The following is a 72,089-nucleotide window of genomic DNA, read 5'->3' as shown; positions in this document are numbered from 1 at the left end:
GATGGTCTTCCCTTTGACACTATTGATTTTACTGGGTGGACACTTTGAAAAAATAAAGGCAAAAACACACTTAAAAGGCCATTCAATAAAGTTACATGTGGGCTACTATGTGGGAATTGGAATGTCCCTGTTATACTTTGTTTTTTTCAGCATAAACGTTTTCTATATAATGCAACAATTGTAAGTAATTACACACCAACAAAATACATTAAAAAAAACCCCAGACAATTAAAAAAAACTGACACATTAAAAATGACTGCAATTGATTGATCTTTATGATGACAATGCAGAAGCACTCAGCACATGACACTAACAGTTTTGTTGCATGCCAAATCCTCTTTATCTGTCCCATTATCGCTAAAACCTCCCCCGTGAAACAACGTATGGCAGAAATGCAAAAAAAAAATCATGTAAAAAAAAGAAAAGTGATGATAAAGGTTTCATCTGCCCCATCTGGAAACATGCAACAGAGCTAACAAGAGTTTTTTTTAAAAAGGCTATTTCTATGTTTACAAAAACAACTTAAGGTTTTACAACTTAAACTGTAGCTAAAAAAAAAAACACACAAAAAAATCACAAAAAAGTTATGTGATGGTTTGACTTAAATATGAAATAGTGACTTTGTGGTAATTGGAACAATGTCTATCCCTAGCAGTTTTTTTCTTTTGTTCCCCCAAAAGATGTTTTTCTATACTATTTTAATATTGTGAGTAACAACAAGACAATTGCTAGATTCATGTGTTTTTAAAATACCATCAGAAATAAAAACGAAAAGTGAAAGAGGACAATAGTTGCAACTGATCAGTCTTTTTTATTGACAATGCAAAAGTACACACATGAAAGTAAATTATTGTTTTTACTGAAACACGTGCTGCATGATTCATTTTACATTTTGCGTCTTCAGTTATCAGTTGCACAGATCAGTCGTGCAGCATCTGCCAGATGCTATCTGTGAATTAACCAGCTGCTTGCAGTCATTTGCTTTGTAGCAGCTCTGGAAGTGGCTGTTATCTGTGAAAACATAGAAAAAGACAACATCGATTATTAGACAACTTAGACAACAAAACTTCAAAGACAGTATTGACTTTAAACTGATTCACATAATAATAATGTTCTTAGTTGTTGTTTTTAAACTGAACAATATATTGAAGGAACGGCCTATGCTTACCAAAATTATAGATAATGTAGGCACAGACTTGATTTGAACCAGAGCAGGTCTGTGTAGGGCTTGAACATCGTGTACGACCTCCACATCTACACCTCAACGCTTCGCCTGGAAGAAGAAAAAAAAGAGATCATGTTAGATACAAACTGCTAATCTGATCACAACAGACACACTGGAAACATAATATTAAATTCTTGCTGCTGGTTTTTAGGTTTGTTTGTGTTTGCTGGACATTAACTCACCCTGGCTGACAGCCAGCAGAACCACAAGAGCAAGAATCAAAGTCTTCATGTTTTCACTTGTCTGTTCACTGATGTCTGAAAGAATAAAGAAAAGATGAAAAAGTCTTAGAAATCAAATGCAGTACGAAGCTGTGAGCACTTTCATTATGCACATATGGAAACATTTTAAAGATCTCACCTGATGAATTGTCCCTCTGGTGTGTTGACTTCTCAGATGTGTCCTGCAATCTGCATGTTTTCATATATATTGGGACTTGTTGTGCAATCAGGGGAAGTTTCCTTTTTATTAAGACTTGCATAATAGATGCAAATTCAGTGTATCATGAACTTGGAAATTTTTACTGACAAACAGTGTAACCTAACAAGGCTAGATGTGGATGCTGAAAAACCAACTATTACCCAACCAATGTACTTGTAAATAGTTGCAATGTATATAGTTTCTCAGTAGGTGAACTTTGGCACACTAACATTTGGAGGGCAGTGTACAATGTTCAAATAGTGCCATCGATCTATTATAACAACAGATCGAACAGAAATGAGAAAACATCTTCAAATATAAGAAAAGTTTTGCCTGAAGGTTGACTGTTGAAGATTAAAAATTGCAGTTTGACAACAGATTTTTAGCACCTGGTTTATTCCCTGGGATTTTTCCAAGGGAATAAACCTGGGAAGGTGTGACTGAGAGTTCCTGTACATTTCCAGTAAGTGCACATTGTGATCAGACTGTTTTTGCCAAATCAGAGAAGGTGTTTTGCAAGAAAAAAACAAACTCTAATGAAAAATGTTCAGACGGGCTGAGAGACACCAGAAAGGGAAGCAAAACAACAATGAGCAAAGGGATTAAATTATGATCTCGGGAATCACCCTTTTTAATAAACAAAACTCTCCTCTACTTGGTGAATATGGTGAATATGGATATCATGAAAATACATAATGATGAAATATAAGTTGAAAAAGCTTATTTTTATCTTCTTCCCTCCCCTTCACTTGCATGCTACACAGATTCCCGGGATAAGGACAGAGAAGAGTGTGAAAAGTGATATTGTATTTATACGTACACCTTTAAACACACACACACACACACACACACACACACACACACACACACATTGCATTAATTCTTTTGTAACACTTAAGGAGAATGCATTTTTTTTCCTTATGTCCTTTGTTTTTTGGGGGAAATCTCTGGATGTATTAAGAAATATTGGCCATTGTAAAGTCATTGAAACACTGAATGTGATGTTCAGCTCAACAAATAAACAATACTTATTTCTTTTTTACATTCAAAAACAAGACAAATGCAGACAGTTTACATCAGGTTATGATGCCAGATTTGGCCAGTTTGAACTTTATAATGATGCCATGGATTTCTTTTTCTGACACTCATGTCAGCATCTCATCTACCACTAGGTGGTGCAACATGATACGGAAAGCAAAGCCACATTCAGCAGACTGCTGTGTGATCAGCAGTCCTGGGATTCTTTATCAGTGATAAACTGAAAAAAGCCAAACAATACGCTTCACAATCTTTCAAGGGCATGTGGAGTTATTTCTGTCTGAGTCTCCCCTGTGACACCGTCTAATGGCTTCAAATTCACCAAAATATAACAAAGTTAGAATTACACATCCATGTCTGTGAAAACATCTAACATATGTTTATAAAGCCCCTGGGGATAATTGTGATATCGGGCTTTATAAATTATTATTTATAAAATTAAATATCGTGTTCATTACCAGATGGACAGACATCGCAAAAACATAATGCCTCCATTCATAGCTACAGCCAGCTCTGAGGGATAAAAATCAGTACTTTGTGTTGGACACTTTTTAAAATATAGGCTATTTGTATGCAAAAATAACAAGAATAAAACTGACAGAAAATATAATTCATTAAGAAACATGAATATAACTATGCCCTTAATAATAAGCTGTGACTCTGCAGGAATGGAACTGTGTCAGTGTTGTGGAAACATAACTTTTACAAGCCAAAGCATCTCAAGTCATTCAAAAAAAAAAGTTTTCTATTGAACACTGTAATTGAAACAACAATCACATTCACATTATTTAAAAAAAAAAAACATTTCAAAACACTTGGAAAAACTGACATATAAAAAAATTAAAAGGGACAAAAGCTGCAACTGATTGATCTTTATCACGACAATAAAATAGTAAACAACACACCAGAGTTTATTCAGATTAGTGAATAATTAAAAGATGTGTTGCAGGACATTCAATCATCCACTTCATTAACATACGGACCCCAACGCCTGACAGCGGTCAGTGTTGCAGCATCCGCAATATGTAACACCAGGACGATTCAGACTCCTGCACGTACTTCTTTTATAACAGCCATGGAAGTTGTTGCTACCAGCTGTGAAAACATGGAAATAAAGCATATGTTTTCAATGCAGGGATGTGATCCTGAACTAGTCCACTATTTTTTTAGCCGAAAAGTACACTGAAGGAACAGCTTCCACTTACAGGGTGCATTGTGAAAGTAGACAGTAGCACAGACGTCGTTTGAGCCGGAGCAGGTCTCTACACGGCCTGAACACTGTCTGATACCTCCACACCAACACTCCAAGGCTTCACCTGGAAAAGCAAATGAAAAATTCATTCAGCACTTGTATACAAACTGCTGCATTTCCACAGCCACAGCTGATCGTACCTTTAAGCTCTGAAATCAGATGACTACTCCTTAAAACATTTTTTTATATTTAAAAGCTATTATTAATTAGCTGCAGATTCTTGTGGTTGGTTTCAAGGTTTCTTGTGTTTCCTGTGACATTAACTCACCCTGGCTTACAACCAGCAACACCACAAGAGCAAGAATCACAGTCTTCATGTTTTCACGTGTCTGTTGAATCGGTATCTCTGTATGAATAAAAAAAAAGTGTGAAAAATCAAATGCCACAATTAGCTGTTAGTACTTTAATCATGCACAGATGAAACATTTAAAAGACAGCCCACCTGGTAAATTGTCCCGCTGGAATGTGGACTCCTATGATGTGTTCTGCAGATCGACACTTTGTTTTTATTGAGACTTGTTGTGCAATTGATACAAAACCAGTGTATCATTAACCCACACTTTTAATCAAACTCAGGGTGACATATCAAGGACAGACACAGCAAAACTCACAACGACCACATCGATTCACCGGAAAAAATACAGCTATTTTTAAGCTGTCATACTTGTGTGAAAAAAAACTGACTCAATATTCGTGTTATCCAAAGTCAAATTATAAAAGTGTTTTTTGCACGAAGACTTTTGTGATGCACAATCTGCAAATAATATACCAACAACTTAAATTTGTCAGACTTTCATTTGGAGGACAAAGTGCAATGTTGAAATAGTGCCATCATTTTCTTATAATAAAAGATCAAACATAAATTAGAATAAAGCTTTAAATGTCATAAAAGCTGAGCTTTAAGGTGCAAGACCATGGAAAGTGTAGAGTGACAGCTTTCTTTTTTTAAGCACAAGTTTACTTACTGGAAATTTCCCATGAAATACGGCCAAGAGCTACTGGACATTTCCAGTAAGTTGACCTTGTGATAAGATTATCATGTTTTGGTCAAGCTGAAGCTGATTTGCAAAAACCTAAATTTAAGATACCCTAGCTGGTGTTAACAATTAATAATAATGATACATTGGATTTTTATAGCGACTTTGTTGAACTCAAGGTTGATTTAAAAAGAAAAAAAAGGTGTTAAAAAAATATATATAATTACATATAATTTGGGGAAACTGAAGATCAGCTCACTTCATCTTACCCTGTTTTGGGAGCAGGACATAGAACAATGTGATATTGAATTTATTTATGCACTTTTTAAATTGAACTCATTACACTTTACCTATTCTTACTTCATTGAACATTTTGGATTTACTCATCATAGTCCTAATGTTGGATTTTTTTCTTAGATCTGTATATGAAACCTGCAGTCAGCTTATGAAAAAGGAAAGTTTCCTTCTGTTAGAATTAACTTTTGTTATTGTCATAACTCTGTCATGTATTAGCTCAACTTGACTAATGCGCAAATTCACAGTTAAAAACTGGTCCAGTTGTAAATACAGAATTAGTTCAAATATAATATTGTTTGGACAATTTTGAGCAAAACCAATATGGCAAAAGTCTACATTTTAAATTGTAAATTAGTTGAAAAATACACACAAAAAAGTAAAATTTGCGCACACACACACACACCACACACACGCACACACACACACACACACACACACACACACATATATATATATTTATTATTATTATTATTATTTTTTTTTTTTTTTCAAAATGAAAGTTTTTGATTTCACACAAAGTTCACAAAAGTTTAGGCAAAAACACACCAAAAATTGAATTCATATTTTTATGGCAAACATTTTAAAAACTGATGCATAAAAAGAAAAGTTGCAACTTGATCGATATAATGACAATGCAGCAGTAATTCAACATATGAGTTTATTCAGATTATTAAGTCACTGAAGGATGAGTTGCATGACATTCACTCATTCTCTTCAACATGTATACAGCGCTGCCTGGCACCGGTCAGTATTGCAGCATCCGCAGGATATACTCGGACTATTCAGCTGACTGCAAAAACTTTGCTTTAAGCAGCCAGAGAAGCTGTTCCAAGCTGTGAAAACATGGAAAAAGACGGGATGCATTATTAGACAACTTCTACAAGTTTATTATTATGAAAGTTATGACTTTGAACTGGTTCAGGTAATTGTGAACAATTCACTGAAGGAACAACATGAAAGGCAGCTGCATAACATCAGTGTGATTTAACCTGACTCTGGGAGCACATGTTTAGGAGGACTGAGTCTTTGAAAGAATGTAAACTGATTTTATGAAGCTGAAGAGACTCTTTAAAAAATGTGAAATCACATATTGCATAATTGCACAGGTGCCATCACAGTCCTGGAAACGGGTTTCAGTGGGTAAAATAAGGGTGGAAAAATATTGTAAGATCAGCTATACAGCTGGACTTATCATGGGAAGTGCACTCATCATTTAAAGGAATTATTTGTTCATGGTACTGATAATGATGGTTCAGCTACACAGACTTTAATATTTATATACAAAGGATTATACACTGAATGAGGGCCAATATTGTTTTCATGGGCATATTCAAGCAAAAAAATGCACAGACACACAGAGCCAGGGGCTAAAGCGGGCCAGGGGCTAAAGTGGGCCAGGGCAGCGCTGGGGTAAACCTGTGTGATAGGCAGCGACAGAATGTTTGCTGGTCTGGTGGAAAATCTGGGCGGTTTGCAACCAGGACCTCTCTGTGTTTACACAGGCTGAATTCAAGATGCTACAGCTGCAGGCTGTTAGCTGCTGGTTGTTCTCCCTCTGGTTAAATAAAGCCAAAATACACCATTGCTGAATGCCACACATCAAAACTGTCACCCATACTACTCAACTGAAGGGATCAGAACCACAGACAGCAGCTGAAGCACCAAATGTATCATCACTAATCCAACAGCCTGCGCTGGACTCAAACCGCCACGACCTGACTTCCAAAAGCAGAAAAAAAAAAAGTCTTCCTACATGGGCCCTTGACAGCTTCTGGGCCCTGATGCATTTCAGAGGCTGCACGATCGATACTTACGGTTGCTATGATAGGTGACAGCGCCACAGACTTCGCCTGGATGGCAGATCTCTGTAGGACCTGAACAATGCATTGCCCCTCCACACCAACACTCCAAGGCTTCACCTAGAAAACAAACAAAAAAAAAACAACATAATTCAGCAGTTGTATATAAACTAGTTCTGCATTTTTACAGCCAAAAATAATGTCCTTTAGCTCTAAAATGTGATCACAACAGACACACTGGAAACATAATATTAATTTAAAGGTATTACTAATCAGCTGCAGATTGTTGTGGCTGGTTTTCAGGTTTGTTTTGTTTCCTGGACATTAACTCACCCTGACTGACAACCAGCAACACCACAAGAGCAAGAATCACAGTCTTCATGTTTTCACGTGTCTTCACGATCTCTGTATAGACAAAGATGGAGAAGTGTGAGAAATGAAATGCCGCATTTAGCTGTGAGCACTTTCATCATGCACATATTAACATCTTAAAGACATCTCACCTGATGAATTGTCCCACTCGAGCGTTGATTTCTCAGATGTGTTCTGCAGGTCGCCGACTTCCTTTATATTTTGACTTGTTGTGTAATGGATTCAGATCTGATTAATCATTAACTCTGAAATTGTCATCTGGTTTTACTCACACTCTTGATGCTGCAAAACCTGCTGACTCCACCGATTCGCCAGAGAAAATACAGATGTTTTATATGATCATATTGTAAACGATATCTGACTCAATGTTAGCTATCTTTAACCAGTTTGAGTAAGAAAGGTGAAATATCCAGAACTAACACAGTGGAATACACACATATGGGTTTCTGTGGCTTTGCTTTTCCAACAATCTTTTCAGCATCTCATCTGACACAAGATGGTGCAATGTGACAGAGAAAGACAAAACTCAGCAGTTTGATCAGCAGACTTGGGATAAAGCAGCTGAAATGTGTCTCATAATCTTTCATGAGCAGGTGGAGGTTTTTCTGTCTGCACCCTCCCTGTGACAGTCTAACAAAAGCAAATATTCTATAAAATACGATAAAATTTGATGTTAAAGGTTCAAGCGTCTTTGAGTTCTTAGAAAAGCGCTATATAGTCCTATCTATTATCATTATTATTATTATTATTATTATTATTATTACTATTATTATTATTATTGTTATTTGTCTCAACTTGACAAGTGTAATAGAGCTAACAGAGTCAGGGGGAGTCTGCTCTACACACACTTACCTAAAAAAAAAAAGTTTTTAAAAATTATTTCGCTGAAAAATACACAAATGTGACAGCATTTAATTTGAAGTTGTGCAGGAATTGGAATAATATAGCTGTCTATCACTAAAACGTGACTTTCACAGGCCAGGACAAGAGTCTGTTATTTCCCAGAATTAAACACAGTGTTTTTTTTTTAATATAATGCAATAATTGTAAGTAACGACACACCTACAATTACATTTCTGTTGTTTTGGTATACCATTAGATGAAAAAAAAAAAAAAAAAACAGAAAAAAAGTTGCGACATGATTAATCTTTATTATTACACACAAGTACACAACACATGACTGTAAATTATCATTATTACTGGAAGATATGTTACATGGCCTTCATTTGTTAGTTGCAGAGATCAGAAGAGCAGCATTTGCCAGAATATCCATTTGAATTAATCATGGAGTAGCAGGTGTTTCTGTCATAACAACTCTTGAACCAGCTGTAATCTGTAAAAACATAGAAAAAGACAAGATGGATTCTTTGAAAATTTCGATAACTTTCCAAAGAAAGTAATGAACGTTTACAGGTAATGTGTTTTTTTTCCTTAATGTTTTTTTTTGGACTGGCCTGCTCTTACCATGAAGGAACGTGATGTGGGCACAGACTTTGTTTTGAACCGGAGCAGGTCTGTACGCTGCTTGGACATTGAGTCCGACCTCCACAGCGACACCTCAAGGCTTCACCTGGAAGAAGAAAAGAAAATTTTTTACTGCCACAACTGATTGTCCTTTAGCTCTAAAATCTGATCACAATAGACACACTGGAAACATGATATTTATTTACAGATATTTTTAAATAAGCTGCAGATTCTTGTAGTTGGTTTTGAGGTTTGTTGTGTTTGCTGGACATTAACTCACCCTGACTGACAACCAGCAACACCACAAGAGCAAGAATCACAGTCTTCATGTTTTCAGGTGTCTGTTAACCAATCTCTGTGTGAATCAAGCAAAGGTGGATAAGTGTGAGAAATCAAATGCAATAATATAGACTTTTATCGTGCACATGCTTAAAAAAAAAATTAAATCTTATAAAACTTAAAAAAAAATCTCACCTGGTAAACTGTTCCTCTGATGTTTTGTTTCCTCAAATGAGTTCTGCAGGTCGCCAGCTTCCCTTTTATACAGACTCGTGTAATTGCGTGAAAACTAGTGTATCAGGAACTCTAAAACTGCCATCTGGGTTTTCCTCACACTCTGAGTGTTATGTCAAGGACAGACGTGGATGCTGTAATATCCACTATGACTCCACCGATTCACCAGAGAAAATACAAAATATCTTAAATTGTCATTTGCAATCAAAAATGTTCTCAATGTTATTATCTTTAAATGTTTGAGTAATTAAGTTTAAAAGGTATTTTTTCTCCACGAACACCTGTGTGAAGCACTATTTGCAGTTTCACATAGTTTTCTGTGTAAAAGTGAAATTAGACACACTTGCCTTTGAGGGCAGAGTGTTCAAATAGCACCTCACTGAAAAAAGACCCTCAAATCTAATAAAAGTTTAGCTTTAAGGTTCATTATTGAAGATGGAAATTGCAGTTTGACAACAGATTTTTTGCACAAAGTCTTATCACTGGAATTTGCAAATTTCCAAAAGTTGTGACTGAGACTGTAGACCTTGTGATCAGACAGTTTTTACCAAAATCAGAGAAGCCATTTTGCAACAAAAAAACAAATATAAAAAATATGATAAAAGGAAATCAGATGGAAATTAAAAAAGAGCGCAACACCATAATAGAGGGGTACCCATAATGTCATTCAAATCAGGATGTGGAAAAGAGAGTCTTTATGTACACAGGAGTTTCAAGAAGTTTAGGAAATGTGGATTTTGATTTAAACAGATTGTTTAACTGAACAGGGGAGATCCAAAGCTGAGGCATATCAACCAAAAAAGCCCCACAGTCACCCTTTGTAATAAACTCTCCTGCTCTGCTTTTTCACGTTAAAACAGGTGAAAACTTATGTCATGGATTAAGCCCAAGCATGCAATAAATGTTGACACTTTTCAAGTAAACAAACAACAGATTAAGGAAACCTCAGCTTGTGTTTGCAGTCGAAAAATGTCAGCTGAAACATAATTTGCAGTAAAGTAAGGATTATTTTTTCATATAGTTTGACAACACCACTAAGACCTCCTGAGATCAGGACAGAGATCACTGTGATAAAGTGATATTGTATTACTCGTGCACTTTTTGTTCGACTGATTAAAACCATTCACTTTTAGTGATTCATTTTAATGCACTTCCGATATTAGTGTGGCGAATAACTCTATCCAGCCTTGGGGATTTCCAAATTTTGGATTGTGTTTTACAATCATATATCTTTGTTCTGTAATGTATGTGTGAATCTGCAAGACATTAGGATTGTGAGAAAATAGCGATTCATTCAAGTGTCGCGATATTATGTTTCGTGACTCTCACACACACACACACAAACACACACTATCGATTTTTGATTTCCAAAAAAACCTTAATTAAAAGCTCAATAAAACTCTGAGTCAGCAATAAACCTACACTCTTGTTAACCGGTATATGGACATGCAACACATGTTAGCTCGTTAAATCCTAAAAACAGTGACGACTCCCTACCTTTGAAGTGGTCAGACAGTCCCAAAATGTGTCCATTCTTCCATAATTTAAATTCCTTCACTCCACAAGGTCCAACGATTGAAACAATCAAAAGGGTTTTCATAAAAATCGATCAAAGTTGTGAATATTGTCACGTGAAGTCCATTGCTAGCTGACTGCTAACTGCTAGCTGCGTTACCTCGCTAGCTAAAAGTATTTCTCTTCTTCCTCTTCGTTTGTTCTTCTTAGGAGTTTTACGGCAGCCGCCATCCGAAATGTTGCTGCTTTCCTCCTGACTTACTTCATTAGTATGCCATTTTCACACTTTTTCTCGTGAAGTTTTCCTCATTTTTCATATTCGGGATGGCAGAGGGGCTCGCCGCTAACAGGCAGGTGTGTTGGGGGGGTCTCGTGCTGGTGTGCCAGGTGCAGTTAATGAGCGTCATCAGCCGTCGTCCCTTTATCTCACTCTTTCTCTCTTTCTCTCTTTCATCTTCATTTTTTAATACAAGTAGGCTAATATCCATATTGGTTTTACCTTTTTGCAACCTCACGAACATTTTTGCCTTTTTCATTTTATTTGTTTCATTTTATTTTATTTCATTTTATTTTTTGTTTTATTTTATTTTATTTCATTTTATTTTGTTTTATTTTATTTTATTTTATTTTCAAAGCACCATCTCTGACTTTTAAGGACAAAATCCCCCATAATAATAATAATAATAATAATAATAATAATATTAATAATAATAATAATAATACCCAGTTAAAAAAACAATTTTTGATTGCATGGCCACTGCCCATGAAGTTGTGTATTCTGTGATATCAGTATTTTAATTTTGAGCCAGCACTGATTTAAAATGATAAAGAATGGCCTCTACACAGGTGCAAAACACAAAAACTTTTGCTTTTGCCTCTTTTTTGACACTGTTATGTGTCTATTTGCAGTAATTTTGTGTCTCCTTGAGGCTTTTTATTGTCTCTTGAAGGTTGTTTATGTTTTTTTGTAGTTTTGTAGTTTAAGTCAAAAACATAAGATAAAATTTGATTTTAAAGGTGCCATTTTGTTGCATTTTAACAAGTGTAATAGAGCTAACAGAGTCAGGGAGAGCCTGTTCCATGCAAACTGTCCTGAAAAAAGGTTTAATCAGCCACATGGATGTGCAGGGTCTTTTAATGATTGATCTTTATTATGACAAAGTACATGACAAATGCGTGTAAATTATCATTATAACTGTAAGATGTGCTGCATGACGTTCATTTATCAGTTGTAGGGATCAGAAGATCAGCATCTGCCAGAATATCCACTTGACTTAGTCGGGTGATAGCAGGCGTCTTTATCAAAACAACTCTTGAACAAGTAGTAATCTGTAAAAACATGGAAAAAGGCAGGATGGATTATTTGTAAATGTCTGTAACATTCCAATAAAAGTAATGACCCTGAACTTCTACAGGTAATGTGTTTTTTTCCTTTTTGTTTTTTTGCAGAAGGAATGACCTATACTTACTATGAAGAAACCAGATGTGGAGACAGACTTTATTTGAACCTGAGCAGGTTTCTGTAAGACTTGCACAGTCTGTCAGGCCTCCACAGTGACACGTCAAGGCTTCACCTGGAGAAAAAGAAAAGAAAAATCATGTAAACAAACCAAGAGCAAGGATAACAGTCTTCATGCTTTCACCTGTCTGTTCAAAAATCTCTGTGTGAATAAAGAAAAGGTAGAAAAGTGAGAGGAATCAAATGGCATATTTAGCCAGAATTCTCAGCACAGTATTATACCAAACTGGATATATTTCAGAAGCAGAGCATTTTGCTTGCCTACTTTTGTAGACACGCAGATTTTGTTGATTTGAACATTTTTCTTTGATATTTGTGCCTTTGCTGTAAATAAATAAAGACCATGCTATTGAATTGTTTTTGTTTTTATAAGTTTTAATTGCATTGAAAAACAGATTAAAAATAGATAAGGCATGTATTTTTATTAGCTTCTAGCAGCTTTAGAAACACGCTGTGCTGCATCTGCTTGAATCCCAAACATTTTTAACAGCACAGGTGGTGCCTGGCAGACATCTGCACTGTATTGATTGGATTTTTTTTGCACAAAAATGTATTTTCCTATCAGAGCTACTTATCAATGTGGCAAAACAAACTCTTACACCACTGATTTACAGGAAATGGACTATATGGTTCAGTAGATCATTAAACCATAGATAACAGCATGACAAGACATACCAGCAAAAGACATACCAGCACGGAAACTACTACTAACAACAGTAATATCTCAAAAATATTATATACTTAATTAATAAGTAAATGACTCACATGTGGTGTTACAGTAGCTTAACCCGCTCATGAAGCTGCTGAAATAGCGTGATTTGAGAAGACAGTGTGATGTAATATTAAGACGTTTTCCCATCTTTGTTCAGTTTTCCACCAGATTTTCTCTTTACTCATAAAGTTAATCATAATAACAACAAAAACAATTTCTGCATAAGGTGAAAATGTGACATTTTTTGTGACTTTATGTACCTGTTTTCTAATAGGAAACTGTGCTGTTGACACAACCTGTTGAAACTGAGCCAGTGGACATAAAACAAACTCAAAATAAACCCAAATTTTTAAAATAAAATTGTGTGTGCAATACAACCCTGAAAAATAATGCTTGAATGAAATTTACATTAAAATATAGATATAAGGCCTTACCATTCCTGAATATAGCTGCTTTTAACCACGATCAGGGATGATGATGCATAACTGCTGCAGATTCCCTCTCAACAAACACATGAAAGCTACTGTACATTCACTTATATAATCGGATTGAGAGTCAGGACAGAGCCGCACAAATAAAAAAAGGATAAACCAGCATTTACCAACAACTCATTCAATTCACTAATGAGAGAAACAACAGCTGCAAATCCTTTTTTTTTTTTTTTTTTTGAAGAGAAAGCTGACTGGTGACTTTCCGTGATTCTCAATCTTCTCAGAGATTCTGTTCAACTTGTGGACAATTTCTTCTTTGTGGTAAATGTATGAATGTATTTTTGTGTAAATTCTAAAGGTTGTGCAGTTATTTAATCAAAATAATTTACTCATTTTATCTTTGGCAGCAGCTCCTTAATCTTCCCTCAAAAAGACAGTTCACCCAAAAATCAAAAATTATATAACGTAAAGAGGAGCAAATATAAAAAATAATGTGCACCTAAACTGATATTAATATTGTTAGGTGGCTAAAATATGTTTTGCTGCGGCCCTGTCCACAGCAGTGCATTGCTTAGCTTCTTTGCCAGTGTTGTGGGATTGTACTTTATTTATCAGAGGAGGAGGGGGACTGGAGTTTCACTTTCTCATTTAAAATAAACATAAAATACTATCATAAAGTTGTACGTCAATCAACTAATCCCAAATTAAAAACAGAAGTCCCTTCTCGGTACTTTATTTAAAAAAATAAGTTTTAGTCAGGCACAATAATTCAACAACATACTGAGTGAGCTAGCTGTCATTAAAGCTCGGCAGAGGAGTGCACCATTAATGTTAACATCATGCAAAATGTGCAGCTCGAAAATTACAGACAGGAATGCAAAAACTTCTAACTTCGTTTGACAGTTAATGTTGCACAAAGAACTGTAAGTTGAGACTGATTACTATTACGCTGTTGTTGAAAGCGCATAACATTTGGTGAGAAATGCATTAGGACTTCTTAGGACTCAAAACTTTAAGTTTAAGACTTTGCAAATTGAGTGTGAAGACTTAAGACTTACTTGTGACTTGCAAAATGACCTGGTCCCACCTCTGGTATACAAAGATACTTTGGAGTCCGAGTCATATCTGATCATGGACAACAATCTGTCAAGCACAAATAATACATTGATGAATGCACAAAAACAGGTCAGTATTTCCATTTATCTCACTGTGAAAAAACATTAAGAGTAGATCAGTAGTAATCAGGGTTCCTACAGCTTAAGGCAAGTCTCTTTCCTATATGTCATTTTGTTATTTACTGTAATTTCATTGTTTTTTACGACATCTATTGCACATCTGTCTGTCCTGAAAGAGGGATCCTTCCTTAGTCGCTCTTCCTGAGGTTTCTAGCATTTTTTCCCAGTTTTAGGTTTTTTTGGGGGGAGTTTTTCCTTAGTCAATGTGAGGGTCAGGGGACAGAGGGATGTCGTATGCTGTAAATTTTGATTTGTAATAATGGGCTTTATAAATAAAATTGACTTGACTTGACTTGATATCACAGTAAAAGACACTTTAACACATTTCTGCATACTTTATTTTGTTAGCCAAGGAGAAATCATTCAAAAAGAACAAAGTTCCTGAATACTCTGAATATTGTATGAGTATCGTGAATTAGATTTTTTCCCCAGGAGGCATTCATATTTTGTTAATTATTGACATTACTAAATATTTCATGGGACCCACTTTTCAGCTAGGTATGTATATTTATTTTTAATTTATCCGCAGCTATATCATGTTTATAGAATTGAAAATCCTTGAGAGTAAATGATCAATCTTTTTTTGAAGAGAGAAAATTAAACCTATTTCACAGCGCTATATTTAATGCCTCAGTGAGAAAACACTAGGTTTGTTTTCAAAACTAATGAATTTAGTATAAAACTGGAGATGTTCAATGAAATTATAAATTAAACCATAAATTATGTACTGCTGAGAAGAGTTTGGATATTTCATATCCAGTCCAAGAACTCAAATAAAAAATGCTGAACTGAGAAAAACATTCAGTTGAAAACAATAAACAATCTACGCTGTGTGATGCACATACTCTATTCCCTATACGCGAAGTGAAGCATGTGTCGTATTTGCTCCTCAGTATATTAAAACGTCCAACCACTCTCACCTGTCTGCTGTACAAACACAGTATCAGTGTACACAATCAACCGGTTGTCATGTAGAATGCTTACACATTGATTTGGAAACCTTTTCCTTAGGAAAAAGAATAAACAACTTTACCATGCAAGGAGGTAACAGGTATTATTAACTGCAAATTGCTCTGAGGATGTTGGAAAAAAATATACAGTATATACTGGAGCTTTCTTTTTTTTTAAAGACACACTTTAGTCAATCCAAGATAATGCACAAACGACATGCTTTTGCATAGAAATGGTGTAAATTGCGTGGAGTTTGACGAACATGAGAGCCCAGGAATTAAGAAGGGGGGAAATACAGCACACATTGACAATCTCCAGCTGAGTCTCTTTAAACACTGTAAGAGGTTGCATGTCATTTTTCTTATTTTTATTCCAGTTGTAGTGAAACCACTGAGTCCGCCCCTGAAACAGTTTAATCTGTGAGGTCCAGACACCACGACTGCTCTGTGCTCTGAGTCTGGAAGCCGAGGCTGGACCTTCGTGATGACGCGCTCTCGCTGTCCCTGCTCTCCGTAGAGCCCCCGTTCCCCAGTAGGCACTCCAGACTGGTGTGTTCTATGGCAGATGGGTCGCCCAGTGGGAGATGGGGCTCGAGAGCATCCAACTGTGGTGATCCTGAATCCAGGGAGGATCCAAGAGTTTGGCCTGGTAATGTGGGCGGAGAAGGGGACGCAGGGTGGATTGAGGGGTTTGAATCCTCCATTTGAAAGATGGAGGTGTCCTGGATCAGATTATGGGATGTTGGTGCGGACATCAGAACGCAAATATCTTCATGTGAGGCTTGTGATAGGTTGACATGGGACTGGCAGAGACGGGGGTGAGAACTGGGTGACGAGTCCAGCAGGCTGTGTGTGGACGTACCTGTAGGGGCAGCGGACAAAAGGCAAGAGTATTCATCACTATCACTGGGAGACTGCAGGCACAAAGTGGGCTGGGACTGGCTGATGGTGGTCGGGCTAGCGCTGAGAGGTCTGTTGTGAGAGTCTTCATGCCCAACATGAGGTGCAAGACCCGAACCTCCACCCTGGAGGCCTGGGCTGACACTAAGAAGAGACGGGCTGGTCCACGGGCCCAACCTGGGTGTAGAGTTTACAGAGAGGGGAGGACAGGAGTTGGCAGGTGGACTCGAGGACTGAGGTCGGTGGTGGCTCTCTGTTTGGGTTTCAGCAGCTCCGCTGCAGCTCCAGTGCCCTGCAGGTGGGACACTTTGGTGGCTGTGGCCTTCGTGGCTCCCTGGATCAGTGTGGAGATGGTAGGCTGAGGCGAGGTTGAAGGGCACGCCCGTGTTGGGGGCTGTGGGAGGGCCCGACACTATCTGGATGCCATACGGGTATGAGGGGAGGGAGGCTCTGTAGTGATGCACAGACATGTGGGCCTGCAGGAGGTGCATCATGTGGTGCAGGCCCTTGGCGAGCTCAGATACTTCTTGGTTTAACGTGCCCATCTGTAAAGAGAGTGCACACAGTTTAGTCACAACATTTAAAAAACTTAAAGCATACACTATAATAAGAGTAGCATACCACTGCTACTACATTATTATCATTATTAGTGATATTCCTACTATTATTACTGCTATTATTAATTGTATTCTATTGCATCCACTGCCACTGGAATTGTCATTAGTGATACTCCTAGAAATATTACTGCTAGTACTGCTACTATCTATAATATTACAATATATAGACTGCTGTCATTACTATTAATCGTATCTCCATTACTATGTCAGTTGTTAATGATATCATTGTTGCAGCTCTGCATCTCTCTTTCTCACCCAAACTGGCAGAGGCAGAGGGCCGCCCACCATCACGGGCCAATTATAAATGGACCCTGGGCACAGATATGCGAAAGGCCCCACCACCTCTCCTACATAGGAGCAAGATACACAGACTTTGTGGTGGTTTTGCATCTTTTTGTAGCCGTCAAGCATCTTTTTGTATTTTTTTTCTTCTTTTGGTGGTTGTTTTGTGTTTAGTAATTGTTTGGGCCTCTTGGAGGTAATTGTATGTCTTTTCTTCTTGGTCGCTTTGTAATGATTTTGTGTCTCCTTGTGGTCATTTTGTCTTTGGCTGTTTTATGTCTCCGTGTTTATTGCCATTTTGTAGCTAATAATATGTCTTTGAGGTAATTTTGTGTCTATTTGGGGAAATTCTATGTCTCTTTGAGGTAATTTTGAGTCGTTTTTTGTCATTTTGTGTTGTTGAGTCACCTTTTGGTCATTTTGTATCTCTTTGAAGCCCTTTTTGTGTTGCTTTGTGGTTATTTAGCTCATTTTTTTGTGGCTCATTTTTTTTTTTGTGTGGTAAATAATCTCTCTGCAGTTCCTCTGCATCTCTTTGTGGTCTGTTTGTTACTCTTTGTGGTCATTCTGAGTCTCTTTTGAGTATTTGTTATTTGTGTGAAATTTTTCAAGTGAAGGTCAGAGATGCCCCCTGACACTCTGGGCCCCTAGGCCTGTGCCCGGCAGGTCTGCTCAGTAATCCATCTACGCCCACCATAGAGTCCAGTTCTGCTCGAGGTTTTTTTCTTGCTGCTGTTGTATAATGTGCTTGGATGTGGATCTATGTAAATTAAAGAGTGTGATCTTGATCTGCTCGACATGAAAAGTGCCCTAAGAAAACTTTTGTAATGATGTGGTGCTACATAAGTAAAATTTGGCTTGACTTTATATGCTTTCCTACCTTGCACATTCAATTAATTACTCCGAGCCAATGTGTGCAGCTTCAAAGCACGCACACACACACATACACACACACACGCACACACAAAAAGCTGCCCAATTAAGTCCCCAGCACAGAGTGACAGTTCTTTCAAGATATAATCATCTCATGACCTCTTAAAAGAGAAACAAACCACTTTTAATCTCCGCTCTAAGAAATGGCTTCTCATGCAGCAGTGAAATCCAGAGGGACACAGACTGAGGAAAGTGACGCAAATGGGGAAGAAAGTAGAAAGAAAACTGGGAGGAAGGGAATGAAAATACAGGAAAAGGGGGCCAGAGAAGGGCCACAAGTAGAGCTAGGCTGTCATCTCATGTTTTTTTTCTTTCTTGAGATTGTCGAGTCAGCATTCCAGACTATCCCCTGCATTGCAGAAGTGCCCTGCTGATTAATTAATATCGACTTTAGACAGCACCTAGCCGGGCCCATCTGGATCCTCTCGCTGCACCTGCTTTCGCTTTTATTTACATTCAAATGAGGAGTGCAGAGGCACACTGAGACACGGTGCAGAAACAGAGTGTACTTTAGGTTACCTCTTGTGAACGCACCACCATGGTTGTTACTAAATGAGATGCCAAAAAATGCATCTATGATAAAAGCTGATGAGTTCATGTTTTTTTTTCTTGGACTGCACTGAAGATCTCAGTGAATTCATTTGTAAAGGCTGAAACGGGAACTCATAATTTAATGTCAAAATAGCACGCCGGTTATATTTTCTAATCGAAAATTCATTAATGCTTCCTGTATTTCACATTAAGCATGTCCAAAATACTTATAGACAAAACAAATTTGGATCTGTTAGGCTACATTATATTTGGTCCAATCAATTTTAATTTAGGATAAGGGGCTGTACCTTACCTTTTGGTTGAGTTGAGTGATGCTCTGTCTGACCTCCTCTGTCTCCAGCAGCAGAGCGGCATTAGCCTGAGTGGAGTCTGGAGAAAAGAGAAGAAAACAATAAGTAGCTGAATTAGTGAAACACAACACACACTGTAAAATCCTAAAAAAGTTGATCTTACTTAAAATAATCTTAGAAACCGACTGCCTTGAACAAAGAAAGTGAATACGGCGTTATGAGATCTGTGAGTTCTGTTTTGTTAACATATTTAAGAAAATACAAATGTGATAGTTTGCAGTGTGACTAGTTTGCAACCAGCAGAATAGCGGCATAAACTTGGTTTACTAAAGTTGCTAAAACTTGATTGAACCAATTAAACTTGTCATTTTTCAAGTTGCAACGACTTCACAACATCAAGTAAATATGGCCAAATTTTTAAACATATTAATTAATTAATTAATTAATTAAGTATGGCTAAGTACTTTGTGTGTGTACACTGATCAGCTACAACCTCAAAACCACTAACAGGAGAAGTGAAAAACATTAATCATTTCGTTACAATGCAATGTTCTGTTAGGAAACCACAGACTGTAACAGACCACGTAAACACCCTTGGCACTCCCAAATGGCAGGACAATGTACCCAGTCTGATCGAGCATTTGTGGGACGTGATGGTGCCCCGGAGGTCCTGTGTCCATGCCTGGTGAGGTCAGAGCCTAGTCTGATCCACGGTGGGGCCTCTAACCTGTCGAGGCACTGACACAGGACCTCTGTGGAGTGTCCTGTGGTGTCTGGCCGTGGAGTGTTGATGGCGGATGCTAGATGCTAGGTGGGGTACTGGCACGTCCCACAGATGCTCAATCAGATTGGGTTCTGGGGAATTTAGAGGCCAGGTTGAGGCCTTGAGCTCTTTGTCATGCTCCTCAGGCCATTCCTTGGCTGTTTTTACGCTTTGGCATTGGCTGTTGCTATGAGTTACAGTGACAAGTGGTGTCCACATGAATGCCAGGACTCAAGGTTTCCCAGCAGGACATTGCATTATAACAAGATTAACAAAATTATTAACTTCAACTGTCAGTGGTTTTAACCCTTTGAAACCTGAGCAAATTGGCTTAATGTCTTTCGAAAACATGGTAAGAAGGCAATAAAAAACGAAAGAAGAAACAACCAAAAAATGACAAAGAAATTAGTCAAAAAGTACACGAAAACTGCCTGAAAATTATTCTTAAAAAGATGAAAAAGAAAGTTAAAAAAAAAGGAAGGAAACGACCTGGAAGAAGTGCCTTAAAATATGATAATTTTACAACATAATTTTTAATATAGAATTGTAATCATTATAAATGAATAAATGGCATAATAAATACATTTACTAATTTCTTTTTTTTCTTTACTAATTTTGTGAACGTTCTTCCCAATATTTTTGAAAGAAATCACACCAATGTGCTCAGAGTTTAAAGGGTTTTACTTGTGGAAGGCATCTGAAAGCAGCACAGGAAAAGTAATGTTGCTCCAGGTTTCAAAGGGTTAATGTTGTGGCTGATTGGTGTACATAGATGCATGTACATCTGATATTCAGACAATCTAAACAACAACACTGCAAATCAAGCTCACACAAGCTTTGTAGGAAGCGTCTTGACTGTGATGTGTGATGTTGTTGTTGTCTTTACAGGAGGGAATTTTATGAAGACCTTCAAAATGACCACTGTGACAGTAGACCCAGCACAGTATCGAAATGATGTGCAATGTGCAAAAGTCTTAGGCCATCTTAAATTGTGTTACTTGAGCAAAGTTAAAACGATCATATTATTTCTTAGTTGCTTCTTTTCTAAAATGCAACCAGAACATACAAGAAATATGTTTACCAGTGTTAAAAATGCAAATATTTCAGAATAAAATAACTTCAGCAGGCTCAAGTTGCAAATATTTAGTGACCTTCCTTTCCACTTAGCATGTCTTCAACTCGCAGACAATAGTCACAAACATTTAAACAATCTTCTGATGTTCCAGAAGATTGCTTAGGAAAACTTCAAGGTTGCCGACCCAAGAAAGTTCAAGAGGTGCTACGTGTAAACGTCACACTAAATATTGACTTCAGTCTCAGGAAGCTGTATTGTTCTGGCTTTTTTGGTGTTTAAATGTATTGTACATGCTCTATGTACTTTTTGTATCTCAATAAAGAGACTGAGAAATATATATATGTATGTATATCCTTATTGCAACTTTGCTTAAACAACAAATCTAAAGTGTAATCTTATCTGTTGTGCACTTCTGTTGCCAAAGCACTTGTTATTCTTCTGTAAATTGGTTGGACTTAACTGAACTGAATGTGATATTAAACCCAGGATGATAGTGATCAGTAAAGAGCTCAGGTCAGCGGATCTGTGCGCTGCTTTGACCCCTGTTGTCCTTGAACATGTTCTCTGACTCTTTGGACAGCTGGCTGTCTTTTCATTCCTCTGTGCGCTCATATTTCCCCCCAGAAGGAGGCAGGGCAGCGTTGTTGTACACACTGTTTGAACTCTTGAGTTTACCTCCAGCCATCTGGCACCCAGGTGACCCTCGCAGCTGGGGGTGGTTTGGCTTACCCTGGGTGCTCCCTCTTGCGCTGGCTTTCGGCCCGCTGTGCTCCACGTTGAAGTGGAACGTGTGTCCGTTGTCTTCGATGCCGTCTACAACCCTGGGGCAGGGAAGGGTGGAGAGGAGGGAAGCTGGAGTTAATGTAACAGTAGAGCTTTTTCAATTATCACTGGAGCCAGCAGGCGACCCAGGTATGTGCCATGAGAGCTGCTGCTGGCAGGGGCCCATGTGGGATTGAACATGAGTAGAAGAGCCCAGTCTGGAGGGGTAGACACCTGAGCTCTCTGAACCAGCACTTACCCATATCTCAGACTTACTGGATGACTCAGGGATACATTATGAATACAGATGGTTAGGGCAGGAGGATAAGGTGCTCTGGTAATGAAATGCAGCAACATCTGCTAAAATATGCAATGCAAATACACATTTACATTACGTGGATCATGCAGGTTTCCATGACATGACTTTAGGTGTCCGTTACTGCAACACCGATCATCTCGGACACTCTGAGGTGATCATAACGGGGGTGGAAATTTAGACATTATGTCATCTACAAAATCCAGTGAGATGCTGTCCGTAACACAGGCAGATTAGACTACAACAAACATGCGGAAAAAGAGGCATCAAGGTCGAGACGGAGACAGAGCACTTTTTGCAGCTTGCTGCGTCTTTTTTTTTTTTAAATGTTGCTAGGCGACCACCAAATCACCTGTCCTTAGTTTAACCGCTATTTTGCTGTGAAGTAAACACACTGTCTATTAAAATTAAAATCTGCATAAAAATGCAGAATGGTGAAGGGCACTTCCTCTAGCTCTGATTGCACGGTTTCTGCAGCGTAAAGCAAGTAAGATTTAAGACTTTTTAATGAAATGAAGAATGATTGAATGATTGAAATTGAAGACCAATTATACAAAATTGAAAAAAAACATGAGCCAACATCATGTATTTAGGGTTAGGGACAATGTTGCTTAAATATTTATCTTTACATAAAACAGGACTTTTTTATGTTATTTCCAGAAGAATCTTAATATTTGCAACATCAGATTGTTTTTTTCATAAAACCCTACTTCCTGTGTCTTATTGTTTTTAAAACTTTTGAAAGATTGTTTGGGACATTTTAAGAACAATTAAGGCCTTTTTTTGATTGATAGGCAATTTCCCCTCTGGGATCAATGAAGTATTTCTGATTCTGATTCTGATTCTGATTAAGTTAATGCCTTTTAAGACTTCTTAAGGATCCGACTCAAGCCTGAGATTGACAGAGAGCGGCAGTTCCAAAGCAGTATGTTGGTCTCAGGGAAACAGAGATCAGTGTGGGTACCAGAGACCTTCAGTAAGAGAAGAAGAGTACGACCAACTGATGCAGGAGCTTCATCTGGATGATGGTCAGTTCAAGGCTTACTTTAGGATAAGCCAGAGATGGTTTAACAATCTGCTGTCAATCGTCGGACCTAATAGCTCGCTACCTTTAACGTTGGTGAAATGTAAAGTAGTATAAGCGACCACTGTTCAGATATGTCTTGCAGCTTGCCTTGAGAGGCCATAAAAGTGAGATAATTTAATTTGAAACAGGAGGTGTCCAGCTCATACCCAGTAACAGACTCCTGCCTTGACCTTCGCTTACAGAGCTGACCTTGTTGTTGCGGTCCAGCCCAAAATTCATGTAAATACGTGTTTAAATGAGGAACAGAACACAATTACACAGCTGAAGGGAGCTGCTTTCTCTAGAGCTGAAGCCCCTGATCATTTACCGCAACCCTCCTCTCTTCAGCACAGGTCAGTGATGAGAGATCCACGTGACTGATAGAGGTTGCAGCTTTTAGCTATCACGTTCTCCCAATAAAGACAGTTTGTAAAACATCCTATTGTCCTTACTAAAAGGAGAATATTGTCATTGCGGAGGCACCTGTTCCAAAATTTTAACATGCAATCCTTTAATTTCAGGCATTGAGCAGAAAACAAGGTACTTAGTGATGCAAAAGCAGAGAACAAATTGCTTATGTCTAATTGAAAATCATTGCAAAAAGCTGCCCTGGACTGCAAAAACAGCTCTGTTTGATGGGGCCTTAGTGAGGTATACTTTTCCACTAAACAATAACAGACATTTATTAATGTAAAACTTATATTGCTGTCATAAAGCTTAATATTGCACTGCATCACATTGAAAGGGTGTTTCTAGTTTTCTATTTTGGCCAACCAACTACCAACACTCAAAACTTTATGATTTAATTTTGACTTTGAGAAGTCTTTGCATGTGAAAAATGGATTTGACAATAGCTCTGTCAATACCTGGGACTGAGATCTGGGGGCCCAAAGCAGGTGACAGTTGGGATAAGCAGCTTTGAAGGCTTTTGCTCGGCCCCTGACTCTCCCTGGGCTGAGGTTGAGGGTGTGTTGGCTGTAGCTGAACTGTGCTCTTTTTTCGATGGTGGCTGAGGGGACAAGCTCTGCCCGTGGACACCGCGGCTGAGGTTTGGTGAACGGCAGCGTCGCAGGGCATTGAACTGCCGTAGCTCATCCCCCAGAAGGTTTCCCAGAGAGGTACGTCGAACAGGGCTGCTGAAGTTGGGCAGCAGGAGGTTGCGACGAGAACGAGTAGCTGGAGAGAGCTGGAAGGAGTCGTCGGTGTCGTCCCCCTTTGTTTCCACAATAGAGGGAAGCCTGGATTCCTGCAAAACAGCAAATACAAAACGCAGTATTGACAACTGTAGACGTTGTAATGTGAATTTCTCACTCCCAAGGTGTGTATTTATCTTACAACTGCCTGATTTGTGTTTGAGAGTATGATATGAATAGCTTTTAATAATGGACTAGAATGATAATTACATGGACAATGAAATATTAATATACTATGCAGGATTAAAAAATCAAAACAAAATATATACTCATGCAAAAGTCATCCCTCTAAATTATCAGTTAAAGAAATGTGTGGCAGTTTGTTTTTCTGCAGAGACTGTGCCCTCTGCCTCTGTAATCTTATTTTCTTATTATTTTGTGTTCACGATGTTTATGGGCATGTACCACCACAGCGCTCAGGTGAGGTTGGGGCTTTATAAAAAATTTAGCAACCAAGAGACACATTACTTAAAAAAACACTAATATGGGGAGACGAAACACCAAAGGAGAGTAAGTATTGGGTTTGTTTTTCCTTTACTTTCATGAGCATGTTAACAAACCATAACCAACAATCCTGCAGAATATATATTTAAAAAATATTGAAATCATGTTAGAAAACTTGACCAATTCAAAATGCCACTCACAATAAACAAATATTTCATGAGTAATCTGGCACATAATAGACCTTATAAATTTGAAAGCTGCTGATAAAGAGCAATTATTGTGTTATTTACATTTTAATGAGATACAGCTGATGATATTTTAATCATATTATTCTAATCCTGCTACAAATCTATTACGCTCCCACCATGGCTGCCTAATTGTGAATAAAAACAACTGCCTTTTACATTCAGGGTCCCAACAGATTGGACACATTTCTTTTCAAGGAAACATAATTAAAAAATATTTTTACTTCTTGCCCTGCTTTTTTTAAATTATTATATTTTTTTTCCAAAACTTATCAGATTCAGACTGATTCTCTATTCAGACATAATTTCAGCTAGTCAGGTATACATGAAGGGAGAGATGGAGCCAGGGATAAAATGTCGAGACGTAGGTCATAGTAAACAAAAAATATCACACATCAAAGCATAATAGAGCTACGCTACTTTGACGGCTACAGAAAATTAATATTTTATCCACGGTAGATTATTGTTACTATTTTATTTTACACTAGAAACTAGACTAACACCATGACTTTTCCAAGTCTGGAAAATGCAATTGTGAAATTCCATGACTTTTCCAGGTTTTTCATCACTATAGAAACCGTGTACATTAAACAGAATTTTTAATGGCAGACAAAGTGAACACTGTGAACAGAACTTTCACACACTAAAATAAGATGCAGCCCTCTCTGTGGTATGAAAAGTAACTCACAAGGTTTCCCATTAGCAGAGCTACTGACCCAGTTACTGAGTTAACTCCAGAGCTGCTCTCTGTGTTCCAGATGAGTTTTAACCTGTAGGAATAGTCCCTGCACAACCGCCCCTCCCCCCCAGCACCAATACACTATGCCACAGATAAACTCCTTTCCCCTAAAAAATACCTGCTAAAAACCTAGAATTGATATACATTACACAAATGCACCTTTGACAACAATTCTGTTATGGTCCTGCCTACTCTGATAGAAATCGAAACAAGAACTCACATGGGGAAGTCTGGGTGACCTTGAAAACCTGTTGAAGCCCTGCAGTCACAAAAAGAAAGCAACAGGGATTACAAAAGACATCCTCAAGCAAGCGTGCCTATTCATTCAACTTTATATCCTCTTGATTAGAGCTTAAAGAAATTAAAATTAACTTTCAGAGACGCATTTTGAAATTAAATGTGCCCTGCGTAGTTTTGCATCTGCAAAAAAAAGTTACATACATTCTACATTCAGTGTTAAACATTAAAATGCATTGTGTGTATTCTTGAAGCCTAAGGCCATGTTAAGATCAAGCGTCAACCTCCGGGGCCGACGAATGAAGTCCACAAACCAATTTTTTTTTTTTTTTTTGGTGGTTTTTTTGCACATCAAGATTTTATCCAGATTGAGCAAAAAGATGCATGAAATGTGATTTTTGCAAATCTAATTCAAACCACATCTAGAAATGGCTTGAAACGTGATTCTAATCGGATTCCTCCAGATGCATCTTAGCCTATGGCTGCTCAAGTTGGATGACAAAATGTCTTTGAACGAAACACACAACGACGACATTAAATCCAGAGTGATTGAAGTGCTGAGCAGATCCATGCTGCTACTGGCAGAGCGCTAAAGAGGAAAATATGAAGAACAACAGTGACAGATGCCATGATAAATTGTTTGGAGCATAAAATGATGGACCTCCATTTCTCATGCTTCTGCATTGGAAAGCAGCACCAACAGCATGCCTATGTTGCTTTGTCGTTACCACAGCAACGCTTGCTTAGTAGCTTGGTAATGTCTGGAGACCCAAATCTGATCTTATTCCTTGCAAATAAAAGTGTTGACAGTCTGTCTCCAAAATCTGATTTGAGCAACAAATCTGCTTTGTCTGCTATCTGAACTTAAATTCACCTGACAAATATGTCAGGTGAATTTCCTGCCTCATAAAACATTTACAAATCTGATTTTTAAAGTATTTTAAAAGCAGTCTTTGTCGGCAGACTGCAACATTTCATGGCATTTCACCATCACCTGTGGATCAGTGAAATAGTGTGACACCATTGGCAGCTTCAAAGTGCAAATGGAGGTCAAAATAAAAGAAATTGCTGATGCCAATGCATTGATAAAACTGTGTAAAATTCAGATTTGTTATTTACTGTTTTATCCCCTTGAACTGTTTTCCCTTTAGGAACTATCTAAATGACCTTGGCCAATAATAACTCATTTGCTACACAAGTTGAAACAAATAACTGATCCTTTCTCTCGATTGCAGAGGGATTCCAGCTAAAGTTTGTCTTTCGGCTGGTGTGAGGAGAAATTGCTAGCAATTTAGCATAATCACCAGCTGGATGGAAAATGAAACTGTGCTAGTGTGAAGTTTTCCCTCATGTGTGAAAAATGTGCTTCTGACAACATGGCTTAATGTGACAACACAAGCCGCAGTCTATCGCTCCACCAGTACAGTGCCAGTAATGCTCTTTGATGCAGGAAGCCAATTCACTGTGGAAACGCATTAAATTTAGACCTTCATTGAAGCACAATACTGAGTTTAAATATCATCACCACTAAAAGGCAATTAATGCAAAAATATAACTCCAGCTGTGAAACTTTGCATCTATTCAGAGTTTGTGCTTTGTGAGAGGCAGAGGGGATAAATGTGAGGGTCTATTCAAGGCAGGGACAAATTCACCTCATAAGGAAGACGCACCCTGGAGCGAATCATTAACTACCCAGCCAGAGATTTTAGTGCCAAATGACATTAACTGAACATCAATATCAATTAATGGGGCACGGATGCCATTAATGTCCCACATATCAAAGTGGGTTTGCAGGGTATTAAATGACTTTTTTCAGTACGGCAAGCTTGTGCATACAAGAGTATGTCGGGGCTTTGTGCAATATGCAACCTGTCAATCACGTTTTGTATTTTTCTATGAGAGTCTAGAAAGTCTAGAGCAGTAGAAGGACATAACCCTGCACCTCTGTTAGGTGAACCATTGCCAACCTGGTTCCAAATGTGTTAATCTGAATCTAAATCATTACCTGGTTATTACTGAACACTTAATGTGTTTTTTTGTAATAGTCTTTTAACGCTTTTTTTGTATCATATTTTGCAGTATTTTTTCATATATACTATATTTTCATAAAGTTAAAATGCCAATGTTTGGGCTTGATTTGGTCAAGTTTGCATTTGTACTACTAGTGTGTATTATCAGACATTTAGCTAACTAACATGATATAGTTAACTGTATATTCACAATTTTTAGCTACTTTTAAGCATGTACACATTAACTTTAGCTAACTGTTAAAACTCTCTTAGACTTGCTCGCTAACTGCTTTTTACACTCTCAGTTTTAACATGTGTTCAAGTTAAAAGTGATTCAATATACGGCAGGGTTTAACAAAAGGATAGCTGATTGGACAGGGAGAAGTAAAATATCACATTGGATAAGTAAATCTAGCAACTCACTTGCTCAGGCAAAGTTTTTTAAAATGACACATCATTGTTTTTCTTGAGCAGATGATGAGGATAGCTAAAGAGTGAGCCATCTCACTTTCTTCTTATCTCTGCTGAGAGTTTCTGATTGGGCTTGCAAAAAGTGGCACCAGGTAAAGGCAAAGCTTCTGAGTTTAAGCACGAGCAAACATTTCAGTTATCCTGGAAACAGGAGTTTAGTTGGGTGCCATTAGAGGATATGGGCGAAAACTCCAAGTATGTCTTGTGCCGTTTGCTGCAAGTTAGAGAGAGGCGGATAAAACATTGTTTATCATTATGTCAAGTGTAGGAAGAGTTCATCTGGATATTTCTCAGAGAGAGAGAGCTGTCAATGATCTTTTGTACTGGAAGGATGTACTTGAAATGACAGTGCCACCTGGGACAGTTGTTGTGACATTTTTTGTCATCTCCTCTCTGTACCCTTTCAGCCCACTTGTGGTTGGTATTTTTATCCTATCCAACGTCTCATAAACATGTCTCCGGCTTTCAAAAAACACTTGTTTCACTCCCATCACTGCTTACCACTGGCTGCCTTTATTAACTTTGTTGTTGTCATGTGAGGCTCCAGCGGGGTTTGCATCTATAACTCCTGACCGGCCAGCTTGTTCTTCACACTCCATGACTACTGACTACTAAACTCTCCCTGTGGCGACATGGTCATTAAAGTCCAACAAATTTGGACTCAGTGCTGGCTCCCTGGTGGTGGAATGACCTTCACACTCTGCCCAGGACAGCACAGTCAACCTTTATCTATCGAAACTCACCTCCCTCAAGAAATAAGCTTTGCTCCTCAGTTTTTGAGCAAGTGCATACCAAATCATTCAATCTGACCTTAAACCTGCAATATCAGAATCTTTTTAGCCACTTGAGGGAAACAAAACCATTAGTGAACTCAACACTGACATATTACCTTTTAAATTGCTAGGGGCTAACTGTGCCTGTCTGTCCATTGGTGCTGAGATGGCAGTGTACAGTGATTTTTAGTGCAGTTTCACAGGAAATAGCTGCCTGCTGCAGCCAAAAGCAAAAATTTGAGTGCCATGAGAGTCAACCAACAGTCAAGTTCAACACTGAACAAAAACTCACTAAAAGCTCTATAAAGTTGAGGGTAGCTGTAGATTTAGATGATAATTCTCTGCAGCTTCTGTATCACTAAGAGCAACTCCTTTCACACTGTCATTTGATAAATGGCTATATATGAGAATATTATATATAAAAAAATCACGTAGAGCCACCTTGAAAAAAAGTATTACTGTTTTTTGCATTATTATAAAGTTGGTGATTAAACATTTTCAAGTTGGTCCAAATAACACTCCCCTACAATCATATAATGCAAAAATTAAAGTCTACTTGAAATACGGTTGTCAAAAAATATAGTTTGATCAATTCATAACAGTTTCAATACAGATTTTTTGCACTACTGATTCACCTGTACCAGTTGCTCTTTCTCATTTTCACATTCACATTTTATGCCCCAAATTTTCCCTGTGGTATCAAATATTAATACTTTTCAAGGTATTGCAGTGTTTCCCACAGAATGAGAGTGTATTATGTGTCCCCTCTCTAAGTTTGAAGGTTTTTGTGGGTCTGTGAACATAGCGCAGCACTCCATGAGTCCATGAGCTGATCAGATGAATGGATGAGAGGAGCAGCTGTTTGCAAGTGAAAGCAAACTTTTAGACAGCACAATAAATGGTTAAGTTTCAATTTCCATGTGTCTGCTGTTCTGCTGCTCCATCTCTGCCCTAAAGTGTGTGATACGCTCCAACAGTGGTGCTATAAATAAGCGATTGGTAGATACAGTTTATCCAATTGCGCTCCTAAAAAACGGTCCATCTCCAAAAAAAGAAAATCTATTTATGGCAGTTTTAACGTGGTGGGCTGCTATTAATTAAGGAATGAGTGTGTCTGTATTAAAAGCAGCACAGAGGGTTTTTCTGGTACAACAATGAGTCTCTGTTTTCAATTTGCTTAATTAAAAGAAGAAGCGGAAAAATTTTTATGTTCTCTACCAGAACCTATTGAAAAGAGGTTAATTGTTGCCACTGCAGGAGAAGTTGAAATTAAATTACAAAGTTGACAAAAAACCCTAATTTTCCAGCTGGCAGTCTGGGCGTTTTCCACTTTGCCAAAATAAAGTATTCCCCTTTTGGATATCTCGTACTGTAATAGGCATTCCCACAATCTGTTTCTCTGGCAGTATTTCACCACAATTGACTGATTGCTGTACAGTCAGTACACAATTCTCAAGTATCTCTCATGTGTAAAAGGATCTCCCATCCTGCAACAACTCCAACCTCAAGCCACCCACTGTGAGGACGTGCAGGAGACCTGTACGATGGAATATATTTGTGTGTGTGTGTGTTTTTATGAGGGCTGGCAGCTTGACCAGGTAGCTGAGCACTCCTTCATCCTGTCAGGGGAGCGGCAGTGCCCTGGCTTTGTGCTTGAGCATAAACTCTGAGCAGATGGTGTGAGACAAAGAGTGAGTACTCGTGATCAGCCACACCGTAGAGACTCCTGCTTGAATCACAATTAAATACCGCAATAACACTAATAATTTGTATGTGGCATCTATACACCAAACACACCATCTCTGATCACAGAGGTCTCAAGACAACTTTTTCCCTATAAGTCATACATGTATCTGTAGTTTGCCAAATTTTAAAACTTAAATTAGTTATTTATGATGTCTTTTGATGGAATGAAACACAGAACAGAAATAATCATTCTGTTTTTGAAGCCCTCATTAATACAGTTGAAGCTGGTCCACTCAGCCTGACTGACAAAAAGACATCCAGTAATTAACACAGCCAGCACAGATGTCCCGTTCTTCATGTTTCAAATCAAACAATTAAAAAAGAAAAATTAAATAAACTAATGAGCAACAAAACCTTCAAACACTGGGAGAGGCCTGTGGGAGCCAAGAGGACTGCTTGAAGCAAGTGCAAGATGCTTGAGACTAACAATAAGGATGAGATTGGAAGAGTCCTTGGGGAGCTTTGTCAGTTTTGTCAGTCACACATCAAAGATATCTTGGTGTTAATTTGTTTTGATCGCACGGTTCAACAAAATGCCATGCAAAACTGTCACTGAACTTTGTTGCACTGTTTCTGTAATTAATCAAACTATTAGATTTTTTAAAAAAAATTTAAATGTATCTTTACATTGATTATATTACAATGCCTGGAAACATGAGTCACATGTGTAACATCAACAGGTGCATTTTCTCTGCAGATGGAGGATTATCTTGCCTTATGTAATGCTCTCTTAAATAACTGTGAGGGGTAACAGGCAGCACGGAGAGGAGGTCAGTGTCTGGGTGTAATGTCATCCTGCTGTGCTTTGGGGTAGCAACAGGGAAGTGATACGGGCTGCCTGACAGTAGCACCCACGCATGGTAATTGGTGTGACAATCAAGCCACCAACAGCCCTTTGGTCGCAGTCGTAGAACAAGTTTCAAGGAGAGTAACAAAGGCACCTTAGGGGAGAACAAATGTGTTGTTGGGTATGCTGTGTGCTCTATTCCATGCTCAGACAAACGAAGGGGTGAGGCAGCTGGCAGGTCAATGTCTGGGTCCAATTTTTTCAGCAAGAATACAGGATCAACAGATACATGTGTAATAGCAGAACCTTTTTAAGATGACTGAAGGCCCAAACACACTGAAAGCATCTGACCATGGATGGATTACTAAATGGGCCAACTTGGCCCAGTTCCAGGGGCCCAAAGTGTAATAGGGCCCCTGACCATCACCTGCAAGATGTAACTCGAATTAGTATGTACTAACCAGGAAGACACTCAAAATGACCAAAAAGAGATACAAAGAAAGAAAAAAGAGCACTAAATATAAATCAAAGAGACACAAAATGTCCTTTATGTGGGACAAAATGACCTCTGAGACCTAAAACAACCCCAAAGAAAGTCAACTGAACAACAGAGAGACATAAAACGACCAAGAAATAAAATATACCTCAAAAAGACAAAAACAATCAAAAAAGAATAATATACCTCAAGGGAAAAAAATAATCTCTCAGAGACACAAAACAACCACAAAGAGATGCAAAAGGAACTGCAAAGAGACACAAAATGACCAAATGAGATACAAATATAGCTCAAAGACACACAAAATTACTGCAGTAGTATAAACTTTGTCTGACTCGTAGATTTTAAAGTACACCTTTTGTTTTTAATGGCCGAACATGCAATAAAAGCGTTGACGCCTACTGCTTTAATAACTCTATTCGACCTTATTTCGATTTCAGAGCATCAAAGAGGATCCAGTGACCAAAGGAGAGACAGCGAGACAGAGTGGCAGTCGTGCAGCCTTTTGGACAACAGCTGACATTATCTCCATTAGATAAGCTTAAAACTTCATGAACACAACAGCTGCAATTCTGCAATGCAACAAAAACAACTACCATTAGCAACCATAAAGTACTGCTGGTGCTGTGCATTAATTGATGCATCAATTACCACTTTCAGTGCGTTTGGGCTTTGACACAGGTTTTGTTGTCAGCCATCCAGAATCAAAAAGTAAAAGCTTATTTTGTGACTCTATTTCACCAGAGTTTAACTACTGTACAGGTTGAACTATATTGGAAAAAAAGTAGAAAGTGCCTTAGTTCACAAGACTACACTATAGCCTACATGATGAATTTCTTAATTCTCTGTGGTTTGTCCTAAACATGTGAGTAAGACAGTGGATGACGATTTCTGCAGGCCCAAGCGTAGTGAATCAAAGTTTTGTGTCAAGGTGAGACACTGTCTGCTGTTATTGGCTACAGTTCATCATATTTAATTGCCGCCAGTTTTCTGTGTGCGAGTGTGCATTTAGTACCTCATCTTGACTGCCCTCACGCAGGTTGTAGGTGAGGTTGTTGTGGATGTCAGAGGCGAACACACTAGCGTACTCAGGGTAGAGATCCAGCACCTCCCTCAGGCCACGCACGTTGATATACTGGAGGTCACAGTAGGTCAACGCCTTCACATCAGCATTGGTCTTGATCACCTGGTCTGTTCCAGGCAGGTCAGATCCAATAAGATCCCCTTTTCCTAAAATGAAAAGAATAAATACTCACTGTCTTAATCCACTTCATGAACACCTTGAGCATGATGCTAACAAAGCCCACACCACAATACAAACCTAATATCGCCAGCACCATGCTGTCTTTCAGCACCTCGAGGGACCCTGAGCAGACAAAGTAGTTGGCATGCAGTGCGTCACCCTGGCGGATGAGGTACTCCCCAGGGACGCAGAAGGAAGTTTTAATATGGAGGGAGAGTGAACGCAGGCAACCACGACTGGCCCCCTTAAAGACCGGCAGCTGGAGGATGTCCTTATTCAGATGCATGGCGATGTCGGCCCGCAGCTCATCAGGGAAGTCGTGCAGGAGCTGAGATGTGTGACAGATGTAATGAGGTGTGACACTCATTGGTAATTAGGGAGCGGTCTGTGTTGCCACCAGTTACCCTCTTCTGAATTTCAATAGGATGTCAGTTGATGGTGTACAGGCGGCCATGTGTTGTGAAAGATGATAAAAAATTACAGCTGCAAAGGGTTTTGATTGGGCTGTGGAACAGGTTTCAGTGCTCATCTAAACATTTGCCCTGGAGTTTCTTAAGGACAGACGGCGCTATGTACAAAGCTATTACATGACGACAACAATGAAAGGGGATCCTACCTCATTGGCATCTATACCGTTGTTGACGGACCACGTGGTCTGGAAGTACTCCAGCATGCGCTGTTTGATTTGCTGAGGCAGACGATGGACACGGATAAAGTCCTTCAGGTCTTTCATACGTGTGTGGTAGAGAGAACGCCGTGAGTACATACGCTGGATGATGGCTGTCACGTTACCAAAGACCAGGGCGTGCATCAGCGCTGTGTGATAAAACAAACATCATGAAAGACTGTAAATTACAATATAAAGGCTGAATATTTGTATCTCTTGTAAAAATAATACAATCTGAAAGTTTGTCCTGATGTAATTTTATTTTAGCCTATGACAATTTAAAAAAAAAAACTTTAAAAAAAAATACTTCACCCAAAAATTGACCATTTGTATATTAATTAGTCATGCAGTGTTGCTTTGAATTTAGATAGAAAACTGTTTTTCTCGCATGCCTCCACGGAGAACAGGGAACAGATTGATTTACTGACTAATTGGAGACCATGTTAAACCAAAGCAATATATCAACACATCATTTAAAAATTTTCACACAACTCATGATGATGATTTATTCAGCTCTGGGCTCAGTACTTTCCAAACATATGCATTTTTGCTTAAAAAAAGTTTTAAAACTAAACTGAAAGTGAAACTTATAGAGCTACATATGCTCTCTTCAAAGCCTTCAAACTCAGATTTTTTTAGGGAAAATTGGTGTTTAAGAAGTAATGAGCATATAACTGGATAAATGTGACTTGAATTATACTGCACTAGTTGTGTGAGTTTGTAAACAGGTTTTCTGATACAGTTTTGCTGTTAAACACGACCCCCTATTAATGAATAGATCAACAGGTTTGCTCTTTTACATGGAGTCATACAAGAAAAACAAGAACTTTTTGCATCAAAGGTCGGCAGACAGTGGCACACGGACATGCACATAGTTTTTATTCATAGTAAAACTGATGGTCTGCATCTGCCCCCAGTAACAACAGAAAGGGCTTGGAGGTGAGGTTACCGACCTCCTACTGCCAATATTGGGTGAAACTGAAAATAAGAATACGCTGCTGGGTCTGCAGTGAATGTCAAATTTCCAACTTAAACCTAACTTCACTTTGGTTGAGCAGCTTCAGTTTGCTTAACCGCACTGTTTTGGACTGGATGGGAGTGTGGAAGAAGAGACCAGAGCATGTGAAGTCAACACACTTGATATCCATAAAATTCCCACAGTCACAAAACATCGGCTACATGTGGATGTCCACTTAGGGTCCAGGCAGACCCTCGTGGACATGGGTGGATGACAAAGTTTATGTCACACGGACCAAAGCGTTTTCAGACATTGCATATTAGAGCAATGTCAACAGCTACAGGAAATGTATTTGCCGTTATGCTATATCAAGTGAAAGGTCATCCATGGAAAATATCTGTAAGAATTCCATCACACAGAACAAAATTCCATGACTTCTTCAAAACTTTCAATGATTCTTACAAATTCCATGAATTTCCAAACTAGGAAAAATGTGAAATTCAATGATTTTTCCATGCCGGTGGGAACCTTGTGTCCAGTCATCTACACTAGTTACTATTATTTCCTTGATCAACACAGGGGGCACTATCATTCATAGCCTCTTTCATATTACTGTTCTGACATGCAGTCTGAAAAACACAAACACATAATAATAAGTTGTTGCATCAATAATTGCCACCTCAGCTAAAATAATCTGTTTATTGGTATATAAAGATGGCAACAAGCTGGGTTTTAAAGGTTAGCCAAACCATCCAACCCACTTCCTGCTGAATCTCATGCACTGGCATACCAAAGAGAGGCACAGTTATGCCAGGATGCCAGAGGGAGAATGTACCCTGGTGTCAGACATACCGCCGACGAGCATGGTGCAGATGGAGAAGATCTTCTCAGCATCGGTGTTGGCACAAACGTTGCCGAAGCCCACACTGGTCAGGCTGCTGAGGGTAAAGTAAAGGGCAGCGATGTAGGAGCTGCGCACTGTCGGGCCGCCCACCGTGCTGTTGATGTAGGGTGTCTCCAGACGTTTGCCCAGCTCGTGAAGCCACCCTTTAATGAGGAATTAGAGCATAAGGGAACAAAGTCCAAAGTTTATGGTTCATGTTTTTGTTCTGTGAGCTCTTAGATAGATGATAGTGGCAGGGTGGGAGTGTAATATCTGGTCTAAGAGAGACATAAGTGTATGTTTGTGTGTGTCAGGAGGATGGTATGTAGATGTGGGATAAGGCAGAATTAGACTGGCTCCTCCAGGGATAAATAAGGCCAAGTGTTAATTAGCAGGTACGACAGAACCTCCCTGTACAGAATATACTCACTCAAATGTATGCTCACTTACACATACACACAAACAGGAACACACGTGCTGCACAGCACACTGGGCGTGAGTATGAGTGAGTGTGAGTATGTCACAGCATGTGTGTTGCCATTTTAAAAATCATATATGCTGGTTGAGCTGCAGGATTGAACGTGTTTGTAGTCGTTTTGCTGGTAATAAAACCTCGACATGGTTATGATCTGAAGCAGTCATTGGGTAAATAATAAGACAAGTGCTCAGATATTCCTCAGATAATTTATAGGCTAAAAAAGCCTGCCAGTTTTTGATTATGGGCTTTCTTTGGTCTCCGTGTTGAGCCATTTTCAAACAGTGACACAAACAAGACACTACTGCGCTGCTTCCCACCAGCAATTTTTTATATCAGCTTTTGATCCGGTTTCAGACAGTCCTCATTAGAGCGCCAGAGTGTGGTGTGTGCCACCAGCTCACCACTGAGCAGAGACAGACATCCCAAAAGGTGAGCCATGACTATTTATAGCTGAGTGGGGACACAACCAAAGCAAAATCTACTCTTTGGTCTCATGTGTTGGTATTTCTGTCTATTTAGGCAAGAAAACAGCTGACTTACACAGCACCTACGGTAACTGAATCAAACCATAGATTGCAACCAGTTTAAACTTCTCCCAGTTAGAATTCCTTTGATAACAGGTTTTTACTGGGAACCAAATTATCCACAATTATCCTCTCCTCTTCTCCAAAACAAACAAACCTGTGATTTAAACAGGTGAAAACACTGAATAAAGCAATTTCGTGTTACAAATCAGTGTTTCTCTGATGTTGTTTCATACGTAGGAGACGGGCTGCTAGTCCAGTGCCTGCTAACGCGTGCTCACCTTTCTTCTCTGATAACTTAAGATCCAGACATTCAAAAGATTTTTATTGTGGGCTGAATTATCTTAAAGAAACACCCGGACATCCATACCAGTAAAAACACTGAAAAGCAGTTTTGCCAAACAAAAAAAGTGTTTTTGGGACATTGTTGTCATGGAGGGGTTGTTTACTATGGTACCAAAACGAAAATGAGAATGGCCCTATGAAGAGCCAGTGTTTGGTTTGTCCATTCTGGGCTACTGTAGAGACATGGAGATGCAACATGGTTATAGATGAGGATCTGCTCCCTATGTAGATATAAATGGCTGATTCTGAGATTACAAAAAGTGCACAATTCTTATTTTCAGGTGATTACACACCAACAAATAAACAGACCTATCATTTTAAATTCCATTTCTGCCAAAATACCCCAATGATTCAGTGAAACTGGTTCTTTCAGTTATGAAATGAGCACCTGAATGACTTATTTCCTGTCAGGAGGCACAGTGAAGACAATGAATAAATGATCGCACATGGTAAAAATCAGCTGGAACTATTACTTCATTTCTCTGTGACTCTTGCTGAATAAAACACCAAACCTGACCACTGTACTTTAACAGATTCCTCTCCAGCAAGACGCAGTCAGACTCACCAGTGTCCCAGGCCTCATTGGTCTCTATCTCCTTTCGTCCAATCATGTACCAGATGCAGGCCATCCAGTGTGCCAGCAGGGCAAACACAGACATCAGTAAGGTGAGCACCATGGCGCTGTACTGGGAGTAACGATCCAGTTTCTGGAGCAGCCGAAGGAGGCGCAGCAGGCGTACTGTTTTAAGCAGGTGCACCAAGGAGGTCTGAAGAGGAGAGAACAGTATGGTGGGCATAGTGACAGAGAAAAACAAACAGCAAGTGAATCCATCTTCCTTGTTATATCTGGAAATACATATACTGCATATACACAGCTGACTATCACAGCTTGGATAAGCAGTGATTTATTTTGCTCAAACAAATGTGCTTATCTTGTGCAAAATGCACTATTTAGGGAGAACTCGTCACACAGGCAGACAGGCCGTAACAAAAGCAGCCTTGAGGAATGGAAGGTAGCATATTTCCAAGGGCTATACATTTCAGGGGAAATCTGTATTTATTATAAGTAAGCCGTTTGCCACTTGTGTCAGCAGTCACAGAGTGCAGGGAAAAGGAGAAGGCTTAACATATTATTGTCCAGTTGCACTCACCACTGTGATGTTGAAGGCATACAGCAGGTCGAAGGGCAGGGCAGCCACCAGGTCCACGAAGAACCAGGTGGTGGCGTAATGAAGGCAAATGGAGCGTGCCTCATACACCACCTGCCCTGACTGGCTCACGTAGGTGGTGCGGAAGTTCAGGATAATGTCTGTAAACACAAAGGTTGAGGGTCATTTTTCCCCCAAGTGACTAGAAGATGGTATGTTCATTTTCACTAAATTGGAAGAGGTCACACATTTGTGTGTGTTTGACTGTTAAAATGAAACAGACCATAAAAAGTGAGGAAAGATGAAAGTGCGAAAGTTCACAAGCTCAGATTCAATCCTGTTGGTTCACGTGTATGTGATACACATGTCAGACCACACCACGATGCTTGTCATTCACACTTTTAGCTATGCATGAAAACATAAAACAGCTGGAATATGTCATTGTTTTAAGGTGTCCGTACGGATCAGTGAGTTTGTCAGAGTGATCATCTCCATCTTAGTGTCAGAATGTGGCGAGCACAGAACAGGCAGACCTCTGGGTGTGCGGTCTGATGTAGAAAACCTCATCTGTCATCCAAGCTGTCGATATTTGCAGAGATGTTGGCTCATCACTCAATACAAATTTCAGTCATAAGGAGCTAAAAGAAGGTGAGATGATGATAGTGATTTTTGGCAAAATGAAATAAAGATTTTCAGACCACCTAAATTAAAAAAAGTAGAAATCTCCTGTCTAATATACCATATTCCCTGAATGTTTTTTTGGCTTGCATGCCTTATTTTGAGTGCTATATGAGGCTGTTTCCACCTTTTAAATATGCATTTTATCATGCCAAATTACAAAAACAAAGAAAGTCTGGGTAGTGACTAAGTAATTGAGCTTGCAAAAACAAGCAGAAATTAAGCTGAGGGATTTGGACATGTGCTCCAAATTTACTCACACTTACACCCCTTTACCACCAAATTAGCTGGTTCTTAAACTGGTTACGTTTAGGTCTGTCTCACAAACCAACCCGCATTTCCATCTGTTTTGAGTGGAACTGCTGGAATCAGGGATGCGCCATCAACAGAGTGTACAACAGTAGTAAACAGCAGTCAAAAGATGGCAGATACCATTAATTACCAGTGATTTTTTTTTCCTGTTTATGGTGGCAGATGTTTGTTTTTATCCAAAAAACAAGTATTGATCAAATATTAATTTCAGAAGACAGAGAAGAATATTACGTGGAAGATCATCTCTTTCCAACCTGCAGAATATGACATACCCACTGGTGTCGTCACGGTTCACACTTCAAGTTAGGAAACAGATTATTCACAGTTTATTCACAGAAAACTTGCTATTTTTTTGTTCCAGCTGGGAATCCAACTTTTTGGGTTCTGAACCAATTTATTTTTGGTTGAATGTTCTGAATGAATTAAAATAAGGTGCTCAGACTGTAAGAGAACCTGTTCCATGTTGGTGGAAAAGGGGTGTCTTTGAAGCATGTTGAAGTTTAACCATCTCATTTCATCCTTTGGATCAGGGGTTGGCAGCCTTTACTGCCAAAAATAACTTTTTAGTCAAAGGTAAAAAAACCCCAAAACTTTCTGGAGCCACAGATTTGGTACCTTGACTTTGCAGCGTTGGTAATGAAAGCAAACATCTGTCAACACACTGTTAAATACTCTTTCCTTTGTGGCTCTTGCTGCCCTGCTGCCATAGGCGGCACAGGTGCCAAGAAAATGGCCAGATTTTTGATGAAAATCTCACATCTTACCAAATGAATCCAAATAATTTGAAAAGCACAAAAATATCATTATGATTCAGATATCGAGAGCTCTACATGAGTTGATTGGACTAAACTTAACCTTCAAAATAAGTGGATAGAACTGACTTGATGATGGTAAAGACACAATTTGAACCTCCTAATGAGTTGAGCCACAGCAGGACCTTTAGTTAAAAATCTGAAAAGTCTTCTTTTCAACTCTCACCTAAGATGAAAAGCATTTCCACTACAATGTCGCTGACGATGGTGGAGCGCGCAGCTGTGACATGGTCATCATACGGTGTGAAGCTGACATTGTAGGGCACGGTGACAGCCACATAGAAGGTGGCCAGCAAAATGAGCCAGTCCCACAGGGCTTTGGACACACTGTAGTGGAGCAGAATGAAGCGTGACTTCTGCACTGCTGCCACCTTGTACTCTGGTATTGAAGGCTTGTCAATAATGCCCTGTAAGAACAGAAAGTCATGTAAAAATCTTGGAAAGAGGACATACACAGTCATACGCATAAATATATTTACACACACTCGCCCTCAATAACCTCTTGAATTTCAAACATATGTTGATAAATATGAAAAAAAAACACACAGAGCACTGAGAAGCTGAATAAATGAATAACTTGATAACCAGATGGTCATGAGGTGGAGTGCTGTGAAAATAAATGGTAATCAGATGGACAGTGCCGTGCCAAGATTTTGCAGAAACAGACAATATAAATGTCAGCACCCTCTCTGGTGCTCTGACCGCTGATGATTCAGTACAGTAGACAACTCAAGTGAAACAGATATGGTACTGCTGCTGGTTATCTATTCTGGACAGTCTCCTCATGGACCTTTTTAAATGGCTGTTCAGTAATAATACAAAATGATAAAGAGCGGACTGTGGTCAGTGAGGGAGAAACTTATTACCAACGATGACGTCTGTTAATCTCAAATATGACTTGGCCTTGGCTTGACTTCACCCCTCTGAATGCCATTAGTGTTTTTAGTCTCAGGTGCTTCGGTACAGTTGCCATCAGCTGCTGTTAGGTTTGGGTTCAATGCTTATTCATTCCACTCATGTAATGTTTTATTGAGAAAATCCAATCGCAGAAAGCATGGATTGCTATTACTGATGAGGTGGGGAACCCATTTGGCACATAATGAGACTGCAGCTCTCCAAATGGAACCATGCACTTGGCACATAATAGCATTAACCATGTTTAGGAGACGGGGGGGAAGATATTACCTTTTGACAGTGATGAGAGGGAAACAGAAAGGAGAGATAAATGAGCAGTAATTCATCCAAGAACAATGTGGCCACTTGACAAACAGGTGAGGCAAACAACAGGGAGGCTAAAAAAGTAAGTCTGAACTGGAGATTTCCTTGTAAGGGCTCTGAAGCTCACTTAGAGGGAACAGGCACACGAAGTTATTTGGGGGGGGTAAAAGAGAAAAAAATCCCAGAGAACAAAGACACACTGAGTTGCACACATGAAGCAAAATAAATAAGTCCAAATTGTTCTGTAAAAATGTAGTAAATTATACTGGCAGCAGAAATGTTCAAATTATTCCAAGGGAAACAAAAACTGTACTGATTATAGCTTTTTCGCCCCTCCATGGCAGTGGATGAGACACCAAACTAAAAGATCGAAGCACACATTAAACTGATTTTTACCAGAGATGGTCTCTGTGATTTTAAGTAGTTCTTAGGCGAATGTAAGTTCAAGTATTCGTTTCTTAAAAAATGTGATTTTTAATCAGTTATTTGATGCTATTGAAGAGGGGGTTTGATGTCATGATTGCCGGCTGTGTGTGCAAACTGGTGTGCTTACATTCAATGGCACTGCTCAGGATTGGTCGGACGGGTGAATGAGTGGGAACTGACACCGCAGAGATCTCTACAGATCATGACATCACCAGCACCAAGACATTTTGGCTACATTTTTGTACATTAAGAGTATATGGAGACACATTGTCCATCTTTATATACAGTCCATGTGTCAAACCATGATGTGTTTTTTAAACCTAACAACATAGTTTACCTTGCCAGGTAGTTTTGGACAGAACTGCGACTCTTTCCTGACATTATGGATGTGTTGTGTGACTGTTAACATGGTAATAAATGTTGTTTTGCGGGTGGTCATATTTTGGAAATCAGTGGATATCGACCTATTCTATTGTTTAGGTATGTGAGAGCTTTTCATTTATCATGATATGTCAGTCAGTTGTAGTCAGTGGAGAATCTAGTAGAGAGATCTTGCTGACTGTCATCAACAGCTGTAAACACTTTAATGATCATTCAAGCAATGTCAGCAAAAGCTGGGCTCTTTGTTTTCAATTTGCCTTACAACACAGAGGTCAGCGCGCCCGCCCGACCTTTGGCACTCGAGGCGGTCAGCCGAGCACATCCCAATGATTAGAAAAGAAAAGCCCAGCACTGCGGGGACACATGGGACAAGCATGTCACACAGCTACAGCTGGTCTTCGCACTTCATTAACTCACGCTGTAGCTCAAAGCTTACTGTTTCAACTCCAACTCCCAGCATGCTTTGGCCTTCAGCACTGATGAAAGCATGTCCTTGATGGGGAAGAGGATACACAGAGAAAGCACTCCCTCAAGCACACAAGATCCTCAGCCTTTAATATATAAAACAAAATACTACTTTACTACTTTTTTTTCCTAACAATGCAGCAGGAGAGCACAATAAAAACTGTAAAATTACAGCAAACCCACAAGTAAGCAAATACTATTCAATTGACTCTGCTTTGCTCAGTACTTATTATATGATTGTAGGATCACTACTGTACACCTACTACACTTGGCAACATGATCTCCAGGTTCAACAATTCAGTTTTCTCTTTCAAATTGCGTTACAGCGCGAGACTAAAGATAAACATTCTCTGTCTGAAAGTGTTTGTGCGTGAGTGTGCGGAGGGCAAAAATAAGAAGAGAAAAAAACGATAAACTGAGGGAAGATGTGAGAGCACAGGTCATGAACACAATCTATGAGTTCTGTATTTCACACTCAGCCAAAGAAGCGTTTGAATCACAACTTAAAAAATGCCTCCAGATTCATGGCCCTCTGACAAGTGCAATAAAGTGAAAAGAGGCAAGAGCGGCTCTCCTCTGGGAAAGTGCTTAAAATCAACTCTGAGCTACTTGTCAGCGTGCTTAGTTATACAGTAGCTGATACACTCATGGGTTGACAGCATCAGAAGTGCCAGAACAGACAAAACAACAACTCAGAGTGTTTGTGTTTTGGGAAGAGACCTTCAGGCAATAAAAAACTCACGCTCAACATGTTTTTGAGGAGGCGATGTTGTGTTTGGTAGACCATTTAAAAAATATGCAACCACTGCGGACAGAAAAAAAGGTGCACACAGAGTACTTTTGAAACCAGCTAACAAATTTCCATTTTTAAATGATATACATGTACTGTAAATGATTAATTTTAAGCAAATAATTGCCACTTCGTTATCTCTATGTTTCACGACTGGGCTCTCACCTAAAGATATATGTCTTCCAGCATAAGTATAGCTACCCCCTTTTCTTCCTTGCCTGGCAGGCTGATGGGCTACAAATAGAGATCCAGTCAGAGCAGATTTGGCTGGCTGTGGTGTGGAGGCAGAGGAAGACATTGTTAGCTAACTGCTATCGAGAGACAGACAGAAAGAAATGGACAGAGAGACAAAGTGAGAGAAAGATGTAGGGGGAAGACAGACAAGAAGAATGAAAACAGAATGGGAAAAATATAGTCAGAGTGGGAGGATAGCAGTGGCGGAAGAAGTATTTTTGATCCATTACTTAACTCAAAGTAGCAAAAAAAAAAACCTATGTAAAAATATTACAAGTTGAGGTCCTGCATTTAAAATCTCAGGGGTATTATAAGTACAAGATAAGTCCAAAGTATAAAAAATAAAAGTACTCACTCTGCAGAAAATGGCCATTTTCAGTGTTATGGTATCACAAGTTAATACATAATATAATTTGGATATTTAGTTGTCATTACAGATACATCTTAATGTTGTAGCTGGCTGAGGTGGAGCATTGGATCTTAAGCAATGTGTCAATGTGTCACATTTTATTAACTGGTCATGGATTATACTGTATATGGAAAAGGAAAGGAATTATTAACTTGCAGAAGATTTGAGTAGAAGTACTTTAAAATAGCACTTGGGAAATATTAAGTATTGGAGGTTAGAGTTGGGGGCTTCGATACTTGAGCTGCAGTAGGAGAGAAAGAGGAAGTAGGAGAGATAAGTCAAAAGCAGAAGAAAATTGAGGGCAACAGAGTGACAGACAGACAATACGGGGAGAGACAGAATGATCCAGAGGGATGAAGCCAAAAGGAGGTGCGGTAAAAGTGACAGATGGAGAGGGAGGGAAAACGTGTCAAAGCAGAGTGAACGACGAGTGTATAGTCAGGGTGATGTAAAATCTGAGGGTTTTTTTTAAACACATCATAATGCTTGTTGAAAACCTGAAAATGTTATACAGTTCTGCATTTTGGAGTTAGGCCGTTTAACTGTTCTTTGCCATTTTTGCGTCCAGGATTTTTTGAGCCTGCCTGAAATCATGGCTCAATGACGCACTGTGGCCATCCTTATTCTAATTCCTTTTTCACTTTATACAAACTAATCTTATATTTTTTTCCACATAACATGTCATCTAGTTCATGCCCTGTGCATAAGCAGCAAGTTCACCACATTCAACCAGTGATGGATTACTGAATTACTGGATTACTACAAAGAGACTCAAAACAACTATAAAGAGATGCAAAAAAACTACAAAGAGGTACAAGGACACATACAATGGATACAAAAAGATGCAAAATGAGCACAGAGCGACCACAAAAAGGACTAAAGGCAACTACAACGAGATGCAGAAACAACCACAAAGAGACTCAAAGACACAGAGACAAAAATACAACAAATCGACATATAATTACCACAAAGAGATAAACAACCACAAAGACACTAGCAACAATCATAAAGAGATTCAAAATGACTTAAATGAGACGATAAGACTATAAAGAGACACAAATCAACCACAAAAACAGGTACAAGGCAAAATGTCCACAAAGAGATGAAAAGACTACAAAGACGCACAAAAGAACCACAAAAAGATAACTACAAGGAGATACAAAAAAAACCACAGAGATTAAAAAAACTACAAAAAGACCCAAAACGACCACAAAGACACTCAAAATAACGACAAAAAGAGGCAAAACAACCAGAGACTCAAAATGATCACGACCAAAAAGTGTGAGGGGCCTAATTTCTGTCATAACTGTAGTGAATGTACCTTTCGGTTGCTGGACTGCTTTGGTGATTTCTAAAAAATAATTCAAATTGTGCCAGGAGGTTAACGACGCATTTTTTGTGCGTGACAAACTCAAAACAAATATAACGTTTTTTGTTCATTACCACGGACAGACAAACACACTCTCTCCATTTCCAGTAACAAAAAGCAATGCTAATGACTTTCCAGCGGTGGCAGTTAATCACACATAAATCCCACACGCCTGATCCGCTTATAATCATACATCTTGTTACCAAAGTAAACATTGTTGTTCCCAGTTTTTTTTTCTTATGTAGCCAGTTGAATTCAGTTATTGTTAAGATAGCTTCTTCTTTCAGCAACTGAAAGTTAGCTAAATAGCTGACCTTAAGATAAAGTGCTGTTGCTATGGTCACTGCTGCACTGTTGCCATGGTACTTTTTTCATATCCATCCTTATTGTAATTTAAATATTTAAATATTAGTGCATATTGTCTACTGTATTTTTTTACATTTACATTTTCACGTTACATACTCAGCATATTATTCATAATATATTTAAAATTATTTGAAACATTTAAATATTTATTGATCAACCAAATTGGTTAATATTACTGTGTTTCTATTTTTAGATTTTTGTTTTTACATTCTTATACTTCCCTGTATTTCCCTCTTTCTTATCATTTCAATATCAGCAGCAGTAGCTTCACTCAGAATTGTTATGAAATTATGTTTTATGAGGAGACAATTTCATGAAATGAAATGTACCATCTGAGGTCAGTCCAGTGAAACTGTGTCTAATAAAAAAATATGCCTCGGCTTAGAGTAGCTGTCTGGTGTGTGTGTAACCATATTATCATGAAACACCAAGTGAATCTTAGTTTCTAATTAATACTCACTGATTTGTATGATGCAACATTAGCTACACAGATATATAGTGTACAAACTTTAGGCACAAGAAGGTAAGGTGTGAGAAAAAGCCAATGCAAGCAAACAAGCAAACACCAACACGTTTAATCTCGAGTGTGCATGCTTTGAATCTCATCCTAATGCAAACTGCATTGTATCTGTTTAACACTGGTGGCAGGCCTGCAAGATAAAAGGTTCTCCAAAGTCACTGATGGATACACAAGACACAGTCCAATGAGCTGTCAAAGACCAAAACAAATCAATATCTTACAAAAATAGATCTGATTTGTATTCTAACCACTCAGTGTTTTTGTTTTGCATCCAAGAACTCACGGATTGCCTACATTTTTAATATGCAACATCATCACAAGCTTCTCCTGAATGTACGCTTACGGCCGCACTGTATGCTATAATCATTCTCTAAGATTACAAATACATTAGGCAAATGTGCTGTCTTTCTCTTCTGCAGGGAATCAGTGAAAAGTGGCTTTAAAGTTGAAAAGGTTTAACTAAACTGCAGAATCTTGGTCATGCTCTCGATGTGCAAGAAAGAAAGAGAAACTGTGTTGTTGTGAAAATACAGTCTGCTGCTGGAATAAAATCTGGATGATAAATGTTATGCGGGTGATCCAGAATGTGTTGATGTATTACCGTATGTTTGTGTCAAGCCGTCATTTACTGTGTGGTTTATATGTGTGAATGTTTTTGTGGAAGGGCATGTGTGAGCACTATCAGAACAAGTGTGTCAGGGAACAGTGCCATCTGTAAGAAGGTGGGATTGGAAAAAAGGCAGCAGGAGTTTTGGCAAACAGAGGGGAGGTGCAGCACACTGAGTCCCATGAAGACACATGCAGGGCGGGTCTGACAGCAGCAGCAGCAGAGCTTTTTGTTTCCAAAGGTGTGAACAGGATGCAGGTCAGGGTCATGTGAGGGTATTTATCACTGCCTTTTAGAAAATTTTAAGTCTCCTGAGTGAACAGAACTGCTTCTGTTTTTTTCTTTAAACCTTTAACTATTCAGACTAAAAAATGTCAAAAAACCATGAAAATGTTAATCATAGATTACCAAAGCCCAAGGCCCTTTTTTTTGGTTAAACCTTTAATGAATTAGTCTAAAAAATGTCACAAAACCTTAAAATATGGCAATGAGTTTCCCAAAGTGGCCTTTACAAAATGCTTAATTTGTCTAACCAACATCCAAAAACCCAAAGTTCTGATCAGCTACAACATTAGAGCCACTGACATGTGAAGTAAATAACTTATAACTGATCATCTCATTACAATGCAATGTTCTGCTGAGTCCTTAAGACACACAGAAATAAAATGCCTTCTTTTTTAATTCCTGAGAAAAAAAAAGTTTTATTCTGATTCTCACACCTTTTTCTTTGTGTTATAAATAGTTAATAGTCTATAACATATCTAAAATTGGCAAATACATTTGGCCAGTCACTGAAAAATTCTACCATGCTTTAATGTCCAAAAGGCAAATTTCATGTTAGATTCTGGTCCTGTTTTGCAGGTTTGAGCAATGCATGAAACACTGAGGAAGGGAGGCTCAAAATTTGGTGTCAAGTATGGGGCATGCCATTACCATTGCCATTAAAAGTTAAAGTGCTAAATGCACCTCTCCAAAGAATACACAACAGCCTTTTTTACCCATGTTTTCCCATTTTGAAATGCTAATATTAGCCACTTGAATCACACGTCTCACAGGTTTTCATTTTTTTTTTTTTTTTTTTTTACATTTTAATTTACCCCTGAAATGCTCTGAATTGCTTTTAGCCCCCTGGGATGAAACGCCACATTGTGAAGGACAGGTTTGAGTACAGACCCAGTTGGTAACTGAGCCTCTGCAGGGATGGAGCGGGATTATCTCAAAATGGTGCTCTGCTAGAAAAACTGCTCCCGTTTGGAATCTGAGAGCAAAACAGGAGCTCGTTCTCATGAATAACATTTGCTCGGAGTGAAGCGCGACTTCATTATTCAAAGCCTACGAAGGCCTTTGTTCTGTAAGACAAGTAGCAATGTAATGGACCATAACTGGGGTTTATTTCAACACAACAAATGGTCTCTTAAGTTGCTAGAAACAGGAAGGGCAAGCTATTGCAATGACACACTTGTCTGAAAAAACATTTGAAATCCATATGTAATGAGCCTATTTATCCTCCATCCATACATTCTCCAACAGGTTGTACATATATATGTTAATGTATAGAACACAACAGCCTCATTTTGACCCAAAGGTAAAGTAAATGGAAATGGTAAGTAAATGGTAAATGGATAGTTCAGTTTTACCACTTTATCTTGCCGTCAGTCTGCCCTTTCTGGCAGGGAACTAAAGCTGTTATTTATGCTCTCTTTAAAGTCACCAGACTTATTTGACAAAAACAGTAATTTTACTTCACTGGGGGACCTGCTGCCCACCACCGCCTCGATCTGTTTGTTTGTTTGTGTTATTGCATGACTTCAGCCCCGTCTCCAAGATGTTACATTTATATAAAACTAATATGATACACCAAATGCAGTGCAAGTGACATTTTCCATGAACATAATGAGGAAACTAAGCTAATTAAGGTATCTAGCAAATCGCAGAAGTATTTAGCATAGCATATTTTTACCGAACATTAAACCTAATTCACGATCTTTCCAAAACCCTATGGTGCATTTGTTGCCTAAACCTAAGACAAGAGTCTTTGTTGTTACAGTTTTCATTCAGATGTAACCAAAATACCGATATTTCCCTAACTCTAAGTTCTTGTGTCAGGTTCCTGGACTTTGCAAACCTGCCGTCCTCCCAAACCACCTCGTTCTGCAACCTTTGCAGAACATGAATATGGTGTTTCATTGCCTGGAAGAGACATGTCTCTGAACATAGTCCATGCAGTGAACACCTTTCCACAAACCACAAAAGCAGTTTCATACATCAAAACGTAATAGGAAATAGGGTTGGTGACCTCAATGAATCCTTCAGGCTTCAGTTGCAGCTCACCTGGTGGAGTGGGTGCACCGTGTACAGAGGCTTTGTGTTTTCTGCAGCGGCCGCAGGTTTGACTCCACCTGTGGCCCTTTGCTGCATGTCATCTCCTCTCTCTTCGACTTTTGCGCTTAAGCTGTCCTATCTGTAATAAAGGCAAAAGCTAAAAAAGATCTTTTTAAAAAAAGAAAGGACTGTCTGATGGCAAGATAAAGCGGTGAAAATAATCTAAATATAGCGTACACATTTTTTTAGGTGGCTAGACTACATTTTGTATATATTCTCTATCTCTTCCTTTTGTAAATACAATTACATGTCTATGTCTGTCTTTTTTTCTATTTTTCTTATCCCTAACGTATTTCCCTCCCCTGTACTGTGAGCATTGCCAACCCGGAAAAAATTCCTTGTTCCTTATTTGTTGAACTTGGCCAATAAACGTGATTCTGATTCTGATTCTGATTCTGATTCTGCTGCTGCCATGGCAGTACTCCTGCCTGCGCTTCTTCAAACTGGAGGTGTGCCGACTGCCACCCACTGTAGGTAATCCACCGACTATGGATAAGTACCTTATGTGACCCCACTTCAAAAAATCCCAGCTATCCCTTTAAGGGAGCACGTATGTGACATAATGACCTACATCATAGAGCTCAATGGCAAGGTGTTAGCATGTCTGAGCAGGTCCCCCAAAAAAGTGATGATGATGACACATCCAGCTCCCCTATGACCAATAACACCTCACAGTCAGTGAGACCATCTTGTGCCTCCCAGCAGCCGGCGCTGCCACAGTGACCTTGCTACGTGTCCACATAAAGCCACCAAACAACAGCTTCCATGCAAATAAATACAACAGAAGCAAGATTAAAATCACTCAGGAGACTTAAAATAGTAAACCCATTTGATACATTTTTCAGAGATAAGCCACACTTTGGGAATCTGGGTCAAGACTTTCCTCATATATTGTCTTCCTAAAAACTCATCTTTTGGATATTAACATTAATAATTCAAGCTTGAGATTGAGGGCGCTGCATATCTGAGTAACTCCTGTTGATTTTCAGGCTATGTCAGGGCACACATAAGCCTATAAGGAAGCATGTAAGAGTGGTAAAAGTACTTACACCACCCAGGTTGACCTCTCTTTTGCCTCCTCTTGAGAACTGGCTGGTCAGCTGGTATAACATGGTGCGTCCGCGCTTCCTGGCCTCGCTGAAGTGAGAGCTGCTCTTCCTCCTGCGCCTCTTGTCCTCTGAAACTGTCAATTAGATCATAAGCAGTGTTGGAAGAAGGATGCGGTTCCTAAAATTACTTATACCACCCTGAGAAAAGTCCTGCATTGGAAATGTTATTTAAGTAAAAGTAAGTATATAATCAGTGAAATTTAGGTACCCTATGCAGAGAAATCTAAAAAAAAAAATTCAAACATAAAAACTATTAAATATTTATCAAAACACTTGGCAATTAATTTTCTCAACTGGCTAATTGATATTTTATTTTATGTATTTTTTTAAAAATATTTTGAATCACATTTTATAAACTTTTCTTTTTTATTGCAAAATAATAGGTAATTTTTTTCAGTCAACTGGCCTCTTGATATGTTGATTTTAAAACATATATTTTATATGTTTTTTATTATTATTTTTATGCATTTTTACTCATCTCAGCTGATTGATATAATCAATTTTTTTATGTATTTTTAAAAATATTTTAAAATATTTTGGATCACATTTATGAACTTTTCTTATATTTTTTATTTTCAGTATATTGGCCTACTGATATGCTGATTTTTTGTTTTTTTTTAAAATATTTTATACATTTTTATTATTTTTATGCATTTTAATGTATTTTTTTAATATTCTAAATTAGAATAGAAGCTTTCCTTATTCATGCAAAATAACAGATAATTAATTTTAGTAAAAGTCTAAAGTGGCATGAAAAGAAAATACCCAAAGTAAAGTACAAGTACCTTAAATTTGTACATTAGTAGAGTACTTGAGTAAAATGTACTTAGTTACATTCTGCCACTGATCACAAGGAAGGCAAAGACCACTTGTAGAGAATACTGTAACTAGTATTTTTTGCTGAATAATCTTTCCTGTAAAGACAAAAAACACATCCACGTACTCAGCTTTCATTTTATTGCGCTATAACAACATGATTTCCCCCGACATGCTGTTTGGTATTTGCGACAGACTGTGTCCAGGTTCCACTTTGAGAACACACCGCTGCCCAAATCAAACTCCCCATTGCAAAAACATTGTCTGAGTTCAGTGAACGAATGCCAGCACAAACAAAAACTGCAGGGCAGAGTGTGACAGTGATGAACAAGAGAGCACGGAGAAAATGAAAGCTGGGGGCCAGAGGATGACCCGCTCGTAAATCAATCCTCAAAGTAAGCAAATAAAGGGAACTGTTTTTGTAAACAGGGCTTGTAGCCTACCCTCTTTCTTGCTGTTTTGGTAGCCCTTTCCATAGGTGTCAGTGATGTCCTTGAATGAGAAGAGGAAGAGAACCATTTCTCCCTTTTCGTTCTTTATGGGCACGATGTCTAGCAGACACCAGAAGGCCACACCTGGAACAGAATCAGAAATCTTTATTTAGTTTGTGAAGGCAAATCCTCAACAGAGACATGCAGTGTAAATGTTATGCATCTTCTTAATGACTTCAGCTTTGGATGCCAAGGCCTGCGATCTCCTGTGTCACGTCAGCTCTCACCATGTCTGCTGAGACTGTTGATACTTGTCAAGTATGGCATAGCCTTTCTAAAAATAAACCCCCAATTAGATATGGATCATGTTCGGGAGGATGGTGCACAAAGAGAAAGATCAAGTCAGAGGTTTGGTTATAACAAGTCAGGCAGGGAAGGAGCACAATAGATCCAAGACCTCGCCATAACCCAGTACGCTCATTAGCAACTCTGCAGAAACTGTGCTCTGCCACCAAACAGATGTTTCACGTCTCTTAGTGTCCCTAGTGTGTGTGTGTGTGTGTGTGTGTGTGTGTGTGTGTGTGTGTGTGTGTGTGGTGTGTGTGTGTGTGTGTGTGTGTGTGTCTGTGTTGTGTGTCTGTGTATGTGTGTGCGCAAAATAAAACAGTGTGGATGGTCGTATTTTAGCACAAGGCTGTGGGTGTAAATTAAACACGTATGTTTGTGTGCATTTTGGTGTTTTCAAGCAGCAGGTACCAGCGGTGGAATGTAACTAAGTATTATTATTGAAGTAGTACTGTAAGTACTGTATGCAAGGAAGTATATCACCACTGGACAAATACCATATTTTTTTTAATAAAACTTAACTATCTTTACAGTAGAAAGACACAAATACTCCTGAAAATGGTGCTATGGCCAGACAAAACAGAGGAAAAGGACCGTGTCATTCACTTTTGCTCAAGAGGTAAAAAACCTACAACTACCAGAATGCACTGTGCCACATTTGACTAGCATATGCTATAGCTGGTCAGTGACATATTGCGAGCTTGGCTGTTTTCCCACAAGAAACAACAAAAACTAAAGCATCTAAGTCTTACTTTCAGTTCAGTTATACATAGTTAAGTTTTAGTAAAAATGTGTGTTTATTTTCAATGTGAGCTAAACATTCCAAAGTTGTACTCTTAGATACTTGCCTGAAGTAAGTTCAGACAAGATTTCAAAACTTTCAGAACAAATATTAGTATTTGTGCATTTTTCCTTATTGTACACTTATAGTTTTTATTAATAATAAATGATATAAGATGTGATAGTGTGTGATATGTGATTATAGTCACAGGGGACATTTTTCTGTATTGAGTACTTTTACATTAAATACTTGTAACAGAGCATTTCATAGTGTGGTATGAGTACTTAAGTAAGGCATCAGAGTCCTTCTTCCAGAGAGGATGGTGTGTGTGTTCAGCAACTGAATTCCTTCAGTGTCTGACTTCATCATGAAAATCCCGCTAATACTGCACCAGTTATGAATATCTGCCATTTGGATTAAAGCTTTAAAATTTAATTCCCTGTCTTTCAGTTTCACAGTCTTTGTCCTCTTTTCCTTTTCTCACGTCTGAATCTACATACTATTTTACAAAATCATCATGTATTTCTTCCCGTTAGTTGTATTGGCACTGCGTTACTGTTACTTCCTGTACTGTAAAAAACAAGAAGATGACAATAAAGACCTTTTTCCAGCTACAGAGCAGATTTGGTAATCTAGCGTAATTAGCAGTTCACACACTTCGAGGGCGCAGGTTTAGGTCTCTGATCAGAGGCTTAAACAGGGTTGTATGTTCTCTGTTCATGCATGACATCGTGTTTTGAGCCCAAGACTTTGTCAGAGGGATTAACTAGAAGTCAGCAGGAAAAGGATTTAAACTACAGTGATAAACACAGTACGTACAGTATTTTGTCCTTTGCATTTGCTACATTAAGAAAGTATTAATGGAAATATGTATTCTTGACTTAGTTTGAGCTTGTTATTGAAGCACACAAGCTCACTCCTTCAAAAACCCTCTGCACTCATGTTGAACGGATCACTGAAATGAACTCACTGCAGATTTTCCATTCAATCTGATGGGTTTGTATTAATAATAATGAGCAGTAACTCTGTAAAAGAGCATGTTTTGCACTGCTGACCTGCTGTATTTAAAATTCCGTTCACTGTGGAGATTCATAATCCAACCAAAAATGCTCAGCTCTCAGCTAAAAATAAATGTGCTCTTCATAATGTTGGGAACAACATCAAAAAAAGCTCTGCTGCTGCTCAAAACTACAGATTGTACTTCCTCATTTTTTAATACCCACCGGAACGGATACATAAAATATAGAGTGCTGCAGGAATGACATTTATTTGGAGGTTAGCATCACCCTGGTTCCCTTCAATGGGATTTTTCCATTGGCACTGCAGAAGGTTTTGCTCTGTGGCCAACAAAAGTTTATGTTACTTACACGTTATACTCAGCAAGATAATCTTCACAAATGTTTTCAGAAACATGTTTTAATGCACTGTTTATTCCCTTGAAACCTGAGCAAATTGGCCTCATCTAAAATCAACAATGTCAGGCAATTAAAAATGTCACAAGAAATCACCCCAAATTAGCAAGGAATTAGTAAAAAGTTGCAAGAAATAAACCTGAAAAATTGCTCACATAAAAAAGAAAAGAAAAATGATAATTAAAAAAAAAGGAAAAGCTTGAAAAATGTGCTAAAAATGCAAATGTAATTAACTTTAAATGTATAACTATAATTAAATTATCATTTTGTAATAATTGTAATTTCTTTCTTAAAAAAACAGAATCATTAATTCAACTAATTCATTGTCTTTTCAGCTTTTTCTAATTTCTGGCAAATTGTAGGACATCTCCTGTCAAGTTGCTCGTTGCCTTTTTAACAATGTTTTTAAAAGGAAATCAAACCAATTTGCTCAGATTTTAAGTGGTTAACTTTGAGATTGTTTGTTACCTGGCAACAGCGATATTGCTTTTTGTGGAAAAAAGGCCAAGCTCGCATTAAATCACCCACCAAGCAAGGTCAGGTGCGACACAATGTACTGTGGTAGTTGTAGTTCTTCTACATCTTAAGCAAAAGTGAATGCCAAAACCCTCTGTTTTCTCTGGTCATGTAGCACCAATTTTAAAAGTATTTGTATCTTTCTACTGCAAAGACAGCCCAGTTTTATTAAAAGAACATCTTTCCAGTGCTTGAATAAGTCTGAACAAGATGTAAAGAATGCTAATTGCCAGATAAAAACTTTACTTCTAGATGAAAGTTACTGTGAAGTCACAGTTGGGCTAATTCGCCCCTTTTCTCTTTTCCATGCACCCACCGTTCTTCTTGTAGAAGTGGACTTCAGCCTGGTACTCCTCTTTCCCCTCCAGAGCCTTCTCCATCTGCTGGGCCACGTGCTCGCTGGTGTCGACTCCGTGCAGGAAGCGGCAGCTGCAGTTCTTCTGCATCACTTCGGTTCTCGTGAAGCCCGTCAGTTCGCAGAAGCCGTCTGAGCAGTAGACGATGGGGTACCCGCGGTGGCCCTGGGCGTTACCCAACAGGAAATTACTGTCTGTGAGAATGACACGAGAAGGTGTAAGAAGAAGTGAAGCCTCATGGAGTCAGAAAAAAACTGTAAAACATAAAGTTCAAGGCCATTGTGAAACATTTTTGAGAAACAAACCAGCAACAAATAACACATATCGTGTTTTAGTCTGAAGTTTGGTGCAAATTTGCTCTTGGCACTAGAATCAAAGGCTGTTCTGCTCTTTGATCGCAGGTCAAAGCTTTGCAGGTTTAAAGTTCAAGTAAACATGAATCACACTTTGGTGTGGACTCAATTTGGGGCTAAATTAATTTCCCCAGAGCCGCCATCGTGTGATTTCAGGACTACTGATGTGGATGGCTGAAGGAAATGGCATCTTGTGCTACGAGATATAAAAACAGCTGACTGTTAGTGATTGGTTCATCTGATTTGATGATGTGTGAACTCACAAAGGATCAGACTTAAGAATTTACTAAATGGTTAAGTAAATGGCTTGAATTATCTTTGGGTACACGCAAGCAAGAATATATAGATGACAACATCAGAAGTTCTATTAACATTTTTTATGTAGTCAAATACATTTTTTAAAATGATACATCCACAGAGCTTTTAGAAAGGTGCGGATTAAATACATATGATTGTGAATTATTCATTATTACAAATTTTAACAAGTCCAAATGATTGTTTTGTTTACCTCTGTGTAAGATATGTGATGTTTGGTTACCACTTCTGACAAGGCTTGTGAGTCAAATTGATAACGGCGCTAGTATCTCGGTGTCATATTTATTTGTTTTGGATTATTGAAGAAAATAAGATCTGCGTGGAACAAAAATTTGTGATACTTCCACGTTTTGTTCAGAAAAAGTATTCCACTTTAATGATTTTGGAAGCATAAACACAAATGCCGGAGGTGAAAAGTTACTGTAAGCTACACCTCAGTTAAATGACTTCAACATCGCCACCACAACAAGGCTGTAGAGCTCTGTTTGGCATTATTATGCACTCAAGTCTCGTTTAGCCATTTGTAAGCAACCAGTGTTTTTAAGACATGTAAGTGCCAAGCTTGAATTCCCAGTTAGGATTCATTGTTCAGGAGGTTTTTATTGTGAGATGAATTATCCACAGAGTTTTTTTTCTCACCAAACAAAACTGCCTAGATGATTAAAACCACTGACTGAAGCAGTTTCACATAAAAAAAAATCAGTGTTTTTCCAAAACTATTCTGCTTATCATGTAGGGGAAACAGGGTGGCAAAACATACAATAACTGTCTAGAGCCAGGGTTTATTTTGTCCATTCTGGGCTTCTGTAGAAACACTGTGGACTCCATGGATGAGGACCTGCACCCTATGTGGATAAAAACGGATCATTTTAAGATAATGAAAACATGATAATTCATATTTTCACGTGATTATAAACTAAAGAATACACACTTACTAAATTACATTCAATTTCTGCCAATATATCCCCCTAAATCCTACAAGCTGGAGCTTTTATTATGCTCAGCTTTCACAACTTTTCTTTCATATTTCACTACTTCCTCCATAAATTACTTTTACATAACTACAAAAACATATATATTTCAGGCCAAATGGCATGTGAATACACAGCTTATGAAAGCAGCTTTATATCAAATCTTTTTTCAGGCATCGTGATGGATTGAACCTAATTTTAAAATCCAATAACACACAGGAATATTTTCAGCGTCCCCTGCTCATGTGTTCCATCACCTGGTCATTGCATGTTCATCTCAAGGTGCTGATATTAAATGGGAAAATTCAATGTGCCTCCATAAACTGATGAAAATCCATCAGATCCATACATCTAAATGTTAAATTAAAGTGGTGGAATATTAAGTTTGTTATGCAGGTTTTTACATCATGTGAATCATATGATTCAGATATTGCTCTCCAGTTTTGCTATTTGGTCAGCACCAAAACATCTCTGCTTTGCCTTTTTTTGTTTATATTAATATTTTATTGAACTATTTTTTTCACCTGTGGTCAGAAAATCAAATGACTCATACACATATAAATATATACATAAAACAATTAATAACTAAGTAAAAAATATTTATTAAAAACTTAAATAAATAAAAGCATAAGAAATCCTATGATAAAAAGAAACAAGCAATGATAACAAAACAAATGATTCCTTTCTTCTTTTTGTTTTGTTTTTTCCTTGTTTTTGATTTGTTTTTAGCTTTTGATTCATCTTTCTGTTCGTTTTTGGTTTTAACTTTAGTTTATATTTTATTGTTATTAGTTTGTTTTGTCATACTTGTATATTTCATGTCCTTTTCATTTGACTATAAATGGTTACATTGGAGGTATATGCTGAATTAATAGGTACATTCTGTGAAGTATTATTATCATTGAAGATGTATTAAGTACTGTTGAAGACGGTCATGAAATGACTAAAAGTATGATAATATTGCGAATTTATTGTGTTTCATGTGTTTGTGACAAAATAAAAAGTTTAAAAGAAATATGCATACAAAACATATCCATATTCCTACATAGCTATGCATCACAATATACCCTGATCTACCAGCAGCAGATTAGCTCACAGACACCCCAAAAAATGTGTAAGTGAGTCTAATGCACATGGTGTTCTGCTTTGCCTCTTTCTTATTTCTTGCCACGCTTTCAGCACCACGGACAGCTCTCCAGCAGGGACAGAGCCGCACCATGTCCTGTTTTTTTCTTTTTTCTCTCTGCTCTGTTATTTAATTCCAGTAACTTCGGGCTGCAGTGCATCTGTTCCTGCAGACCAATATATAAACCCTGGCGACAGGTAGAGTTTGACGTCACACTTTCCCTCAGTTTCTAAACTCGTGTGACCTTGGTAAGCAGAAGCAGATTCTTCCTGCAGTGTGGCTTCTTTGATGGAGAAGATCTATCAAAAGAGCTACCAGCAGAAGGAGCTTTGAAATATTTCAAAACAGTAATACACAGCAGCAGCAGCAGCAAACCCTGGGGTCCTAAAAACAAGATAAAAAAAAACTAATTCAGACTTCCTCTGACCTCCGATTTATTAATTTTGCAGTATTTTATGAAAGAAAGATGCAGAAGTTTTTCTGTCTTGTTCAATGCTCGCTTTACGGTTTTAATTGTGACCTGCCAACAGACTGTAGCTTACTCAAGCAAAATACATCAAATGGCATTTCACATGGTCCCCTTACAAATCAAATGAATACATACACAAACATATAACAACCTGCAGCCTAAAACATCACCTGTAAGCCATAGTCAAGCCAACACCATTCAACAAAAACATCTTTTGGATTGGTTTTCACTGTCATGTTATTTAATCTATTCTCTGTATATTCTGCATGGATCCCATTAAACAGATATGTCTGTTGTACTCCCACAGCCCTTAATGGACTCAAGTGCCCCTTCATGGTGCCCCTTTGACTGACTGGTTGTGAAAAAGTATTTCACCACAAAGCAAATGCAGTTGCTGTGGTGGATTCATGGCTGCACGTGCATCCATGCAAGACATGGTGATACTGGAATTGTCGTATTTACGCTTCTCTATTTTTTATTCTTTTGTTTGGTCAGTTTGCATTCATGCTATCACTCTTAGTGACACTTGTATGTATATATTTGTATAACCATCACTTTACAATAGTAATTTAAACTTTTCTTTTGTGAAACTGTGTAGTTAATTTGTTGTAACTGCAGGTTTACTTGTTATGGTTGGTTTTTAGTTGTATGTGGGTTCTACGAAGAGCCTATGCTTTTGCCCGTGCAATAAGCTTGCGCCATCGTGAGCATTTAGCTACTTGTGCACTCTTTTCTCTTTCCCTTTGCAATTACACCACTAAAACCCAGTGATGGCAGTTTCAACTAATGCAATTAAAACACCAAAAATGTGGCATAATGGCAACAATATTAAACAAAAGTTCAACATTTGCCTCCACATAACTCACAAGCCTCACAGACAAAAGATTTTTTTTCCTTTTGCTAGAGATGTTTTCCCCACCAATGGAACATGCTAACATTATTAGCATAAGCCTATGCCATTTTACATTGTATAAAGTAGCCTAGCAGTCTATTTCCTCAACACAGATGAAGCCAGGGACAGCAACATTTAAGAAAAAAGACAATGTTACAAAATCTAGCTCCATTATAACGCACAAGGTTCACTGACAAAAGTCAAAATGACATTATCAGATCACTGCTATCTTTGTTTGGGGAAAGGCAGTGTGTATTGTACACTACAAAATCTAGTGTGGCCTTAGATTTTTCATCTTTTCTGGTGAATTTTACAGCTCTGAATTACAAAATAATTGAAAAAATATGAGGAAATTATTAAGTTGTCAAAATGTTTTTACCCCACGTTTTAAAAACCAATTTGCTCAGGGTTCACAGGTTTAAATACCTGTGAAAGGGTCTGAACGCAGCACAAGAGAAGTGATGTCGATCCAGGCTTCAAAGGCTAAAAGCCCCTCATACACTTAAGCATCTACTGTTTAGGTGTAATTACATTTGTAAGGAAACATGCATACATATTTGTTTGCTATCTCTTGTAAAGGTCTGCACCGAGGCATGCGACCCAGCTCCACAGCAAATGAATTCTTTCTGCTGCTTAACTGAAGACATCAGACTCCAGATTTTCTGAGTGCCAAGCAGAGAGGCAATGCATATACAGTCTGAATTCCCCCAATTCCACAGAGAGCGAGCCTAAGAAGGAGATGTATTAAGCAGCTGTTACGGCGCTTTCCACAATCTAGCACTTTAATTGGCCAGACTGAGCTGAAAGCAGTCCATAGGGGATGTCTTTCTGAGCGGTGACAACCTTTCTTGGGTGTGCAGTGAGCAGTAACTAAACTGTCACTGTGGAATTATAGAAAGAGACAGGCATTAGTCGGATCCATCAACAGGCAGAGGAGCTTTTATGCCTATATGCTATGCTTTGCTGATGCTGCTGTTCCCTACACTTCAAAACAGATATTTCTGTTCTATATGTCAGCTGCAGACCTTTGTGTCATGTAGAGTGACTGATATCTGTTGCTTTTCATCCAGCGTTTTGCAAATACAGTCTGTAAAAACAAACTGCTCTGGTACTCCATCTCTGCCTTTTCACATCTAAAAAAATCGCCCTAGAAACAACGGCTGAACACGACATGATAGCCTATCCTGAAAAAAAAAAACAAAAAAAAAAAACAACATGCCCTCCTTTTCATGTTCTATAAATTTCTAACACCCAAACTCAGTGAGCCAGCAAGTGTCAGGGAGCAACTGCATTCATCTTTGGTTTATGTAATGTTACCTAAGAATAGGTACATCTCCACTCAGCATCCCTAAATCGGTCCTTCAAATAGGTCAAGGGCAGGTGTAGTCATAAATCACCTTTAAAGCATGTATTAAAACCAATGAGCCACCATGAGGGAAAAAAAATAAACTTTTATGCTGTGTTTGGAGGAATGTAAACTGTGCTGATTCACACTGTGGATTAGATGAGTCATTGGAGTTATCTGCATGATTCAGTCATTTCATTCAAGTTTTCTTTAAATGATTTAAATCAAGTGAGGTCAGTTTTTACTTTGAGACTGGACTGGAAACAGGAGAAAGCAACCTGGCTCAGTGTGAGGGTACCAAAGGCTAAAATAGTTTAGTTTAGTTTTTATTTTTTCAGCTGTCTTGCCTTAATTTGATAGGACAGTTTAAGATACAGGAAAAAGGGGAGCCAGAGGGGACATGCACTAAAGGGCCACAGGTCAGAATCGAACCCACGCCTCTGTGGTAAGCACTCGGCTTGTGATGCTCAAAGCGCAAAATAAACCAAAAACATTTGAAAATCTCTACAGCAATGTCTCTGACCCGGTTCACAGACCTTGTTGTGAACAGTTTCATGTAGGAACTGTTTTCTTTCAAGAAAAAGAAGACATACTTTATTGATCCCCAAGAGGAAATTTTGTTTTTTCACTCTGTTGTCTTTACATGTTACATACACAGGCCTGAAATATACACACGTGCACAAACAGGACCTGTCAACATGCATTAAATGGACAGATGTCAGAACAAGGGAGCTGACCATGGACAGGTGCCCCAAGCAGTTTGGGGTCCAGTGCCTTGCTCAAGGGCATCTTGGCAGTGCTGAGGAGGCAAACTGTCACATCTCCAGCTACCAGTCCACCCCCTATACATAGTCCATAAGGGGACATGAACGGAAACCCTCCGGTTCCCAAGTCAAGTCCTACTGGACTGAGCTACTGCCGCCAATCGTATCAATGTGCAGAAGAAAGCGTGCATCTACTGTGGGCTCAGCTAGCACCACTGAGCTAACTAACGTTACAGCTCAGCTGAAAAGGACACCATCAATGTTTACATCTCATGCTGTCACAAGCATGAACCTCTTATCCATGGGTAGATGCACGCCTCCTTCTGAGTGGTGATGCAGTAGGTCGGTAGAAAGAAACTAGTTCCTACATGAAACTGCTCGCAACAAGGTTTGTGGATTCTCTTGAGTAACCGGGTCGAGATTTCTGCAGAGACATTGCTGTTGAGATTTTCAGATGCATTTTGTGGCGCTGTTAAAACCACAAACCGAGTACCATTCAGTTTCATTATATTCAAGAGAACATCTCTATGACCAATATCTCCGACATGCTGCAACTCACACCAAAACAATCTACACTGGTAAACAGCATAGCAGTTATGACGAAAAATATGTATTTTTGGGTTAACTATCCCTTTAAAAATCCCTTTACTTCAGCTTCTACAAACAGATACTTATTTCTTCTCTGGTAACTTTGTAAGCAAGCAATCCAGCACCCATATGAACCCCACTTGATAAACACTTTCTGTGAGTGTATGTGTGTGCGTGCGCGTGTATGCGATTGTGACAATGCCTCAATTCTTAGGCCGTAATCCTCTCAGGGATATTGCTTTGAGTGGCCGCTCCGCTGCTCCAGCTTCCTTAATTACACATCTGTGCTGACTCGCTACTACTGTAATCTGACATGATGTCGCTACATGCTACTGCTGACAGGAAGCAGCCTGCATCATGTCCATGTTGCACAAGTTTCTCAGTGTATAAGAGACAGATGAGGCCCAAGTGGCTTGGTCACTGCCTCACCAGCTAATTACCAGCCAGGAGCATGTAATTACTTATTGGGGCGGATGAGTGAAAGTGCAGGAAAGGTCGGCTCTCAGGGGAAAAGGTCACTGGTTTGGTAAAGAGGCATGATGAAATCAGTCACTTGGTGTGTATTTTGAAATCAGTGATTAATGACATTTTATTTAGTGCTTGTTTAATAAACTGATCTCTGCTGAGTGATCTGATTTCTAAAAAGCCAAAACGACTGTATTTATGTGGCGCCTTTATTCTGAGAACGGTGCAAAGTGCTTCACAGAGCCTCACACCCACTCACACCTACATTCACGCACCGATGGAGGCGGAGCTCCCACGTAAGGTGCAGACCTGCACATCAGGAGCAGGTTTAGATTTTAGTGTTTTACTCAAAAACAGTATTTTAAAGAATTGATGTGAATGTATGTAAAAGTAATCCCTATGAGCAAAAAACATTTTTTTCCAATTTTGGCTATAAGCTGCCATCAGCTCATCATGGATTTTTTTTTATATGGCACGCACCAATTGCAATTTTCTTGGCTAATTCTGATTTTTTTAAAGCCTAACCTGCCAATTCTGATTTTGGCTGATTCCAATTTCCTTTCTTTGTAACAACTATCACTGACATTATACACAGATATTTTGGGAACTTTTCTTTAAAGCCACTAGAAACTTGGCTTAAAAAATTAAAAATGCCTATATAATAGTAAAGATGATCATTAAGCATCCACAGAAATCTGAGTGAAAAAAATTCAACTATTGGAAAACATATTTCGAAAAACAGTTAATTTAGCTGCTCAAACCATTTCTCAGGATTGTGGGGGCGTGATCAAATCTGGCTTGATTGACAGCTCATGTAACATTACCATATAATTTTCCTTTCAATAGATTACTTCAGGGATGATGTTTTTCTGTAGGTCGACACGGAAGTTAAGCATCCTCTGGTCCTCTGATCAAAAACCCAAATTAGGGATTTTTCCGCTGAATTTTGTGTTACTGTAGAAAATGAACCTGATACTAACACATTTGTTAAGCAAGATAATCTTTCCAAATGAACCCCACTTAAATGATTTTTGAAGCCTGTGAGTGACTGCCTTTTTTAAAAGACACATCAAAGCTTCAAAATTTGCGAGTAGGACATTACCTGATATATTTTACATTGTAGAACAAAATGTAAAAGTCTATTTAAGCTACTGTTAACCACAGACCTCTACTCCAGCACAGACAGTATGAGGCAAATTAATTTTTTTCTTGCACATTTAAGTGTGTAAACATGTTCAAGTAAAAACCCAAAATGCAAGTATGCACTTGAAAATTAGCAAAATAGGTTCCCCTTTAAAGATTTGCACATCACCAAATGAATGCCTACATCAAGCTCAGCACCTGCAAAACTACACACAAGGAGCTTTAAAAGAAGCAGCAAAGGAAGAGGCCACACAATAGCTTCTGCTATCCAGCGGCTTCTGTCTGCAGCATTCTGGTCTTTTAAGACCTGCTCATCAGCTTGGTAACAATGAGCTCCATAAGGTTCAATCTGACAGTCCTCCCCATCCCCTCTTTGGTTCTCCAGTCGTCTTTTAACAGAAAAGTGTTAGAAGGGGAAATAAACCCGGTTCTTATCTCTGCCTGCAGCTGCCCTATGGTTACACTGCCCCACAGGGCGAGCGCTGCTGTCAATGTGAAAACGCCGCCGGGGAGGTCGTGTAAAGGAGTGAGGGGGAAGGTGGAGATGAGTGTAAAGGACAGGCGTGTATGCTGTAACACACAAACATACATGACAGACACAGCACCCAGTAGGAAACTGGAAGGTCGAGGTTTTCGCCTGTTTGACAACCAACATCTGCCCTCAGAGAACTCCACTTCAGGGATCAATATACAATCACAAAAGGACACATCATATAGAATCAACACATAGTGCACACTCGAAGCCCTGAGCGCGCACACACACACACACACACACACACACACACACACACACACACACACACACACACACACACACACACACACACACACACACACACACACACACACACACACACACACAGATCCTTGGGGAACAGGAAACGCTGACATTGCCATGAGCCAAATACTGTGCCATGCAGTGCCAAAGGTTACTGACTTAACCTGTTCTGACATTTGGCTTATAGTGTCGGGGAGTTTATACACCACACACCAGCAATTTTCTCAGTCCAGGAACTGTTACATTAAAATCAACTTAAAATTGCTTTCGGTTTTATAAATGTTATTCCTGAGGTGGAGCATGGCCCAATCAATATTTGTGAGCAACTCTCACTCAGAGCCACAAACTGGAGAAATTACACTGAAACCTCCAGATGGTGATGAAAATGTGAAATATAAGCTGCACAATAGATAATGGCTGGAAGAGCTTTTAAAACCAAAATGCTCTATTATTTGTCCCAGACAGTAGTTACGCTTTGCATAAGGCTAGGGGATGGTCTTGTTTTGCATAGAGGAGGCAATCTGAATAATTAAATGGACATGCTGCAATGTTAAATGAAATAGGATAATGATGTTTACATAAATTATTTTCTGATATAAATTGTACTTATTGCAAACAGCAGATGTGGCAAATGTTGGAGTGACACGTTAGATAAGATGTGTGACCGTGACTGCTCAGTCAGCAGAGCTGCTTTCTGTCATTTTGCTGATCTAAAAACATTTTTTAACTGATGTGACTGAAAATCTGAGACAGACGTCATGTTTTACATGTTAAGGTTGTGTAAGGTTTGTTATGCATTGTCTGGAACTGCTTTTTTATTATGTTGTCTGTATATTTTGTTTTGATGTGTTAGAGGTTTTGGCAGGAGAAACAGCTTATTTTCCACTATCAAGTTGAATGATGATACAAGATTATATATAGTGTAATTAACTTTACTTCAAGCCTTTAAGTATTGAACATTGCTGAAAACTGTATTCATCAGCTTCTCCAATTGAAGGACGGCACACTTTTAGACAGGAACATGGTGCCTCCATGAATTATTTGCCTTTATAATTTCTACTTCTTCAGAATAGCAGTCTAGATTCCATATTGCAACTTATACACTTAATAAAAATATATGACAATGCATTATGTTTTATCTATTTTCTTTACAGAATATTCTAATTATTCTGTAAAGAAATACAAGTTTTTAAGGATAAATAAGGTGCCAGAGTGCATGATAAAAGCATCAAAATACAGCTTAAAAAAAAAAAAAATCCCAACAAAACTTTCTCCCGTACAGAGGTCGGGGCTGAGCCCTCACTGACCACAATTCTTAGAAACGCCCCTGATAATTGGTTTACAAACTACCTGCAATGTCACAAAAAACCTTAAAAAAAAGTCTTCTAGTGTCAAACTCTGCACATACATGGTTCTGGACAGTGAAGCTCAAACATTCAAGAGGAACGAGACGAAGAAGAAGAAGAAGAAGCAAACACATTTTTACCAAATACTGTATCTTAAAATTAAGATAATTAAATTAAAAAAAATTAAGAATCTTAAGCCAATTTGTTTTCCAGGAGAAGAGGAAAGCCACCTTTAGCTGCAGCAGGTTGAAGGCAGCTTGAGGTGACACTGAAAGCTGCTGCATGACCCACAATGCCCCTTGGTTCAAGATGTACCTTTCCAAAACAAGAGACCAGCTGGGTTCTAAAAGTCCTTGATTGGAAAGCAAGTTCAAGTGTTTTCTCTTAAGCGGACCATCCTTATCTCAAAGACTTAACTGTTCAAGCATCATACATGACAAGTGGCGGGACTTTGTCGCCCCGGCAACAGAAAGGAAGCTATTTTGAGCTGTGGACACTCGTCTAGGAGCCACAGTGTTATGGTAGCCTTTGAGAATGTCTTAAAAGTGGCAAAAAAAAACTGGCATTAGGGTTAGTGTTGTACACTAACTGCACATCTTCATCACAACCATTATTTAGTCATGTATCCACAAGCACGCAGGTGAAGAAAAAACACTCTGCTACACTGACATAAAGCAGATATATTACTGCCGAGAATATGAAATAGTTTGAAGCAGCATAAACTTGCAGTTGTAAGGTGTTGGATGTGGGCTCAGCTGTTCAGAGCTACAATAGCGCTGAGATACTGTAGATCTTTGGGGCTGAAATACCACAAAATATGAGACAAGTCCCGTGAAACTTCAGCACTCACATCTGACATGTTTCTAATGTTACACATTGGAAAAGCCAGTGGGCCTCATGCAGGAACGAATATAGAAACAAATTTCCGATTTTTTTCTGTTCACAGACATTATTTGTTTTTATTTTGTTAGAAATGATTGATTTCTGGAATTTAACAATGTTTTCTTATTGCTGCTCTTCCAGGGTGTCAGTAACAGACACCTAAATTTAAAGCTTTTTAAGACCATTTGAGCATACTTTTTAACCAAATTTAAGACTGAATTATGGACAGATCATCTTTTTCATATTTAAGCATTGCAGTAAGTAGTACACATGTGGTCCTTTTCAGAGATAGATTCATGTATGAATATGGTTATCAAAATGAGGTAAGTGCAAAAAGTAAAAAGACTGTTATCTCATTTAAGACTATAAAAACTCTTGAAAGATATTGTGTGCTTACAGCTCTAAATAGTGCACGTATGGTTTTAGATGCTTTGGCCATCGGCGCCTCACGCAGAGAACATTTTCTAAAGATCCCACAGATCTTTCTGATGTGAAGGATGAACGGCTGCTGAGCCGTTTTAAATTGTGTTGAGCTATCAACTACCTATAAAGTAGTTTTGTTAATCATTTTTCATGCCAATTCATTTCAGGGTTCCAGCTTCTCAAGAACTTTTTGCTTTTCCTTTTTTATTTTTTTAATTAATTAAATTGATTTAAATCCTTCTGCATTGAGTAATTTTACTTTTAATACTTTTTCTGACTATGACTTATGACTGCTGACGGACCAGAGCATTTCTACAGTGTGGTAGTTTATTATATCTATTCAACTTCCTCCACCACTGCGGCTGACATGGCATTTACAGCATCATGTGTCAAAGTATTTGCATACGACACAACCCCTGCTCTTATATAGTGGTTCGAAGGTTATCAGTGCTAATAAGTTGCTTATGATCAAGTGGGATTCATCATTCAGCACACCTGAGTGAGAGCAGATTTGGATGCTTCAGAACATCTGGTGTATCTGACTTTTCTTATAATAGTTTCTCATATCACAAAATTAATTTTCTGATAAATTAAGAGAAAACATGAGATAAGATGTAAGAGAATGTTGCTGCATGAGGCCTGCTGAGCCCCCACAGGGAGTGTTTTTCTCCCTCTTACCCAGTTACACTTTGAGATCAGAGATGAGGTTCAACCAGAGAGCAGCCCTGAGGACTCGGCAGGGAGTCCATGTTTTGCTAAAGGACTCTTCAGTCGGGCCTGATGCAACATGAGGCCGCGACCCCCTGATCCTGCAGCTGAACTGTGTGCTGCACGTCATCTCTAGATTCAAAGTCTTTTCATCTCGCAGACTTCTTAGTTTGTATTTTTAAGTCTAGTCTGTGTTGAGATATGAGAATTATTCCTGATGAGCAACGTGTCTGCGTGTTTTAAGCTCCTGAGAGACACCTCATTAGAATGCCTGACTCACAATCCAAAGCTATAATTGCATACCCTACACATCAATTACACAGTAATGTCACCAATTTCACTGTGTTTATTTCCCCAAGTCGATCCGAGACCCAGCTCAGAGAGAGAATGACTGCGAGCCAGCAGGCTATACACTCAGGCCGCTACGATTAGCAGACAGAGGGCAGGCTGAATCGACATGCCAACAAAACACAGACATCCCCACGGTATTTGTTTACAACGAGCCACAACCTCCCCTGAGGTGGCACAAGGTACAAAACAAGAGACACAAGTCAAGCAGAAATGGCAGTGCTGCCTAATGGCTGCAGTGGCTAGTTTAAAGCTAACAGTGTGAAACAAATGTGAAAAGACAACATGATTTCTGAAGGTCGATTTTCTGTAAAAGTGCAGACAAACTTTTTTTCTACATCCCACTGCAACCAGCAGCAAATGTGGCTTTAGTCAGGCAGTGTGTGGTGTTCAGGGCACCAGAGACTGACCTGAGAACAGATGCATCTCGCTTAAGTTCAAGTTCGTGCAGGGGATTTATTCTTCTCTGCCAGTGCTGATAAAACACTAAGTATGCTACAGCCAGCGAGTCTTACTTCTTGTGATGGCGGCCATCGTTTTTTCTTATTTTTAAAGTATTTTTTGCCTTCATTAAACAGTACATGGCTGTCAGGAAAGGGGAGACAAAAAAGGTCTATATCTGGATTTAAACCAGGGACATAGCAGTGACAGGAAAAGCCTGAAACCTGATCAAATTGGCTAGATTTCCTTCAAAAACATGGAAAGGAGGTAATGAACAACTTAACAAGAAATGACCTTAAAAATGATCAAGAAATTTATAAAAATTTGAAAGAAAATTAACAAAAATTAGCATAAACAAGGGAAAGAAAAGTAACAAAACAAAAACAGAAATTGACCTTAAAAAGTTTTTTTTTTTTATAATAATAATAATAATTTTCTGTTATTACATTTTAATTGTATACTAAGAATAAATTAAAATATTTATTTCTTGATATTTTTCCCTGGTCATTTGACAATTCAATTTAGTTTTTTATTATTTTATTTAGCTAAGTTTTGGGTCAATTTCTTGTCATCTTTTAATATGTTTGCAATTTTATAACAAGTTGCTGATTGCCTTTTTTCCATGTTTTTGAAAGTTTTAAACACTTGTGAAATTGCCTGAACGCTGCACAAGAAATCTGATGTCCATCTAGGTTTTATTTAACCACTTGGCCACCCAATTTTTACTCATTTTGAAAGATCAACAGAGAGTCTTGTGTTATATGAAAAACTACATGTACCAAGACAATTCATCCTCAGAGTGTTCACATTGTACTCACGGGTGCCATCGAAGCGTGTAGCGATGGTGTCCAGAAAGGTGTTCTGCGGGGCCAGGAGGCCCTTCATCACTGGCATCTTGACCCAGATGTGGGACGGCCAACAGCTGGCTGGACGTCACACCATCCCAGAGGCACAGCAGGTGGCTTCCAGGGGCTCTCAGCAGGTGCAGGAGACTTTGAGGCTGACAGTCCGGCGCTGGTTGTGGGGACACACATTTACAGTAAAATCAGCCACCCTGCTCCAAGCGCACCTCAGTGCAGTCTGGGAAGACTAAAATAGCTCTCTCCAACAATGCAGAGGTTCAGGTGTGTGTAGACAATGTAAGTAGAAATTAAGATCACCAGCAGCAACAAGGAGAGACGAAATCCAGGTGACACTGACATCCGAAAAGCTTCAGATCAGTCAGCCCAGGTGTTGCTTGTCTTTCAGCCAGAGAGCTCAATCCAGCAGCAACGTGGAGGAAGTTATCCTTCAAGTCCGCAGCGCTTCCCATCTACAGGACGACCAAGAATCTGCAAGACAAAAAATGACATGTGTCTACACCTCTTGCATCCCTCAGCTCAGTGCTCTGTCAGGATGCTGTACCAGAGTAGTTGCATCTTCTTGAGCTTTCTCTCTCTCTCTCTCTCTCTCTCTTTCGCTCCTGCTCCCCATCCACTCCTGTGATATCCCAGCCAATGAGATGCTGGCATCCTCTGTGGGGACCTGTTTTCATGTGTGGTGGGGGTATAGAGGGAGAGAGAGAGAGCGAGAGAGAGGAGGATGGAGGAAGGAGGGAGGGAGGGAGGGAAGGAGGGAGGATGCTTTCGGAGCAGCTGACAGCACCATTACACCCCATAGTGCCACTATCAACACATGGCTTTTGTGTGCATGTCTGCAAATCAAGGAAAGATGGATTACCTGCGTGTCGGTCAATGCAGCTATTGTATTTACTTGGACTGTGTGCTATTGTGTTTTGTCATGGGAGTCTGACTCAAGGGAAAGTGTGAGCGTGTGTGTGGAGGGGGAAGAAAAATGAATTTTTATTCTTACATATTTGCTTAAGTGAAGGAGCAGCGTGCAGACTGTAGACCTAAAAATACCATTTAAAAAGTATTGTTATTTCAAACTTGTCTCTGCTGGATGGAGCTGGTCACTGTTGCCCTCTCAGCTCCTACAGTATCCTCATGAGAGAATTAAGGCTTCGGGATAAAAGCCGCTAAGAGCGGATTAAAAGGATAAGCCTGGAGATGTTTTTCATGAGGACTTGATGCTAAACACACCAAAGTAAAGTCGCGTCTTAACTCACTTTGACCCAAGCAAACAACACGGCTTAGCCGACAAGGGAAATACCTCTGGATAGGGAACTAACAGGAACAACCGTTCATCACATCTTGTTCACTGTTAATAAGTTCTGTCAACAGTAATCTCATTAGATTTTACAATAATCAAGGGGAACATGATCGTTCTATTAATTTAATGAATGTAACTCTCATTAAATATTAATTATTGTAAACTACATTAAGAAACCGGATAACTAGGGGATGATTTTTGAGCAAGTGTCAGTGCCAGACCTAGCACATTTGGGGCCCTAGACCCTAGGTATGGGGTGGGAATTTTTTAAACCATGCTCAGTTTTTTGTGTGTGTTTTTTTATGTGTTACCTGTAGCCCTGGTCTTCAAAAAGGTGGTCTATAGTTCCTGCAGGGGTGTGCCAAATCAATATATGAAAAAAAAAAATCATATATTATTAGCAAAGATAAATATTAATGATATGCTAAATTTGATCCATGAATTCTTGTGCAATCATGTGATCTAGCTAATGCTAAATCACTGTGCGGCAGCTATACATAATAGCAACTTGTTAACTAACATTTAACATATTGGCCAGTTAACTGTAAAATTATTTCATGAGTACGAACATTGTGGTGAGCCAAAATGGATCTTTTTGTAACTTTTTGACCAAGAGACTCCAAAAAGTGGAGAGGGTAAGGCTGACATTACAGCCTCATGCAAGCGCAAATGAAAGAAGACAAATAAAATATTTCGAAAATAATTTCAAGTGCAACTCAGTTTTACACATTATTTGTAGTAGCGGGGCCCTGCTCCGTCTTCAGTTAAGGGGTGCTCGGCCTGAAAACTGCTCAGGACCATGGTCCATGTTAATTGACAGGAGGTCAGCACAGGTTAATGTATACAGTATGTATAGATATAATGCATTTAAATAATTTGTCCATTATAAAATGGTCACAGTCTTTAGCAAATAGTCAGTTTATTCTATTGATTTTAAGGTGAACAATGGGAGATTTTCAGCAGAAGGAACTAAGGTCTGACTTTTATTGAATTATGAGGTGAAATTGTTCCTTTTTTTGTCACTGTGATTTATGTGGAGCTGGAGGATGGATCCAACCATACCTGCTAAGGTTGTATAGATTTACCCAGAAGCTAGAATCCCAACCAACGACAATATATCATTTTGAAGCCTGGTTGTTTTTATACCTCTCAGCAAACTTAACTCTTTATTAGCTTCAAGACTAA

The 72,089-nt window shown here is 38.7% G+C and overlaps 1 protein-coding gene across 1 annotated transcript; it reads right to left on the bottom strand.

The window, feature by feature from the left end:
• Window positions 1-15,602: 15,602 nt before the first annotated feature.
• On the bottom strand, window positions 15,603-69,647 carry kcnh4b (potassium voltage-gated channel, subfamily H (eag-related), member 4b). Its single transcript, XM_042507689.1, has 16 exons — window positions 69,572-69,647; window positions 55,357-55,590; window positions 51,999-52,130; window positions 50,680-50,813; window positions 40,630-40,870; window positions 38,665-38,822; window positions 38,079-38,280; window positions 36,136-36,330; window positions 34,275-34,474; window positions 33,737-33,986; window positions 33,431-33,645; window positions 26,117-26,155; window positions 24,142-24,521; window positions 21,807-21,952; window positions 19,296-19,372; window positions 15,603-17,164 (listed from the first exon to the last, which is right to left on the bottom strand). The coding sequence occupies exons 1-16, from the start codon at window positions 69,645-69,647 to the stop codon at window positions 16,133-16,135; spliced, it is 3,711 nt and encodes a 1,236-aa protein (XP_042363623.1). The 3' UTR covers window positions 15,603-16,132.
• Window positions 69,648-72,089: the final 2,442 nt, after the last annotated feature.

Source organism: Plectropomus leopardus, chromosome 19 (genome assembly GCF_008729295.1).
Source record: "Plectropomus leopardus isolate mb chromosome 19, YSFRI_Pleo_2.0, whole genome shotgun sequence".
NCBI lineage: Eukaryota > Metazoa > Chordata > Actinopteri > Perciformes > Serranidae > Plectropomus > Plectropomus leopardus.
Note: the sequence above shows the minus strand (reverse complement) of the source record. Positions and strands in the feature narration are given on the sequence as shown.

What these genes read in the sequence shown, in the direction of transcription:
- kcnh4b (XM_042507689.1), bottom strand. Translation starts at nt 69,647, where the DNA reads ATGCCAGTGATGAAGGGCCTCCTGGCCCCGCAGAACACCTTTCTGGAC. An exon ending in CCAAAACAGCAAGAAAGAGG is followed by an intron (nt 50,814 to 51,998) that starts GTAGGCTACAAG and finishes TCTAATTGACAG; the next exon opens with TTTCAGAGGACAAGAGGCGC. An exon ending in ACGGTATAGATGCCAATGAG is followed by an intron (nt 33,987 to 34,274) that starts GTAGGATCCCCT and finishes CACACATCTCAG; the next exon opens with CTCCTGCACGACTTCCCTGA.